Below are 68680 nucleotides of genomic sequence, written 5' to 3' on the forward strand. Positions count from 1 at the left end.
AAATGAAGCGCGAGGCTTTGTTAAGAAAGAGTTGATCAGCATGCTCGAGAGTACCATTCTGACCAATTTTCAAGTTGGAAGTGAGCAACTTCGGGGCGGTGGGCCGTCCGCTCTTTTGTTCCCGTCATCCACCATTTGGATCGGCCCCGCATTTTAAATCTTCACAATGAAGTCTGTCAATTTTAAATGAATGCAGTCGATCAGCATGACCCAGCGAACCTTCTGACAAAGTTTCATGTTCGAGATGGGGAATCCCAAGGTAATACATACTATTTCCATAGATCATGAATCCGGCGCTGCCATGTTTTCCGATCTCCATAGTAATCCCACATTGTACCCTCCCATTCAATATTTTTAAATGAACATGATGTCTTTTTCAAAACAATATTGATCAGTATGTCCAAGATCATCTTGTATGCACGTTTCAGGTTCGAAAGGGACAATCTCAATATCAAGGTTTGGATGTACAGTGTTCATGCATTTACACAAGAGGAGTCCGACCGATTTACTTTCCACTTCTTCCACTCTCAGCTCTTCCCTCTTCCTCCCACCCTCAACTGTTGCCCCATTCAAGTATACAACTACCACCTGCGAACGATTGTCCTGCTGCTACCCATCATGTCAATCCTACAACTGCCTTGATCCGATTGTCTTTGACTCAATCGCAAGTCCATGCGTGTGCACCCCCACTACAACACACGCGTTTCTTGACACTTCACTTTTTCTTGTGCAATCATCGACGGCAATCAAACGATACAGCATTCATTGCAGCAGTTGCTATTAGCAAGGTCTTTCCATTGTCTCATACAGCGTTCACAACCTTGTCACTCTACTACAACACACGCGTTTGCACACTCCTCGGCCACAACAATACGTAGCAGCTAGCAAGGTCTTTACTCCACTGTCTCAAGTTACTTGCAGCAGTCTTTCTTTACATGAACAGCAGGTAGCCATCGTATAGCAGCAGCTTTATTTACGTGCAGCAACTTGCTTCAATGCATACGAGTTGGTTTGGATGATTCTATATCAGCTGCCAAGTACATTACTATACAAGCGATCTTCACCTGGTTGAGCTGCAAAGAAATGATCGAGAAAGAGAGATACCAACAACCGGATGGAAAAGGAAGCGATACCTTGACTCTTTCAAAAGTACGCGGGCGATCTACCCATGACTCAAGCTCCCATTTTGTAATACTACAACAAGTACGTTCAATCGCTGAATTGCTTCGTTATTCAAGTTGGATATTGTCATACTAAAGTTTACGTATGGTTGTTGCTCTATCGTTACAAGATCCAAGGGAAGCCATCGTGTGTACGTATCGTTTCCATGGATATCTCCAGGGAGATGCCCCAGCACGTTTTCACATTGTCTCATTTGGGTATGTTGGCAAGAAAAGCAAGTACTTTGGTTGTTATCTCACATTGAGATTGGATTCAGCTAGCGTTATCCCATCACCTGGTGCTTCGTCTTTCCAAGCGTTGGCCAATTCCTTCAATAGACATCTGTCAGCTCTTACAAGTGGATGGTATCAGCAACAACCAAGCATACTACGTATCATTTGGTGTCATCAATCGCCATCCCATCATCTTGTGATTCTACTTGACCTTAATGGACAACTGTCATCCCACATCTCTCATGCCATGGATCATGCCCACAATGAGCAAGAAAACAGCAGCGTCTTCCGGTGTCAGCGAACGTTATTCCATCATCTGGTGGTTCGAGTTATCGGTCACTTGTTTGGATGGACATCTTCCAATGCAGCGTTTCCTACACGTGAATCGTATCAGCAACGAGCAACAATGTACATTTTTTTGGGGGTACCAGCAAAGGTTTATCCATCCCTCAAGGGCTTCTTCATCAAGTAACGTTCCATTCCTTTGAAAAATGGCTATCAGTATTCTGTTTGGATGGTTGTCTCTGCGACAGCGAAGCTGGGTTTTGGCTTTTTGGATGTGATCGTTCATTATCGTATGTCATTGGCTATGTAAGTATTGTATGATCACTTCAAAGTTCAATGACTAATGTACACATTCACAGGTCAATCTTCTTAGCAAATTATCTATTTTGTGCCATCATGAAGATCTCTTTGCTTTCCTGATAGTTATCACTGGCGAGTCCCTGCTGCTTTGAAAATGATTATCAACATTCCACTTTTGGAGAGTATATCGGGTGCATCAAGCAAGCGGTCTTTGGGATATCAGGGTATTCGTTTACCTTATGGATGTGGTTGTCAAGTGCCGTTTCGATGATACTATGAAATAATCAACCTGCAACTGGTCTCTTTTATCGGTCGTTCATCATGGCATCCGTTCCTTATCGGCTCTACTGTGATCCCTCTTTTCACCCCTCATCGTGTGGATACCATTTCCCAAGTACCTAAACGAATACTTTGGACGTTTTATTCGACAACCAATACTCTCGGCTATGCTATTTCGTCAAGATCCGGTTTATTTGCTACAACGCTACTTGTGATGCATGATGTGTCTCTGATGAGCCAACCAAGAAGGTCGCTTGATGGAACTATATGTTTATGTCTAACAGAATGGTGGAGATGATGGCAAAATCTTGGCGTGGTCATTCTGGTCGTACATCACCGCACAAGTATCCTCGACGCGCTATTACCAATCACCACGATCCTCATCATCATAGAAGCAGTTCTTTCCAACATGACGTATCAAAGCATATTATAGTCTCAAATAAAGTTGGCATCTTTAATCCCAAAGCAAAAGGTGATGTTGGTTATTACATGTATATAAAGGGCTACTTGGATCTGCGTGGAGAGGGTGATGGAGAGCGAGAGCGTCGTCCCATAAATGACAATCGATTCATCTTCTTCTCTACGGGCTGTATGGTGCTATCCTCATCGCTTGATGATTCACTTGTGGAGCCTCGAGATCCTGATCCACTCCCGAGTCGCATCAACCCACTCAGCCTATTCTTCTTGACCTTGTACTTTTTGATCTTGTCATCAGGCCGAACAACTGTAACAGGGACGGGCGAATGTTGTAGACAATATTTGGATACGCTTCCCAACAACATCCCCTTGAATTCAGAAAGACCACGAGTGCCGACAATAAGCAATGATGGCTGATACATGGAAATCTAATCCAAAGACATGGATAAGCATCATTCTTGACTTCCTCCCTAATGATCACTTACCATATGCTGAATCGTTTCCTGCACCTTCCCGATAACAAACTCGATAATGACACTGATCTAATGGCCATGTTAACATCACCCATTGCTATTATTAGATCCCATATCATTCTTTTACCTTTTTATCTGGGCCACTATTTGCCATGATCCTTTCCATAACAATAGATGCGTTTTCTCGAGCTTGTCGTTCCTCTTGCTGTAATAAGGCTTGGATGTTTCCCTTTTTGTCTATGCATATTCATCAATGAAACGGGGGTCCCAGGTGACGCGTGATTAAGTCATTTTTACCGTTCATATCGACTGTAACCACTCGCAACACAATGATCTCGTCGCCATCGTCCATAACTTCCTATTGTTCCATGTTGTCAGCATTGAAAAGGTCAAAGCTACAGAGGGAGAGAGTGCGTGTGTCTTACATCGCTTGCCCATGTTAATGCGTATTCGCTGTAGTTGGCGAGATCGGTAGCGACCATAAACGTTCTAGTGCGACGAGTGCGCTTGTAGCCGGGTGTCTTTCCTCTCAAGGTGAATGAATAATTGGGAAGATCCTTGTCTGTCATTGCGTCGAAGGACACTCCACGGACATATTTCTCGGGTTTCTCGTCTGAAGACGCCATAGTGTGGTTGCTGTGTGTGGAAGGAATAAGTGTGAAAGATAACCACGCAACGTCGCTGTTGTATGCGGAATCGGAAAAACCAAGGTAAAAGAGTGAGCGAGCAGGCTAACTAGAGACATCAGCAGTTCCGAGCAAGGTGACACCGCTGAAACACTATCGTAGCACCTTCTCATCACGAGATGCCTTATCATTGTCTTGGATGGTTTATTCTTCTTCTTGTTCGTAAATGACAACTTTCTATCATTGGCAATACTTGGTTCCATCAATAGCCATTGTCGGAGGCTCGTGCGTTCCGCAACAGGCTGATTTATGCGCTTGATTATGTACATCATCGGGGGTCCTCCGCCCATTGGAATAGTACTAGCTTTGAGTTGAACAAGCTTCCTTGATCAATAATCAATAAATCACTCATTACTCTTCCCAGCTGTTTCTTCAAGGATGTAAATGTATTGTATTTGTCACCACGACACCCTAATAGTAATAAGACGTATATTACCTTTCTGGCTTGTCACAAGAATACAGCTTTCAACATAGCCAAGTATAGAAGATCATATTATTACGTCCCACCTTTTCTTAGCTTGTATTCGATAGATTTCTCTCTTGAGAAGAGCTACATATTAAAGTGGGCTTGTACATACACAGCTTCGCTCAAAGACTGGAAGAATCGACATACAAGAGGACTACGGCATTAAACAGAGCATTCCTAAATCCTATGCTGTATTGCAACACAATACCTCATGCTGATGCTCACTATATAGGTAAAGAAAGAATGTCCCCATGGACGTTGGTTGCAGATGATTTGTGATCGCGATCTCACGTCCGCCCTAGTCCAGGATATGTACAAGCAACGAAACCATGAGATGATCAAGGACATCAAGAAGACCGAAAAAGCACGATTATCAGTGATACGGGCACTACCCATCTTCCACTATCTAATTGGGTAGACGTATTGTAACCTTCAAATGCCCATAAACTTTGCTGTTTTATTCATGATGATGCGATTTGAAATGAGGAGGAGTGGAGAGCTATGTAAATAAAGCTGATGAAGGAGCGTGAAGGGAAAAAATGGACAAGATCAGGAAAGTGTAGCAACTCTATAAGCGTCCATTGACCTATGTAGAGATCATACCACTATCCATCTTGATGATAATCCCCAACATTGTTTGTTTGATAAGGCATCCAATCTTCGCAAGGTGTTGATGTTGTACGGTGACACCTGGTATTCCAATGCAAGAAAAGAGAAATGAAATGATAATGAAAGAAGGATCTGAGACATCGTCATCGGATCGGCATCTCCGACTTACATTCACCCGATCACCAAGCTACCGTTACTTACTTTTTCCTTTTGCTTTTGACACCAACCAACCAACCAAACAATGAGCAACCTCGTGGATATCACAAGCGACAACCAATTCTCTTCCTTGATTTCCAAAAAGGACGCCGTCATCGTACTCGACTTTTGGGCACCATGGGCTGAGCCTTGCAAACAAATGAACGACGTTATCGCTGAACTCGCTGGCAAGTTCTCCTCGTTGCAATTTCTCAAGGTAACCTGGCAACCTTCATTGGCCATTGCTATGGGAATGATCTGACTCTTGACGATAGATCGAAGCCGAGAACTTTGCTGACATTTCTGAAGAGTACGAGATTGCAGCTGTGCCCACTGTTATTGTGTTGAAGGTAGGTAGCGGTAGCAACGCTATGATGGATGACACTTTGTCGAGGATTGTCTTCTTATGATGTATCATATGTATACAGGGTGGCAAAATCGTTGAACGTGTGGAAGGTGCCAAGGCTGCTGAGGTGACCAATGTCGTGGCCAAGCATGCCAAGGGTGTGTCAGGAACCAAGGCAACAGGAGATGCCGATGTGAAGCCTGCCAAGGATCTCAATTCACGTCTCAAGGAGCTTATCGAGAGTGCAAATGTGATGGTCTTTATCAAGGGTACTCCTTCACAGGTAAAGTATTAGTAATGGAGTGGTGTTGTAAGGATCATGTTGACATTTTTCTTAATTTAGCCTCGCTGCGGTTTCACCCGCCAACTCATTGACATCCTTGCCGAGCAACAAGTGAAATACAGCTCATTCAACATTCTCATGGATGAAGAAGTGCGACAAGGTACAATAAACAAACCAAAATTGAAGGGATTGTGATGATTAACTTTTCCTTGTAGGTCTCAAAGCATACTCTAACTGGCCCACCTATCCCCAAATGTACGTTAAGGGCGAGTTGATTGGTGGTCTTGATATCGTCAAGGAATTGGTCGCATCCGGTGAACTTAAGGAGACAATTGAGGAAGCCAGTTAGATGATAACAAGTGTACATTTTTTGGTCGTATTATAAAGCATGAGATATCTATATCCAAATTTACGAGACGATACATGTTCGGAGCACATTGTGCTTACTAATACCCATGATATGGGCTTTCCCTGCAATACACGGGGGACTCGTGGGTGTGATGACATGCCCCAGTTATAATAGTATCCAAAACAATGGCAATGGACGAATGTACATAGCAAGTCAAAAGGAAGGGTGGATAAAACAGAGTCAAAGCGCACAAACATCCATCTTTAATGTTCCTACATAGAGGAAGGGCGATAAAGGACAAGAAGAAAGAAGAGAGATATTCATTGTAGATAGTAGTCATCGTTAGAGAATCAAAATGCATTGATTTGTGCGACATGGATATCTTCAGTAAGTCTCTTTCTTTTACAAACGCAAATGGATGCCGCACAAGAAAAGCTCTACTGGGACGAGCAAATCCCTACAAAGTAGGTGACACTTTATGGAGAGATAAACAAAGGCTAACTCGATTCTATATAGGAACGATCACGATTTCTACGCATTCCCCAAAGAACAGCTGTCTGCCGACGATGTCATTCGAGCTCGCGAAGCACTCAAACGAAGGCAACGACGCGGCCTTGAAAGGTCGATCATTCGTACAACTGCCGAATTGGACCAGTTCCAGTATTCATTTGCAAATCAGGTCGATGGAGCCTATTTGAAGGTGCCAAGGAAACGCTATTATATCATGTCGTCTGGCAACAGCTACCTTAAAGACAACAGCAGATCCATTACAGAGAAAATGGCACGACTACGAAAAATGATTGCAGAGAATAAGCCAGAGCCGACAACAACAACGACAACAACAAAAACACCAGCATCCAATACCCCCAACACTGGAGATGCCATTTATCGTTCAAAGTTAGAGGTACGGGTAATAGTAGTAGGAGTATGGCTATGGGGAGCTATTTCTAATGTGGGTGATTAGGACATCTATGATGGAGAGTTTGATCATATTTACACGAATGCGATGCAAACGATGGAATACGCACAAATATCATATGCAGAGGATGTAAAGAACATTGGGAATGCAGTCGAACAACTTGCACGTTCATCAGAGGCACTACCAGGATCTTCAACACCACCAGGACCTTCTACGCCACCAGGACAACCATCATCACCCATCTTATCCTCAATACCAATGCAGCGTACAGGTTCACGTGACCCACGACTTAATCCCCGTATTCCTTCCGATCCAAGACGACGATAGCAATAGTAGTCTTCTACAAGGCAACACGTATATAGAACGAATAAAGGGGGCCATCATTCCAAATATAGGATCAAACGTTTTGATTATGCCAAGTTTCATTGTATGTGTATGTGTGGATGTGGGTGTGTGTTGGAGACCATTATACAATATGCCATGTAGAAGGCTTTTTACGCCATGTACGAGGAGTAGGTGTGACTAAACTCTTTCGGTCATCATCGGTAAGCGGCTGATCAATAGGACGAACAACCCATGCACTTGGATGAGAAAGGGCAGCACCATAGGTATCGGGTGAATATCTACCACGAAGCGATCGATAGGGTAATGCAGAGGAACGAACAAACCAATCTTGAGGACGATCGGCAATGACATCATCACCCTTCTCAAATTCATCCTTAAGCTTCTTCTTTGATGATTGCACCTCCTCCTCTTCTTCTTCATCACGTGCCTTGCGTTTCTCAGCAATGCCATTGGGTTGCTGTACATGTGTGTCGTCATTGTTCTCTTTTTCTTTGGTGGATATTGATGGTGCAATGGCGGTCTTTGTGTCATTCGATTGTTCCTTGGCGGCGGGTGTAGTAGCAGCAACCTTGCCAGTATCATTGGCATAAAATAAGATATAGGCTTGTTGTGACATGACCTCTTTGAGAGAAACTGGATGGACCTAGATAGACATAAAGTGTCAATATAGGTATCCATAGCAATCCATGCTTTCCAAACAAACCATCAACTTACATCTTCATCATCCATAATATACCATTGTCCATCCGAGTTCTTTACATAGGCATAGTAATGTCCAGAATTGCAGCTGTGTCCAAGATGTACCAATACAGCATAGAGCCTGTATTTCGATGATCCTTTTTGTTGCTTGTTCGTCTCAGGACTAAGATAGGCAGCCATATCGAGGAATTCGGGGTATTTGATCCGATCGGATACTTTGCGCATGTAGCCTCGTTGCATATCAAAAGTAAATCGTTTGAGGTGGATGGCCATGGTCATTGGAAGTTCACGGATGGTCATTTGCTTGCCAGCATTCACTTTTTGCTTGCACCTATAGATATACATGTCAATAACCCTCGTTGATCTCCAATCCTATATGTATAAAACATACCCTGAACATTTATACTTGCTATCTGGATCACTGCCTCCAATCTTATCCATTTTGATATATCGCTTCAGTGCATGCTCCAACGAATGTGCATGGTGAATGTCCACACTCAAGTCAAGAAGCGCCTCGTATGTGTTGGATCGATGATTGCAACTGAAACAGCGTACTTGTGATTGGATACGACCACCAAAAATGCCATGCAACATGGTTGATTCTTCCACCTTGGGCGGTACCTTGCTATAATGGAATCGCCCAAATCAGGATATGTATGGACTTGGCCCCATTGTTCTTCCTTACCCAAGACCTTGCAATAATGCTTTTTGAAATGCAGTGAATACAAACATGAGGAATTCATGAGCATCTTCTTGACGTCGCAACTTGAGTGTCTTTGACAAAGCTAATAATGCATGCATATCATCAGCAAGGAATCCCACCTATCCATATCTTGTTTCCTACCTTGCAAATTGGAAGTAAAGTATTTTGGAAGAATGGCGCCTTTTCCTTTGGATCCTTCAAACACACGATGAACATGAGTTTCCATGGCACAAAGAGCACAAAATCCGGGCATCTTGCCTGAGCATGAAAATAGTCAATGTTATGATCTCCATGACAACCTATCCCTCCTTTTGGACATACACTTGTTTTTATGCTTTGCTGTCAAAAGATGCTGGGCAAGAGGAGCCGTATACGTCAAACATTGCAGCACCGAGTTGAGGAAACATGTGTTTTGGCCGTTGATAAGACCTGGGCCCACACGTCGAGTCGTCTTCCACTTTGGTTGCAATCGACTACGATCAAAGAGCGGTAACCGGATCGAGGTGTTGTTCTTGGTTGCTGCATTCGTATGCTCATGCTTCTTGACTTTGGCTTGACCATTGGGCCGAAATGGTTGCTTTGGTTTGCTGTTTCCAAGGTGAGGCCGCATGTCAAAAAGGTTTTTAAAGAGCAACCGGAACAAATTTTTGTGCACTCCACCGTACCTAGTGTACCCTACCGGATTCAAAGTCAGTTGCCACATCCTATGATCTTACACCCTGCCAAAGTTTCAACACTTCATACAAGCATTTCCATTGTCATTCATGATCTATGATAGTCACTACGTCTTGTAAGTTGCCCCTTGTATATAGTTCATGCATATTTGTCACTCCATCCCACAACCACTGCTAAACAATTGATCTTCCGCTTATATCTTTACAAATTACCAGTACTTTGAGTGAGAATGTTCCTGCAGCCATTTATGCAAGTTATGGTTATTTGGCGTAGGATCAGCCACCAATACTTGGGAGTCATTGGTTTATCCATCTAAAGCTTCTAGATTACAATTCTCGTCAAGATTGCTTCCATTTATGTAGCGGTGTGTCATATATTTGAAATGCGTAAATGTATCAGGTTGCATCAATTACGAACTGTTTATTGAGGCGACGTTGCTAATCCAGCTCCATTCAACTTTTCCCAATGGTTTTTGTTTGTTGACAAGGATTAATTGGTTTGGGTACCGAAAAAGCTGCTAATTCCATCCACCAATTTCTGTTTGGAGTGATGGTAATAGGATAATGCACCACGTAAGATCTCGTGCAGCTTTTTATCCGCCTTGGAATAAGAATCTTCAACCTCCTGGAATTTATGCATAACATCATCAGAGCTGAATGCTTGTTGCTTTAGCAAAGCACGAAGAAGCTCTGGATGGCTCTGTACATAGTCCTTAAGCTCTAGAGGTATACAAGGTGGACGACCATCTCCTGGGTTGCATTGTACAAGGACCCATCTACCACTCCAAATGCATTCATAACGTAAGGCTGGCTCCGGCGTATCCTTGTATTTAATCGAGGCCTTTTTACAATCTTTTTTGGACCTATTAACGCCGGTTGGATACTCGTTTTTATCGCCACAATTGTAGAAAACATCGTTGCCTTGTTGATCTGGATACACTACACCATAGGCGTAATTGGCCTGTTGAGAGTTTTCACCTTCGATCATCGATTTAGGGTTGTTACAGTAGGCCAGGGCTTCCTCTTTCGATTTGAATAGGTGAATTTGGGCAGCAACTACAGGAGGTACAACAAATCCAACTATAATGGAAGCAAAGAGCAATAGTAATGCCGATGAGGAATAGCGTCCTTGATGCATTATGTATTACTGTGAAAGAAGAATGGGTGAAGAAATGTGTCAGACGACGAATGATGGGTGTACATATTTATATTGTATTAGTGGCTATTCTATCACGTCCTCGTCATCATCAGGAGTAGCATTGAATGACGATGGGAGTTCAGCTGCATGATGTGGGCGCAAATCGAGGTAGTACACTGTATGTAGCCACACTAGTAGATCAACAACATCCTGCATAATACCACTCCTCATGCAGCATGTGTATGCTTTTGCACCATCGACCCAAAAAACACCCCTTGGCTGACATGCATTAGCGTATTTCCAGGTACATGTTGACGCCATTTTCTTTGGGTATGTGGCATGAAACAACTTTATGAAGCAATGCAGCGATGGGAAGGAGAGGTGATAAAAGTGATATACTACATGAAGGATGGAGATGCTTTCAAAGAGAAGGCAACCTATGAGAGACGATGCTCATAGACGCAACATGAGTGGGGCATTTATTGTTGAAAGGGGTAACGATGACGATGATGCTAAAAGGATGTCTGAAATGTATGTAGCTTCCCGAGGAGACCTAAATTTCCAGCTCTTCCTTGTCTCTTTCTTCCATTCGCAACCGTTGCTCCCTTCATCTACAACTACAAACTGCGAACGATTATCCTGTTTCGACCCATCATGTCCATTCTATAGTTGTCTGGATCCGATCGTCTTTGACTGAAGGGCTAATGCATGGTGTGTGCACCCCATTACAACACCTGCCTTCTTCCTGGACACTTCACCTTCTCTTGTACATTCCTCGGCCACAACCAAACTAGCAGCATTCCTTCCAGCAGTTGCTACTGGTATACTCTTTATTCCATTGGCTCAAACAGCATTCACAAGCATGGCACTCTACTATAATACACGCTCTCGCACTCTCCTCTGCCACAGCCCAACGTTCAGCAGATACTACTATTAAGCAGATCTTACTCCATTGTCTCAGCTGGTTGCAGTAACGAGTCTTTCAGCCTTCTCGCGTCAACAGCATATAGCCATAGTATAGGAGCGGTTTTCACATACGTATAGCAACTCACTCCAATACATACGATTTCTTTGGCATATGGATATGGATATTTCGTTGGTGCATGGGGGAATGGAAGGATGTGAATGTACACCACACGTGGGAAGAGAGCCTTGTTCTTATGTATTTATTGTCAACTTGACTGTGATGTTATCATCCTGGACGATTGGTGCAATCAGCTATTGTACTTTTTCATGAGAGTTAATATCATCATCCTTGTGGCACCTGCCAAGCATGGACAACGATCATCATCCAACTGCTATTTGACACCTAATGCTATCACAACAATGACAATGATGATAACGACAACGAGAATCAAAAAGAAGCCTGCAAGATCACGTTCCTTTCTACTTGTGTGCCTTTTGGATATTGGAGGTAACGAGGTGATTGACGACTGGTGACGAGTACAAGTAGGAATGATGACGGAGGACGACTACGACGATGGTGGTGGCAATGTACAGTACATAGCAAGATAGCTACATGAAATAAAGCATTGTTTATTTATTACACGCTTGTTGGAGGTTGCTAGCTTGTGGATTACATACTATTGCTTCCAAGATGGAATAATAAAGGTGGTCCGGTTATCGGCCATGCAAGAGGTATATAGCTTTTGTGATACAATAAGGAGGAGTGAGATGACCTTGAGAAGAAAAAAAAGTGAAGTGATCCCTCCATTGAGTTTCAGGATGAGTGACTCATTCAATATGTATACGTATCTTTTTACATATACAAATTGGTTTATGCAGCTCGGCTTTCTTCTACATGCAAATGTGATACATACATTGACACACCTTCATTATTGGATGCTGTTTACTTACGTACCTTCACAAAAGGCAATCATCATCATCATCCATTTGTGCAGCAACCTGTCAAGGACGCGTTAGTGTAACCACCACGTGCCGTTTCACTCAGCTCTTCATCTTTCCGTTAATGCAGCCGACACCATCCACTAGGAAAAAGCAACTCCATCACGCTTACAGCATAGGTAAAACATAAAGGTGCCTGTATCTCCAAACTTTACAATCAAACGTGGGCTCTTTAATAGATCAACGTGCTCGGCTTGGCCAACAGCACCTTGTGTGCAAGTTTCACGTTCAATGTCGCAAACAGCCCAAAAAATAATTCTTTGGTCGTCATCGAAAAAAATGCAAGAGGTCGACCACCCAGGTCCAGTTTGGCTGGTAGCGACATTGCGAAATCTGGGATTGGCAAGCTTGATCGTGAAACTCACATTGCTCTATTCAAAACCCCACGTTTCATTGTAAAGTTTAGAGATACAGGCGTCTTCATGTTTTTACTATGTTGTAAGCGTGATGCTATATGAAAAGTGGTCTTTGTTTAACGTAAAGTAGTATGACTATAATAGAGCAAAAGATGCAGTGGGCGTGTTTGTGTAACTTGAGTCATTCAGCACAGGCGATGCATGATTCTTGTACACTATTTAGGAATAGTTGAAAATGCCAGCTAATAACCTTAGTCCTCCCATTCACCTTTGTTACCCGATCCAATGCATACGAACGATTCACCTGCTACAGCCCAGCATGCCCATCATTTAACTTTCATGATTCGAGCTAACCTGGTAGTAACGCAATGGCTGTTGTTGGATCATCATTATCATGTAAAGTGTAAAATGGCACACACCCTTTTGCTATACGTGAGGATCATTTCTTTTATTTACGTGTACCTGTTGTCTATCCAGAGGGTGATGATGACGATGGGTGGATGGTGTGTGTGTTGGGGGTGGTAATTGAGTGGCCTCAGTGTAATAGCAGTAGGGGATTTAAACTTGGGGGTCGGTAGCTCCACGACTTGAGACAACGCTTCTCTCCTTTTTCTCCCACTTTTCCTTATTCCATTCACGACATTGCGATCAAGGTAATGTACTATAAAAGAGTGCTCTTGTTGGCTGTGAGGAGTTAATGTAGTTCTGAACATGCATTGTCAGGGAGTGAGTGTGTCCAAAGTGCCGAGGAATGAGCGTTGTTGGTTGGTGGTTGCCATGGCGATATGGTTGCTTCCTTTTGCTCGTTGCTATTCCCGCTCTACGCTTGGTGTCAACAGGTACATTCAGAGTCCAATGTTGCAGCCGAATTGGTTCTATTGACGCGTCAGCTTGTATAGAGGGCAAGTTTGGTTTCAAGACGTTGGCTGGTTTGGCGTTTTGTTTCGGCTCAACTATACTACACCATGGTTTTCGTTTTCCAGTAACCAACAACAACGGGTCTTTGTGTATATGGAAAAGGCAAGTACAATGAAACAAACAATGAAAAGGGTGTTTATTGTGTGTGTGCTAATAATGAATTGTATAGGTTTCTTTGGTCAGGCAATGCAACTTGGGGCATCATCGTCATCATCTCTTTGGGTTCAAGACCCAGCCTGTATCAAGTGGCCGCTGCGTCGCTCTGCACTAGCCAAGTGTGCTGGAAAGGCTTCTTGGAACGCGTCCAGGGCTCTATAGGCCTGTGTTTGAGTTGATGGGTCGACGACGATGGGTTTTTGGAAGAGCATGGTCACCCGTGTTGAGGGTAAAAGGGGATTTGCAACAGCTTGTGAATGTGTTGGACCAACGCGCTCTTCTCGTGATAGGCTCGTTCTTTCCCTTGAGGATTTCTTTTCATGAGGCGGGAAATGATTGGAAGGATTGGGGATCATTCTTTCTTTGGAGAGGATGAATGAGAACAACTATGAGCCTGGACTCTACGTAAGTCATGTCCTTCCTTGCCATGGATCGAACTGGCCTTGCGTGATTTGTGCAGTGCTTTCTCAAGAACAAGGGATCGCCCAACGTTGCTCGTATGATGGTGATTTCGTTTGTGAATTCCTTCTGATTTGCTTTCTTCCTTGGAGAGGATCGCCTAACGGTATACCAAATCGTCATCATTCCCGGTATCAGATGGTCTAACTTGCCTGCTTTCTTATTTGTAGAGACGGCAATTACGATGATTACCACATTCACAACAATGACGATTACGATGATCACCCCATCCACAACAATGACAATGATGACGACAACGAGATTCAAAAGGAAGCCTGCAAGATCCCATTCTTTTCAACTTGTGTATTTTTGGATGTTGGTGTGACGGATGAGATTGACAACTGGTGGCGAGTACGAGTAGGAATGATGACGGAAGACGACTACGAGGATGGTGGTGGCAATGTACAGTACATAGCAAGATAGCTAGAAGAAATAAAGCATTGTTTATTTATTACACGCTTGTTGGAGGTTGCTAGCTTGTGGATTACATACTATTGCTTCGAAGATGGAATAATAAAGGTGGTCCGGTTATCGGTCATGAGTGATTTGTGATACAATAAGGAGGAGTGAGATGACCTTGAGAAGAGAAAAAGCGAAGAGATCTCTCCATTGAATTGATTACTGGTGGGTTTACGTATACACATTGGTTTATGCGAGTCGACCTTCTACTACTACAATTCTCGTCAAGATTGCTTTCGATTTTACAGCGGTGTGTCACATATTCGAAATACGTACGCGTATAAGGCTGTGTCAATTATGATATATTTATTGAGGTGATGTTGCTAACTCAGCTTCATTGAACTTTTCCCAATGGTTTTTGTGTGCTGGCAAGGGTTAATTGGTTTGGGTGCCATAATCAAAGACGTCAATCACATTCGGCCCTGCCAGTTTGGCATCCTTGAAATACGATTCTACGTGCTCTGAGGGTGGTTGCGTCTTACTATGCAATTGCTTCTTACCCAACTCCTGATCCGCATGAAGAAGCTCATAAACGTCGTTAGGGTTGAGTGTCCCCTTTTCCAAATTACGAAAAAGCTCTGGATGAGCCTCCTTTAAATATTCCACAAGCTCTGGATCATCCTTCTTTAAATATTCCACAAACTCTTCTGGATGGTTCTGTAGATATTCATCGCGCTCTGGATATCTACAAATGATACGGCCTTTGTGTGGGCTGCAGTCTACAAGGGCCCATCCACCATCCGAAAGGCATTCGTAATGTACGAGTTTGTTTGGCGTTTCCTTATATTCCGTCGCGGCGCTTTTACAATCTTTCTTGGACCTATTAACATCGGTTGGGTACTCTTTTCTATCGCCACAATGGTAGAAAACATCGTTGCCTTGTTGGTCAGGATACACTGCTTGATAGGTGTGCATGACTTCTTGAGAGTATTCCCCGTTTGACATCTTGAATTTAATGCCGTCACAGTAGGCCAGGGCTTCCTCCTTCGATTTGGATAGGTGAACTTTGACAGCAACGACAGGAGGGGCAATAAATCCAACCATAATGGAAGCAAAGAGCAACAGTAATGCCGATGAGGAATAGCGCCCTTGATGCATTATGTATTACTGTGAAAGAAGAATGGGTGAAGAAATGTGTGTCAGACGACAAATGATGGGCGTATTTATATTGTATTAGTGGCTATTCTATCACGTCATCATCATCAACAGGAGTATTGAATGACGATGGAACTTCCACCTGCACGATGTGGGCGCAAATCGAGGTAGTATACTGTATGTAGCCACACTAGTAGATCAACAACATCCTGCATAATACCACTCTTCATGCAGCATGTGTATGCTTTTGCACCACCGACCCAAAAAACACCCCTTGGCTGACATGCATTAGCGTATTTCCAGGTACATGTTGACGCCATTTTCTTTGGGTATGTGGGCATGGAACAACTTTATTATGAAGCAATGCAGCGATGGGAAGGAGAGGTGATAAAAGTGATATACTACATGAAGGATGCAGATGCTTTTTCAAAGAGAAGGCAATCTATGAAAGACGATGCTCATAGACGCAACATGAGTGGGGCATTTATTGTTGAAAGGGGTAACGATGATGTTGATGCTAAAAGGATGTGTGTAATCTATGTAGCTTCCCGAGGAGACCTAAATTTCCAGCTCTTCCTTGTCTCTTTCTTCCATTCGCAACCGTTGCTCCCTTCATCTACAACTACAAACTGCGAACGATTATCCTGTTTCGACCCATCATGTCCATTCTATAGTTGTCTGGATCCGATTGTCTTTGACTGAAGGGCATGTCCATGGCGTGTGCATCCCATTACAACACCTGCCTTCCTCCTGGGAACTGGACCTCCTCTTGTACATTCCTCTGCCACAACCAAACCTAGCAGCATTCAGTATGCTCTTTATTCGATTGTCTCAAACAGCATTCACAAGCATGGCACCCTACTACAATACACGCTCTCGCACTCTCCTCTGCCACAGCCCAACGTATCAGCAGATACTACTATAAAGCAGATCTTACTCCATTGTCTCAGCTGGTTGCAGTAACGAGTCTTTCAGCCTTCTCGCGTCAACAGCATATAGCCATAGTATAGGAGCGGTTTTCACATACGTATAGCAACTCACTCCAATACATACGATTTTTTACGGCATATGGATATGGATATTTCGTTGGTGCATGGGGGAATGGAAGGATGTGAATGTATACAACACATGGGAAGAGAGCCTTGTTCTTATATATTTATTGTCAACTTGACTGTGATGTTATCATCCTGGACGATTGGTGCAATCAGCTATTGTACTTTTTCATGAGAGTTCATATCATCATCGTTGTGGCACCTGCCAAGCATGGACAACGATCATCATCCAACTGCATATTTGACACCTAATGCTATCACAACAATGACAATGATGATAACGACAATGAGATTCAAAAAGAAGCCTGCAAGATCACAGTCTTTTCTACTTGTGTGCTTTTTGGATATTGGGGGTGACGAGGAAATTGACGACTGCTGACCAGTACGAGTACGAATGATGATGGCGGACGAAGACGAGGATGGTGGCAATGTAGCTAGATGGAATAAAGCATTATTTATTTATTATGCACTTGCAGTTTGCTAGCTTGTGGATTACATACTATTGCTTCGAAGATGGAATAATAAAGGTGGTCCGGTTATCGGTCATGCAAGAAGTGTATGACTTTTGTGATACAATAAGGAGGAGTGAGATGACCTTGAGAAGAGAAAAAGCGAAGAGATCCCTGCATTGAATTGATTACTGGTGGGTTCACATATACAAAATAGTTTATGCGAGTCGACCTTCTACTACTACAATTCTCGTCAAGATTGCTTTCGGTTTTGCAGCGGTGTGTCACATATTCGAAATGCGTACGTGTATCAGGCTGTGTCAATTATGATATATTTATTGAGGTGATGTTGCTAACTCAGCTTCATTGAACTTTTCCCAATGGTTTTTGTGTGCTGGCAAGGGTTAATTGGTTTGGGTGCCATAATCGCTTTTTGCAAAGACGTCAACCAAATCCGCCCCTGCCAGTTTGGCATCCATGTAATACGATTCAACGAGCCCTGAGGCTGGTTGCGCCTTACTATGCAATTGCTTCTTATCGAACTCCTGAGACGCATCAAGAATCTCATAAACGTCGTTAGGGTTGAGTGTCCCCTTTTCCAAATTACGAAAAAGCTCTGGATGAGCCTTCTTTATATATTCCACAAGCTCTGGATCATCCTTCTTTAAATATTCCACAAGCTTTTCTGGATGGTTCTGTAGATATTCATCGCGCTCTGGATATTCACAAGTTATACGGCCGTTGTGTGGGCTGCAGTCTACAAGGGCCCATCCACCATCCGAAAGGCACTCATAATGTACGTGTTTGTCTGGCGTTTCCTTAGTTTTCGTCGCGGCGCTTTTACAATCTTTCTTGGACCTATTAACATCGGTTGGGTACTCTTTTCTATCGCCACAATGGTAGAAAACATCGTTGCCTTGTTGGTCAGGATACACTGCTTGATAGGTGTGCATGACTTCTTGAGAGTGTTCCCCGTTTGACATCTTGAATTTAATGCCGTCACAGTAGGCCAGGGCTTCCTCCTTCGATTTGGATAGGTGAACTTTGACAGCAACGACAGGAGGGGCAATAAATCCAACCATAATGGAAGCAAATAGCAATAGTAATGCCGATGAGGAATAGCGTCCTTGATGCATAATGTATTATTGTGAAAGAAGAATGGGTGAAGAAATGTGTCAGACGATGCATGATGGGTGTATTTATATTGTATTAGTGGCTATTCTATCACGTCATCGTCATCAACAGGAGTATTGAATGACGATGGAACTTCCACATGCATGATGTGGGCGCAAAATGAGGTAGTATATGTAGCCACACTAGTAGGTCAACAACATCCTGCACCCCTGAAAGCAAAACAAAGACGAGTGACTTGAGTGTGAACGATGCTATCTTTGGTCAACTAAACACGGCCTTATTAACATGTGTAGTATGTAGCTAAAAACCTTTATCCTCTTAAAAAAATGCAGATGATATGGAAAACAACTTGGGAAGAGCTGACAGTAGTGATACATATTGACAGGCTTGTCATGTGTGCGAGCATTTATTGTGGTGGAAGTGGAAAATGGGGATGATGCTAAAAGGATGTGAGAGTACTCATGTCTACAAGGATGAAGCTATCGCTGCTGATGCTATTATGATCTCGTTTGCATGGTAGATGATGACATCCCACGCACCCTATCGTTCCCGGCATTGGAGCATGAACCTTACCCAGGAGATGGTCCACTTTCATTCATGAGCATGTGCATCGACCCCTACTTCCTATGATGACTACACATGTAAACATCAATCCAATTCAATGAAAATTGTACTTTGGGAGCGAAGCGAGATTGTGTTTTATGAAATAACAAGTGATAACAAGAATTTTAAATTATGTACTCGATGCCTCGTTTAAAGGGCCGGTGAATGAATAAACGGTGATTGACAGGTGTCAAGTCTGTCCTTGTGATTGGCTGACCAGGTGTGTTGTCGGTGGCGACAAGAATTTTCAAAAGGTTTGTGTTTTCACGCGCGCTCAGTTTCTTTCTCTCTCTCTTTTTCCCGCCCTCTTTTTATAATGAGCACTTTTGAAAAGGTGAGTCGCTCCCACGCCATGGCGCCCAATGGGAGCAAGCTTGCATGATTGCTAATGTGGATCGTTTCCAGGTGGTTGTCATTGACGGCAAGGGTCATCTCCTCGGTCGTTTGTCTTCGATTGTCGCCAAGCAGGCCTTGAGCGGCCAAAAGGTCGTTGTTGTCCGCTGCGAGGAATTGAATGTGTCTGGCGAGTTCTTCCGTAACAAGCGTAAGTAAAGTGAAGTGGATAATAAAAGGGAAAATGGTATGAGGTATTCATCGAGATCATATATATAGTCAAGTACCACTCTTACTTGCACAAGCAAAACCGTGTCAACCCTCGTCGTGGTGGTCCCTTCCACTTCCGTGCTCCTTCTCGCATCTTTTACAAGGCTCTTCGTGGTATGATTCCTCACAAGACTGCTCGTGGTGCTGCTGCTTTGGATCGTGTCAAGCTTTTCGAAGGTGTTCCTGCTCCTTATGACAAGGTTAAGCGTATGGTGATCCCTGATGCCCTTCGTGTCCAACGTTTGAAGCCTGGCCGCAAGTACACCACTCTTGCTCGTATCTCCAAGGAATATGGCTGGAAGTACCAAGATGTTGTTGCCAAGCTCGAAGACAAGCGTAAGGCTAAGGCTGCCGCTTACCACGAGCGCAAGGTTGCTCTTGCTGCCATTGAAAAGAAGGCTATTGCTTCCAAGGCTGATACTGTCAAGGACATCAACGCTTCCCTCGCTGCTTTGGGCTATTAGATTCCTTTATTTGTTCAATTGGTATACAACAAAAATTCAATAATGTTCAAGGTGAATGTTGGAGAACAATAGATCAGTGTTCCATGGATGATCATCATCATTGTCATTGGTGGATGGGGGAGAAGGAGGAGGTGTATGAATGGTAGTGGTGTCAGGTTGCTTTGTGTGGGTAATACGTGATACGCTGCAATAAGGGGCTTCAAGAGGTCGAGTTTGTTTGCCACGGAAACCATCCAGTAATGCATGACAACAAATGGCATGTGTCACAAATATAGCAATCTCTTTGTCCTTTGCTTGTTGCAAACAATGCGTACGTGTCTTTTCCAATCGCTTCACCATGTCGGTATAAGATTCAGGGTATGTAAATTCATTGGCTATGGATGGATGTGCATAGTCCACTTGTGGCATGGTCAAGGATGTTGTTTTGTAAGATGCCAATTGTTTACGTGCAAGTGCTTCCTGTTGCCTGGATATGAGACGTGTTGCTGGGCTTGGCGGATCGCTAAAGAATTCTTCTGACATCCATTCTCCTAAACCAAGTTCAAGCCGTAGCGTGGTGTTGCGACAAGGGAAATGCTGTGCGATATCAAGTGCCGTATCAAGGCATCGTTGAAATGGCGAGGTATAAATGACGATTCGTGCAGTGGCAAAGTCAATGTTGCTGTCATGCATTAGGCGCACAAGGTATTGGCCGGTACGGTTAGCTTGGTCTCGTCCCTGACGTTGCACTGTATATCAGTGTACATTGCCCCCTTGTCCAAAATATGAGGATACAAGAGTACGAGTGGCAATATGACTTGCCTTGTCTGATAAAGGAGGATCCCACAAGCCGTGTGCTGGATCAGGTTGCCATGCCTTGGATACGTGATCTGTGGTGGTGGTGGTGGATAAAGGTGAGGATGATGAGGATGTAGAGTATGTGATGATTAATAATTTACCGAGACGTTCACCATGCCTTACGACAAAGACGGTATCAATAGCAATGGGTGCCATGGGAAAGAAATAGGGAAAAGGAGAGCAACTGTGTACGCCCGTTATTTATCAATCACATGTCATTGCAGCAGAGCATACCACCCCGCAAATGGAAGATCCCTTGTTCTCTTTTCCCCTCCTCCTTGTCGTCCCGCGGTTCCCATATTATACAAACAAAGAATGTAGTAACTTTTTCCGCCGTTTCTCTTAAAAATTCATTACGTGATATAAGAGAAGAATAAAGTAGTAACAATTACGCTTAGCTATTAGATATACAACAATTACAGAAGAACAATGATGATGACTTTAAAACAAATTAGCCCATGTGCCACGTAGACTCTTTTTACGATCCTTGGTTTGTTTCTTGTTTAAAAGATTCGCGACCGCAGCTGGATTGTCATGTTGCATGGCCAACGTATGCGTCAATAGGGCCTGATTCTCACACAATGCCTGTTCCTCACGTGGTGTCAAACCAAGGGCCACAGAATACTTTCGAATACTTTCGAATTGTGGATGATCACTGGGTCGACTGGAATCCGTTGGCATGCTTGCACTTCGTCGATCACCATTATTGTTATAGATCTTTGCGGAAAATACCCACTACAACAACAAATCAATCAATTAATCAACCCATCCCATTCCCACGTGTCACCAGAACCACATGTCAACTCACGTCGTACGAAGGTTGTTGATCGTTCACCTTGGGTGGACAAGAAAACGCCAACTTTTTGCAATTATCATGACAAATCAACGCACAGACCTCGCAAAAGATGGCTTGTGATTTCATCAAGTCGCCACACACCTTGCATTCGACCACTTTTTAAAAGTCTCGAGTCAATCAACTTGATCCATCATGCGTATATTTTCACTCGCACTTACCTTTGCCAAAGGACATTTTGATGAATCGATGTGTGATGGGATCCATAAGGATGTTCTCAGATAGGGGTCGATTATCCAAAGGATGTACCACAGAGGATGGCCTACTACCACCACCTTGTTGTCTTTGTTGTCTAGCACCTGATGGCAAGGTGTTTTCCTTTGTAGGCTCACTTGAAGAGGAGATAGGTTGCTGTTGTTGTTGTGCTACCATGGAAGCAGGACGACTACTCATGGATCGATTTTGTTGATGATGTTGTAGCATGGATGTAGGTCTACTGGCACCAGCAACAGCACTATGCATTTGAAGCCATGGATGGTCTAAGAGTTCGGTGGCTGAGGGTCGATCTTGTGGATGTTTCTGGAAACAACTCAACAGGAAATCATGCATGGGCTCTGATACATCGGGCAAAGGTGGATGATCATCCTCGACAATACGAAACATGGCAGACATGGCAATGAGGTCGGCATAGGGTGGTTTGCCAGTAATCAACTCGATCAATGTGCATCCAAGTGACCAAATATCCGATTTGGATGATGCTCCCTTGAGTTCAATCACCTCCGGTGCCATCCAATTGGGTGTGCCTGATACATCATTCGCATCAACCTTGGTTTTCTTGAGGTTGAGGGAAACGCCGAAATCGGATAACTTGACATCGCCCGTTTTGGTGGTAAGGATATTCGCTGCCTTGAGATCACAATGCACCACTTCATTCGCATGCAAATATTCCAAGCCATTCAGGATCTTCATGCAAAAGGATGCAACGAGCTTTTCTGGGAATGCACCAAATGCCTTGAGTGTGGACATGAGCGAACCTCCTTCTGCATACCTATCATCATCATTATTAGTCACCATCATATCAAAGAGAGAGAGAGAAAGAGATCGTTCACTTACTCGAGGATAATGTTGATATGATTTCGACTAGGAATGAAGCCGAGGTATTGAATGACGTTGCAATGACTGAGCGTCTTGAGTAAGGTCGCCTCTTTCATGATATCATCTTGATCTTCAGCATCATGCAGCTTGATCCGTTTGACAGCAACTGTTTCACCCGTACCAAGATCCAATGCTCGATAGACGGCACCAAATTGGCCCTTCCCAATACAATTGCCAAGTTGATATTGTGCACGTGTCATGCCATCCTTGCTTTTGAGTAACAGCTTTTCAGCTGAACGCCCTTCCTCCACCGATTTGGCGAGATTGCGATCCAACTTGCGTCCAAGACTTTCTGCTTTGATATGTTGAGACTGAGGACGAGGAGGTGGAGAATGTTGATGGTATTGGTTTTGGTGGTGGTGTTGTTGTGGAAAGTTGACGCTTTGTCGACGTGTAGCTTTGGGTGACCCATTGGGCGACGACATGAACGAGTTACATGAAGAAGTGGATGAGGTGCGTGATAAAGCAACGTAATCGGATTGTCTTCCTTGTGTTGCAAAGGTAGGTCGTGAACATGTCGGCCAGCGATCTTCATCTGTTGCACTTGTATCGATACTTTTACGTCGTGGTCGTCTTTTACTAGATGCAGGACGAAGGGGTGATTTCGGAGGCCGAGCCAATGCAGGATTATGGTTCAACGTTGTCGTCGTATCAGGAAAAGTCGTGCTGATGGAGAAGATATCGCGTACATCTCGGTGCCCTGAACAAGGATCATTGCTAACGTCATTATCAACGGTTGTCGTCGTCGTTGCTATGTCTACCATGATGGATGGTAAGTTATCATCCCATTCCCCTTTTTACCCCTTTCTGAAATTAAACAAGCCGCTCACCCATTATAGTAGGTTCCTCTACTTGCTCTTGCTCCTTTTCCTGGGGAGATCCAGCTGACTGTTCATCATCATCCTCATCATCCTCCTCCTTGCTATGCTCCTCCTTCTTTTCATTGCTATACATTTGTGCAATTGCCATAATAGTATGGATGACCTGCGCAAGGGTCTCTCACTGTTAGTATCAAGGAGTACACATTCAATTTCTTTTTTACTTACCGCCGGAATGTCTTTTGCCTCAAACAGGTCACTGGTTTCGAAAAGTTGACTATCGGAAAGACCAAGCTAATATAGCTCTTTTCAGCATGGATGTCCTCCTCCTCTTCCTCAGCCGCACAATAGAACATAAAGCACAGACACATGGAAACATCTTCATACCTGACGCGCTCCTTGCAAGAACCGAGTGATATTATCCATCTATACCACCGTGAATGTATACATTAGCAACCCTCTTTTATAATAAATTTAGCTTCCATTGCATGTACATACCTTGATAAATGTGAGATTGCGTTGTCCCACATGCTTGATGGTTCCTGGTCGTAATTTGTTGACGAGGCTATGTAGATGCTTGTTGATGAGAATCGAGTCATTCTTCCAGATGGATGATATACGTACTTGCAAAGCAAAACGCCATCTTTGAGCATCTCATGTAATTTGCCGCATTCGATAGGTGGATCAATATCACCAAGGACTTGATTCATAAAGTCGACAGCCGCCTGCTCATGGCTCTTGTCAAGAAGGATATCAGGTTGTTTGGATCGGGCCATTCGTGATTGTGTGCACGAGGATGCTGCTGCTGCTGCTGACATAAAGGTGTGATAAGGTCAGCCAATAACGCAATAGGGTTGGTTGGCAAGGAACAAATCAAGGGCCTTATGATAAAGGTGAAAGAGAGAAAAGAAAAGAGAAAAGAAAAGACGAGCGGAAAGCGATATACAAAGGACTGACTTTTTGGCATAGGAGTAATAGAAAGTGAGAGAAGGGCATGTAAGCGTCTTTTTTTTCTCAAGACACATTAACACCATCACCCCTCTCTTCACGTCCATGCACATGCTGTGATGGATAAAACTACTCCCAAACCCGCTTACAGAAGGTATACAGGCGCGTGGTGGAATCATCGTTGGTTTGACAACAGCTGTTTATGATCATTAATGGGGTATGTGCTCAGCTAATAATAATGAGAGCACAATAAGAGTGGTGATGATGATGATGCTGATCCTATAGAGGGGTGTGTGTGTTCGTGCGTGCGGATAATGTTGGTCACCTCTCTTTTTTTCTTTTTATTTGATTTGCGATTTGTATTACTTTGTCCCTGACACCTCTCCTCCTGGTCGGTTTATAATACTTTGGAAAAAAGGAGACCATGCCAAGGGAGCCGTATTTACGCGGGCTTGTTCACAAAACTCTCGAGATGTGGTGATTGCCAGATACATAATGATCGTCAATACAACAATGGCATGAATCATGTAATGTGCATTGTAGGCAATGACTTACATACGCTCCCAAATAAGAGTGATGGTGAGTATTTATGCGCATTTAGGGTCTACCTGACATCCGCATGACATTGGCCCCAAAAAGGCAATCGATGACATGCGTGGAAGGATCAACAAAGTCAAAGTTGTATTGAAGGAAAAGAAAAAAAAGATGCGAGAAAAACATTTTATGCGAAAAAAAAAGATCAATCGTAATATAACCGGATTTATAAGTCAGAGGCGAATGTATGGATGGATGGATGGATGCGAGTTTTATCCCTAAAAGCTGAACCAAGGGGTGTACAGTACATAGTATGATGTCGATGGTGCTGTGTTTGCACCAAATGGCGAGAGAGTAAACAGAGCGTGGCACTTTTTTTGTACATGCGGCATTTTTTAATGACGGCGATGATGTGGCTGCAGTGTAAGAGAATGGTGCCACAATGCAAGTACGGCATTGTTTGTGTTTCAGTGAGTGCATAGAATATGGGATGGGTCATAAAGAAAACCCGTCATCAGATGATGCGAGTGTGCTGCATCTTCTGACAGATGTGCCAAGTTGGAGTATACCTAGCAGGAATAATATCCCAAACATGGAGATTACCACCGAGAACTTGCTTCCATATCCCGATCATTCCTCCGTTGCCCCCTGCTACCATCATTTTGTCGTGACCCACTCCTTTGGAAGCACAACCAGGAGATTTTATCCTATCTAAAACACGCGTCATGTTCCTGCGTGAGGATTGAGTACCATGCGTATGTATACTTAGATGTATACAAGGAACTTTTGGATGCAGCCTGAGGGTGAGTAAGTGTGTGTGTATGTCATGTGTGCACTTGCATTTGGCTATTATCAATCAAGAAGAACACAAATAGATGGATCAGCGCGATTGATGTGATGAGTGAGCCCTTGTTGAAAGCTGGTCTATGCGTAAAGCTCCCCCCCTTTATCCCGTATGTAGGGGAAACGAGCTTGCACATGTTGCGGATGAGTCTTGATGTGAACCACGTCTGCTTGCAGAGTGTAATTAATAACGAGCTGCATGTACCTGGCAAACACCAACACACGCAAAATGAGCGCACGCTATTCAACATCCCCTTCTGTTGTTGACGGTGTTGTTGCTCCTTCAACGTCCTTACCGATACAGGTGATCCACCAAAGAATACGTCTTTCAAGGGGAGATTATTATGATTGTTTATGTTCTTCTCGGACGCGTGTGCATGTAACACTATCAATGGGTGTAGAGCATTGGGTGCAACCAGGGGCACACGTGCTTCAACAAGCTGTCATTTTTTTCAAAACGAGGGCGGGATATATGTATGCATGTTTGTTTACTCTATGGTATCATGTCCATTATCCATCCAAGGTTGTCTTGTTGGATTAGCAGTATCATTTTCATGATCACTATGCATCGATTTTCATAGTGGCTCTTTTAAACGTCGCTTAAAATTGCGTTTGATATACATACATGAGAGCTTAGGGATGATCCAACGACTTGGATGTAAAGAGTAATCAAGAAAGGGGGGTGAGCAAGTATAATAGAGAAGATTAACGTTTATCTCATTCATTCCAAACCCTGGCCCATCATTCCACTCCCCCAACAAACATGATGGTGTGTACTCACCCCCGAAACTAGAATTCAAGAGCTGTGCTGCTGCTGTCGATAGCTGCAAGCTCCTCTTGCTACTACATATTACTACTTATCTTTCCCCATCACTCGATTCACATATCCGCTAGGTCTTGGCGACATGGTACTTGCCAACTTTTTGCCACCCTTTTTCTGCTTGATATAATTGTTCTCGCTTCTCCTGAACGTGCATAATTAGAACGCGTAAAACAACCCCTCAGCTCCACATCAACCCCTCACATTCCTTCACTTTATTAGAAGAACTGCGAGATACAACAACACGCGCACCTGCCAACACACACACACACGCGCACACACCAGCGTCGTCTATATATAGACATATGGTATTTCACCCTCTCTTTCTCTTGACTGCTCCAACCTTTTTTTCTTCTTCTCTTTTTGTTCTCTGCTTTTTGCATACGCATATATATATATATATAAGCAGAGCCATATACATACGCATCATCGTTGCTGTACACTACATACATTACTAAGGAACACACACCTATATGACCCAGCATTATTTTTAAATTATGAACGGTATCAGTGGATTCAGCAACAGCACCACACCCACCACAGTGGCCACCACTCCCGAATGCGATGATTATCTTTTATGCCACAACCAACAACAACCTTGCTTTTGTAACAACGTTGTTCCACCACCTCCACAGCTTATCGATGACATGTGGTCATCATACCACAACATGACGACACCACTTGCAATGACTGCTGCCAGCATGGGTGCATGTCAACCACCACCACCTCCACCTCCACCTCCACCAATGATGATGCCATGTGGTGGAACACCATCATCATCATCATCATCACCAAGCAGCAACTCGATCATCGATTGTGAATGTTGTCGTGCATCTCAACCTGGGGACTTTAAGCCATCTTTTTACAATCCATTTGAAGTAAAGCATCGACGACGAACATCGCGTGCTCAATTCAAGGTACTCGAAAAGACATTTCACGAGACCCCCAAACCCAATGCACAAAAGCGACGTGCCTTGGCTCAGAAATTAGGGATGACACCCCGTGGCGTGCAAGTGTGGTTTCAGAATCGACGCGCCAAAGCAAAAGCTCAACAACGTCGTGAACAGCAACAACAACAACAGGAGCAAAATGAACAACAACAACACAACATGTCACCTTCGTCTTCATCCACATCCATGGTTGATCATCAACAACAACATCCACTTGTAGTCGAACCTATCACCCCACCTTTCCCCATGGATCCATTTTGGCCTACTACAGGAGCAGCAGTAGCAGTAGCTGCATGCAATGATGACTTTGAATGTAAAGCAATGCATCAGCAACAGCAACAGCAGCAACAGCAATGCTCAAGAAATATGGAGTATGGTGGTTGTGGTGGATGGATGGGCCATATGCCAGAGGAAGACGTGTTGACAACCGCTGCTGCTTTTGATACGTTGTTTCCATTATCACCCTCAACCACATCCTCAGCAGCCGATGCAGCAGCAGCAGCAGCAGCAGCAGCAGCATTGATCCCTCCTGTTCATCCACATGCCACAGATGACATTTACTATTTGAACGACGAGTTGCTACGAAGAAGCTCCTGTCCCATTTTGCCACAAGCATCAAATGATTTAAATGAGGTAAGGTCATCACTTTTTGCATGATCCTGAGAATGGGAGATTCACCACCTACTATCATCATTATGCAGGATATGCGACGACTCTCGGAACCCATCTTTGCTACCACCACCACCCACCATGAACTTGATCTCACCTTCCTCGATTTGGCACAACAACAACAACAACAGCCATCATCAGCATATTACAACGAATTCGCATGTTAAAAAAAAGTATATACATATATCCAACGTCGTTATGCCCGCTCCTTTTATGTCACTGGTGCCCTCTATTCTCGCCCGCAACAACTTTTTTTATGTTATGTCTTTCTTTCTCCCATTTCTAATAACCGGTTAAAATAGTATGATACACAAACAACCCCCCTCTTCATCCACTTGTAGACTTATGTACATATTTCTCTTTTCTGCTCATATCCCTCTTACTACACTTTATATCTCATCTTGGTTAGTTTCGCGCTTATAATCCACCACCTCCTCCCTCCACTTAGTATGGTATACTTTTTAGTCGCGTTACCTATCTTCCAGCATGTTATGGATACAATAGATAATCTTGGATGCATTGTCTGGTGAATGAATAGTTGTTAATTGGCATGTTGTGGAACGCGAAATGGACACGACAACCTCTTTTAAAAAAAACACGTCCGCCCTCTTTCTCTCTTCCCGCTTTCTCTCTTTCTCTCTATTTCTTTACTTTCCATTCCGTCATCATGACAGCAGACGATACCAACCATCTTGAATCGAGTGACGCCATGGTCATCGATTCGCCTGAAGTGAAGCAAGAGGAAACGCCCATGGTGCTTAGCCCTGAACAGGAACGAGTGCGTGCCAAGCAAGAGTGGATCAAGCAATTCAGACTCAAGTTCTGCATTCGACCCGACTTTGAAATCACAAAGAATATTATTCACCCGGATGGCACGTTGAATCAAGAGTAAGTGGTGGTGGTGGCAGTGGTCGTTGTGAACATAGTGACTTATGATGGGCGTATGTTTTACAACAGCTATTTTCGACCTCCTCGTGGTGCCAAACGTCAACCTACTCGCAAGTGGACGGATGCTGAAAAGGATTTGCTTATTGAGGGCATTGAGAAATATGGCATTGGTAATTTTGGTGAGATCTCTAAGGAATTGCTGCCAAAATGGGTAAGTTTTTTGTATATACATACATGTAGATGACATCTTGCTTATTGTCAACGTTGCTAGACAACCAATGAGCTACGCATCAAATGTATACGATTGATTGGACGACAAAACCTGCAACTCTATCGTGGATGGAAGGGCAACGCGGATGATATTGCACGTGAATACGCTTACAACAAGGAGCTTGGCAACAAGCATGGTACTTGGAAGCAAGGTGTGCTCGTTTATGATGACGATGGCAAGGTTGAGAAGGAACTACGTGAATATCACAAGAAGGATCAAGACAAGGGCAAGCAAAAGATGGATTCATCCAACAAGAAAAAGACCCAATCCAGTGATGAGGATGTGGAAATGAGCTAGGAAAGAGCATCGACTTGTAGATACATACACACACACACACACACACCATGCATACATCATCACGCTTTGTAAATACCACCCACTTGTAATCCCCCATAAAACAAGAGCTTCAATTTGCGTGTCTTTTAAAACAATCGGTTTTCTATTCAGATGGTTGGGTGTATGTATTCATTTATTCTACTAGTACATCGCGTAGCTATAAAGGAGCCTTTCTTTGTTTTGCATCCTCATTTAAAAAGAATGAATGTCAATGAGCCCTATGCATAATGAGATACCGACAACTGGGGATATGACACACATTGGATCGTCATTGTCTAATGAAAAAGATTGTAGATCAGCAGTCACCAATTGTTGAAAAGGATCCGGAGCAGTTGAGAGTCAATATCCATCCACCTTTGTCTCACTTTTCACCCACTTCTTTGACACGCAATGTCGCAAAAGATCGGTTGGTATTCATTCATGGTACAATGGAGAGCGTACATTGACCGGGTTATGGAATAGCCATTCTCTCCGTCTATGACAAGACCGGGTTGGTCGAGTTTGCTCAACAACTTCACGCGTTGAACGTACGCTTGCTCGGTTCTGGTGGTACCGCTAAGCTTATCCGCAATGCTGGTATCCCTATTGGGTAAAGACAACAAGCATGAAAAGGCATATGGGTTTTTAACGTTGCTCGTTTAAAAAAAAGTGACGTCTCTGATATCACCAAGGCTCCCGAAATGTTGGGTGGTCGTGTCAAGACCCTCCATCCTGCTGTCCACGGTGGTATCTTGGCCCGTAACATTGAAAGCGATGACAAGGATTTGGCTGAACAACAAATTGAAAAGATCGACATTGTTGTCTGCAACTTGTATCCCTTCAAGGAAACCGTTGCCAAGGCTGATGTTACTATCCCCCAAGCTGTTGAGGAGATCGATATCGGTGAGTTTGTTGGGCTGGCGGGGATGTGAATCATGCGGGGTTGTTGTTGTTGTTACTGACACATTACACGACATTTTTTTAGGTGGTGTCACTCTTCTTCGTGCAGCTGCCAAGAACCATGCCCGTGTTTCTATTGTTTCCGATCCCAAGGACTACAACAAGGTCATTGAAGAGCTCAAGGCTGGTCAAGTCACCCAAGAAACCCGTAACACCCTTGCTTTGAAGGTATACCTATAATGCAATGCAATGCATAGGATCACATTATTGACATGAGATTTTCTTTTTAGGCCTTCAGTCACACTGCTGATTATGATGAGGCTATCTCCAACTATTTCCGCAAGGAATATGCTCAAGGTGTCTCCATGCTTCCTCTTCGTTATGGTGCCAACCCCCATCAAAAGCCTGCTCAGATCTACGTCAAGGAAGGCAAGTTGCCCGTAACTCCTCTTTCTGGTTCTCCCGGTTACATCAACTTTTTGGATGCTCTCAACTCATGGGCTCTTGTCAAGGAGCTTAAGGAAGCTACCGGTCTCCCTGCTGCTGCCTCTTTCAAGCACGTCTCCCCCGCTGGTGCTGCCATTGGTGTCCCTCTTTCGGATGTTGAAAAGAAGGTGTATCAAGTGGATGATCTCAAGTTGCCTTTGACTCCTCTTGCTACTGCTTATGCTCGTGCTCGTGGTGCTGATCGTATGTCATCCTTTGGTGACTTTATTGCTCTCTCCGACAAGGTTGATCTTGCTACTGCAAAGATCATCTCCCGTGAAGTCTCGGATGGTGTCATTGCTCCTGATTTCGAACCTGAAGCTCTTGAAGTCCTCAAGGCCAAGAAGGGTGGCAAGTATGTTGTCCTTCAAATGGATCCCAACTATGAACCCTCTGAGCAAGAAACCCGTCAAGTCTATGGTCTTTACATGGAACAAAAGCGTAACACTTACAAGATTGACAAGTCATTGTTCACCAACGTTGTTACCAAGAACAAGGATGTATGTATTTATTGTATTGTATACCCATTAATCAAAACTAACGCAATGCTTTATTATAGCTTCCTGAGTCTGCTGTCAGAGATTTGATTGTTGCTACCATTGCCTTAAAGTATACTCAATCCAACTCTGTTTGCTATGCCAAGAATGGTATGGTCATTGGTCTTGGTGCTGGTCAGCAATCCCGTATCCACTGCACTCGTCTTGCTGGTGATAAGGCTGACAACTGGTGGTTGCGCCATCATCCCAAGGTTCTTGCTTTCGATTTCAAAAAGACTGCCAAGCGTGCCGACAAGTCCAATGCCATTGATTTGTATGTGATTGATCAAATTGGTGAGGGTGAAGAACGCAAGATGTGGGAGGAGAACTTCAACACCTTGCCCGAGCCATTGACTGCTGAAGAGCGTAAGGAATGGATGAAGGAGCTCAAGGATACCGTTGTGTCATCCGATGCTTTCTTCCCCTTCTCGGACAATGTTTTCCGTGCTTACCGCTCTGGTGTCAAGTACATTGCCGCTGCTTCTGGTTCCGTCCAAGATGATGCTGTTATTGCTGCCGCTGATGCTAATGATATGGTTCTTGTACATACTTCCCTTCGTCTCTTCCATCACTAAGTTTGAACATGTCACAATAAAAAAAATCATCCTCCTGCATTGTGTGTAAAATCATTCATCTTCTTTTATGCCATGATGAGAAGTTGCTGGGGGTGATCATCATCATCATCATCATTGTCAAAAGTCACGAGGGGTAACCATGAGTTCCTTCACACGCGTCGTCGTCTGCTCTTTCTCGAAAAAGATCTTCCCCTCCTCTATCTAGCTATTTACCACCACCAAACCATGCCAAGTGAAGCACTCTTGTTTCTTTTTGCCGTTATCATGGCAGCTTTGCTGCTATTTGTAATGGTCTTTTTTGTAAGCTATTGTCCCTTTATTCTTCTTCTTTACAACTACGTAACACGTTCTCTATAGGTAATCATGTTTTCTGATCTGGAATGCGACTACATTAACCCCATTGACCTTTGTAACAAGCTCAACCAGGCAAGTAGAAACAGTGGGATAAAGTGGCATATCACTGATGATGGGGATGCATAATAGTTTGTCCTTCCCGAGATGGGTGCTCATGCTTTCTTGTTCTTTATGTTTTTGGTGAATGGAAGTTGGCTATCGATGCTATTAAACCTTCCATTGGTGGCATTCAATGTTCAAAAGTACGTCCGTCCCCTGCTGTTGTTGAATGAAGGTACACTCAACTTGCATGAATCTCATGTTTAGGGTCACGCAAAGCCGACACATGTATGATGCAACCGAAATCTTTCGTACCATATCTCAGCATAAAAAGGAATGCTTTATCAAGCTCGCATTTTACCTCATCGTAAGTCAAGTTTTACATATACGTCCACGTGTGTGAAAGACTAACATGCATTGTGTATAGTGCTTTTTCTACTACCTGTATTCCATGATTGTCGCTTTAATCGCCGCTGACTAGTCTTTCATGTGCTTTTTGCTTATGATGTAGCGGATGTCAATATATACCCTTTTAATGTCTAGATTTTACAATATGGGATGGGATGAAGGAGGAAGACTAATTCAAGGGGGGAGGGAGGAGGAGGAAAAGTATTATTTACATGCAATGAGAGTTATAATAGTATAGTATCATCAATGGATCCAAGCTTGGTTCATCTCGCTAATGTATCTAGAATATGTTGAACGAGGCGTAGTAAACACTTGACGAGCATGAGCAGCAACCATGGCATCAACAATTGGTATCAAAAAGGATCGAAGGGGTTTACCCGGGACAATGTGGTCGTGAAGGCGATCGAGAGGTGCAAACAGGTACTCTGGTAAATCGTTGAGGGTGACAGTACAAGGAAAAGTTTCAAACCATGGTGACAGTTGGCTCTTGTATCCACGTGGATCACGGTGATCGGTAGCAATGTAAATGTTGGTGCTTGTACCCGATACGATAAGTGTATTCTTATCAGCTGGCACTGAACGGCAAATCGTTGACCATGGCGGACGATGCAATCCTTCATATGGAGGTAGTAGCTGGATACGTTTGTCCTCATCGATGCTATCATCATCTTCCTCAGTGTCGTTCTCTGATATCGGTAATGATACATTGGCGTGTGTCAATTCAGCCATGCCCTCTGCAAACATATCCATGTTGTGTCTAAGCTGCTTGCGGAAAGGACTGTCGCCAGTACGAAAATGGACGCCCACAAAAGTTCCTTCACCACCCAAATAACGAACAATGTTTTGTGCTGTTTCACCAATGGCAGTGTCTCGTCGATAATGCAGTGCCTGTGTGATCCGTTCTCGAAGTGCCAAATACTTTGGGTTGACCAACGACATCCGTGTGCTGCCAAAAATGCCGCCCAATTGCAATAACTTTTCCGGTCGTCTTCGCCAATGATCCAGCGTATACACCTTAAAGTAGCGTCTTCCAGCAAATGAATCGAAATAGTTGGTGCCGGTAGTAACCAATCGCTTTGCTTCTGCTCGATCCTCGTATAATCGCCAATCATAGATATGCTCATCGGTATGCACATACGTCTCATCAGGGCCAATACCCAAATCCTCCTGTAATCGATCCAATGATACCTGATCCTGGAAACGGATACGCACGTAGGGAGCAACGGCATGTTCCAAGTCATGTAAAGTGGTCCAATGAATGACTGCAAATCGATGATATTCAATGCAACGACTCTTGACAATGTAAGATCCCAAATCACCCGGTGTAGGAGGTCGACACTCGTACTCAAAGTCGACACTGCCGTCTGTAAGCCATCCAAGATGTTCATACAACTGATCCTGCTTCATCCATCCAACCACCGTTCCAAGAAAGGCTGGCGGTACAATAAGTGTACGATCGAGTAGTGCTGCAAGGACCAACGCGTTGGCCAACTCAATTCGCTGATTCGACAACCCTGAATGAGGCAAATAGGCAAGATAACGTTCGTTGTTTGAAGAAGAAGAAGTCAATGGTCGTCTATGCATTGAGGTGTCTGAATCGCTGCTGAGAGACAAGGTTGAAGTAAACGACATGGACGCCAAAAGAGAAAAGCCAGCAAGGACAACAATGAGAGTGGCCATGATGCGCTGATGCTTGCTGAGACGACGTAACATGCGTGGTGATATCCTTGAGGATCGGACAGCACCGTCCATTCTGTTCATGAGTTGCTCCAGCATTCAGGATATGAAAACGCCTTTGGAAGGATTTGCAAGCATGCAGAAAAATGAGAACAAGGGTGGTTGCACAGCCGCTGCACGCTCTTTTAACCCTTGGCCACGAACGCTTCAAATGCCCTACCAGTTACCATTAGTCCCCCCTCCATCATCATTGGTGATACATAAAAGCTATTACCCTTAATAAATGTTGCGCGCAATTAACCTGCGCCTCGATGATCCCTAATTTTTTTCTTGTGCTCCTCACCACGTCATACTGTAATCGCAATAAAGCACTCCTGCTTGCAGCAATAGTAGTAGAACTATCATCATCATCACATGCAAATGATAATGTCCCAATAAGCACAAGATGTAGAATGCTTCACTTTGGAGATTAAGGTTTCCTACACATCTATAGGCTTATGGGAAACGTGGCTGATGTAATAAATGGGGGGATTCAACTTTTAATAGCAATGCCATAATACGACAAATAAACTTTATCAGGTGATCTGTGCTACTACTATTATTGCTTTGAAGCTTTGATTCATTCATTTTCTATTCTTGTGTTTATTCCATTCACGATTCAGAGCATCCTATAGTATATAATGTATTTCTCGAACTTGAATGATAACACGTGGTGGATAGGCTAATGCACGGCTACACTGCAATTGATTACAATGATAACTCCTTAAACCGTCACCTGCAGCATCTTGGAGGTATTGCGTTTTTTGCTTACATCTTGAGAATCTTGGGGTTAACCATCGTATTCAGCAAATATTCGATGCGCTGCTCTTCATCATTGAGTACAAGCTGACGTTTCTTCGCCCGATGACTAGTTTCCAACCGTTTAAGTGCATGAACAGTATCCACCAACAAAGTCTATTACGCAAGATCAGACAAATCTTGAAGAAAAGGAATGTGATTATCTTACCAGTAAATCCCAGCACGCCTGTAAACATGCAGTTTGTCGTCTTTGTTATTGAAATTTGTTTGCATTGCTATTTTCATCTTCTTATGGTCAAGTACACGCTTTGCTGTGGGGTTGACATGATTCAGATGCGAATTGCATCACCTATAGAAAGAGTCAGCGGTGGTCTACATGGATAAGGAATAGACATACCACGTGCTTGCAGTAATACAAGCATCAGCTGGCTGAGCTCGTCATAGGTCGCCATATTATACGCAGTTGCCAGGCGTTTTAGCATTGACAGCAGAGCGAACATTCCCTTGTGGTGGTCGAAACTGACCTTCGACTTTGATGCTTTCAATTTGGCCCTTGATGTCTCCAGTAGGCATATTTCAATAAATAGCTTGCATTTGATGCCTTAGTGGTTGTCGTTCTTCACGAACTCGTCGGCGTCGTTGACGCATCTTGACGCCACCATGCGTATCGTTTGCGATAACCGGCGTTCACTCGGATGTAGAAATTGGATTCTGTTGTACCTTCCATCTACATGGGTAAAGAAAAGTGAACAAAAAAAATGCCATAAAGATCATCCAAGCACTTACCTCTAAGGATGTTCTTGTCTTTATACTCATCGCCGTTGTTCACGTGGATAGGGAAGGTGCAGTTTTTGTACCGGCCATCTACACGAGTAAAGAAAAGTGAGCAAACATACGTTAAGGGTCGTCCAAGCACTTACTTTTCGCAGTTGTAGGAAGGAAATGTCCCGGGGATAATCTTGCCACACCATTCCTTTTAATACGAGTGTCAATGGCGTTGAACTTTTCATCATGCTATCACCCAATGTCGTTTATGTAACCCGTACATACGCTGAAGATGATCAAATCCATGCACTTTCTTTTTCAAATCAGGCGTGGCTTCCTTCGCCGATCTATAGGAGCACGCCGTTTTCCGCCATCGCGCGGGGTGTGGTCGACCACCTAATTCAACGTTGCATATGCATATCGGGAGGTATAGCTACATGAAAAGAATGTGAGTATGAGCTTCATCAAGCAACATGTTTGGAGAGTACCTTAATCAAGAGCCAAACATCATCACAATGACAACAATGACAATGAATGTAGGATAACAAAAAAGAACGCTAAAGATCATGACACATGTATGTTAGTACATGGATCGCCCGCAGAAGTGCTACCCACCATGGCATATGAACTCACGTCAACTGTGTCTTTGAGGGTACCCGGTATCCAAAGGGAGATAGGATGGAAAGAAAGAGATGTGTGAGAGTAAAACGATGGGCGACAACATCCCTCTTGTTTATATTTGATTGGCGGGCGTGGGTATTACTGTGATGACCACAAAATGGAGGAAAAAGAGTGATGAAAGGAATGATGAGCTGATAAATTGAAGGGGTCGCCTCCACAAAGAGACTTGATGTGATTGATTGACCATTGTATAAATCAGGAGGATCAGAGGTAAGCAATAGGACAATATCCATTATCATCAAACAATGACAACGGTCTGTTACTACTAATATTGCTCTGCTCAATGAGACTTTGTTTGTGTAAGTGTACATCTCAGAAAGGGAAAACACCTTCATCGATAAGCATAGGATACAAGCGTAAATGCTGCCAGCTACCACAGCTTCCCGCATGGCGGCATGTAATATTAGCAATAGCTGACAAAACCAACCCCGATAGGTATCAGTAACCCACCATTTTATCATTTAACATTGCTAGTACATGCGTCCATCATAAAGATAAATCAGTTGTATGTATTACATTGAGAGTGTACGGGTAAATAGAACAAAGGATGACTATTATTAATGTGTTGCCTCCAGTGATTGTTGTCGAACGAGAGCAGCATACTCAGCATCGAGTTTGAGCAATTCCCAATGAGTGCCTTGTTCAACGACGCGTCCTCCCTTGATCACACAGATCAAATCAGCTGTTTGTATAGTACTCAATCTATGAGCTATCGTCAAAGTCGTCCGTCCTCCTTCGCTGATGATATTGTCAATGGCTTGTTGAACCAGCTTTTCGGATTCACTATCAAGGGCTGATGTTGCTTCATCCAACAATAACACACGAGGCTTTCGGATCAATGCACGTGCAATAGCAATGCGTTGTTTTTGACCACCCGATAATTGAGACCCCTTGTCGCCCACTCTTGTATCATAAGCATCAGGCAATTCGGAAATGAACTTGTGGATGTTGGCAGCACGGCATGCTTCCTCGACTTGTTCTCGGCTGACTTGTTGACCTTCAAGTGCACCGAAGCGGATGTTTTCTCCAATAGTCATGTCAAACAACACAGGCTCTTGTTGCACCAAACTCATATGGCTTCGTAGGTTATGAAGGCTAAAGTTCTTGGTGTTGTAATCATCCAATCGCACAGTGCCGTCAATCGGGTCGTACCAACGTTGAAGCATGCTGATGGTTGTTGATTTTCCACATCCCGAAGGTCCAACGAGTGCAATGGTTTGTCCGCTTTTGCCCTCAAGGTTAAAGTCGCCATCAAAAATAGGGATATTAGGTCGAGCAGGATATCTAAAACCATCATGTCAATAAAACCATCCTACGTGCATGCATGATAAAACCATGTACCTGAAAGTGATTTCCTTAAATGAAAGATCACCGCGAATGGTAGACGATTCAGGTTCAATGCCTTCAACATCAGGATCGATACGTGATTGACGTTCCAATATCTCGAAAGCAGCAATAGCAGAATTCTTGGCTTTGGCGTAGGTTGCCGTAAATGTGGATGAACGACCCACACCTTGACTAAATAAAAGAAAGAGATAGTCATTAGCTCATGTATATGATACTTCAAGATACCAAGAAAAGGGAACGATACATTACGCAGTAATAATCACGGCCATCATTGCAATCATCATTTGCTCGAAATTGATCCAGCGATTGTCAATCAATCGAACGCCTGCATAAAAGGCAACTGCGTTGGTGTACATGTTGATGCCTTGTTGGAGTGCATAGCCAATGGATGAGAGATAGGCTTTACGCTTGGCAAGTCGATGAGGATGTTCTAGAGCACGATCAAATCTCAACTCGAAATGTGCTTGTTTGTTGAGAGCTGCCACGGTACGAATTTCCTTGATGGCTTCACCAGCAACCTCGCCACTTTGCTCATGTGCCTTGGCCGTCTCATCTTCAAATCCACGTCTGATTTTGGATTCATAGTACGTAGCTGCGGCAATGAATGGACCCATACCTATAAATCAAGACGATGATGAGTGTGACAAGGGATAGATGACCTGCAACAATAATCCCATTACTTACACATAACAATCAAGGTCAATGTCCAGCTTTGAACAAAAGCGATCACCAAGCCTAGAGTCACAATTTAGTAAAACAGTAGTATGAATGAGCCCATTGTTCCTTACCAGTGACAGCGGTCGAAATCAGCTGCATCACATCGCCCCACACCTAAAGATGATAGCACCATCAGTGATATTGATTCGATGGGTATGTACACGAGGATTAGTTACCTTGGTAACAAGCTCATTGACATTCTTGGCATCGATAGCAAGTTTGGATGTCACGGCTCCCATGCTATTTTCATCTTGATCAAAGAATCCAACTTCTTGTTTGCAATAGGCACGGAACACGGCAGCTCGTAATCGTTCTGTGTAAAGTTCACCAGCGACTTCGAATGAAGCAATTTGTGCCGCAAAAGCAAAGAAAGACGCAATACCCAACATGACAAAGACGAAGGCATAAAGATTGGCTACAAGACACATGTGAGTGATCATGGTCGTACATCATAGCCAAAAGAATACATACCTCCTTCCATAGGACCTGCATCTGTGTTGGATGGATTGAGAATCATGACGGTGATGATCTTTGCAAAGATGAGAGAGAAACAAGGGAATACGGCACCAGCGACAGCAGCACCCAAGATACCAACAGCCATGTACTTCCACTCTGGTCTCATTTGCATGATGATCTTTCCAATGGGAGCCTTTTGTTTCATGCGATGCTTGCGGTCCTCTTTTTCCTTGCGAAGCTTGATCTCAAACGCATCGATGGATGATAAAGTACTCATTCGCACAAGATGATCTGATTTGTTGTCTCGTTCAGCTTCAGCTAGTTGCTCAATCTTCTTCTGCTGCTGCAATAGCTCTTCGGTCTCCTTGCGTAGCATTTCCTCCTCATCGATATCATCCTCATCCTCGTCATTCGCTCCTGCTTGCTTGGTAGCAATTTTCTGTTTACGCACAAGCTCTGCATAGACGCCGTTCAAAGCCAACAGTTCATCATGGGTGCCCTTCTCCACGAGATCACCTTGCTGCATGACGCAAATGAGATCGCAACCACGAATGGTGGACAATCTGTGAGCGATTAGTAAAGTCGTCCTATTCTTGGATGCAGCATCGAGGGCACGTTGTACAAGTCGTTCGGATTGAGTGTCAAGAGCTGAGGTTGCCTTTGTATGTGGAAGTGGTAGTACAATGGATGATGGATGAGTTTAAGATTGCATGAAAAGAAGCGGGCAACAATTTACCTCGTCAAGTAACAAAATGCTGGGATTCTTGAGGATGGCACGTGCAATAGCAATACGCTGCTTTTGTCCACCAGAAAGCATACCTCCTTTTTCACCCACTAGAGTGTCATAGCCATCGGGCAATTGTGATATGAAGGTATGGCAGTTGGCTTGCTTGCATGCTTCAATAATCTCCTCACGTGATGCTTCATAGTCGACTCCCATCAACAAGTTTTGTCGAATCGTCATGTTGAACAAGACAGGCTCTTGACTCACAACACCAATGTGATGGCGTATATTCATGACATTCATATCCTTCAAGTTATGACCATCAAGAAGCACTTGTCCACTCACTGGGTCATAGAATCGTTGAATGAGATGAACCGTGGTCGACTTGCCAGAGCCAGAGGGTCCAACAAATGCAACAGACATCCCTGGTTTGATGGTGATCGAGAGGTTCTTGAGAATAGGAATATCTACGAGAAGACCATTGCATAAATGAGGGATCAAGGCGTGGGGATACCTACTACTACTACTACATACCTGGACGCGTTGGATAACTAAAGTTGACATTGCGGAATTCAATCTCGCCAGCAACCTTTTCCAATTTGAGTCCTTCATCTTTGTCGGTGTCGATATCAGGAACACGGTCAATTGTGGCATATATTTTATATGCAGCACCACATGCAGTGGATACAGCCGACAAATTAGGTGGCAACTGAATCAAGGTCATTGCAGCTAGATAATCCCATTAAGTAGTTTAGTATACAAAGCACATACATAAAGAGATCTTTTTAAAGTACCTATCAGCATGGAGAAAAAGACAATGAGCACAAGATCACCCGTCATCTTTCCTTCAGCGACGAGCTTGCCACCATACCAAAAGGACAATCCATAGGTGGCAAACAACACAAACAGGAACACGCCAAAGCCCACTGAATAGATGTTGTTAGCATGAAGTACATAACAATAAAATGGGTTGATTGCTTACCTCCTAAAAAGACACCTCGACGTATACCAGCAATACGAGCTTTAACCAATGCCTTTTCATAAAGCTGTGCAAATCGTTCTTGAAGCGTAAATGCATACACTGTGCGTAATCCTGATACTGCTTGCTCGACAATGCTACCTGCATCAGCATATGCATCTTGGACGTTGAGTGTAAATTTGGTAATAGCCCAGCCTAAAGCACCACCCACAGCACCAAGTACGGGGAGGGTGGCAAGGATAATGACCGCCTAAGTATATGTTTGTATGATGAGCAAGAGGTACATGTCGACAATGGCTTGCTAACATTACCAAGTTCCAGCCTTTGACAAATGCAATGATAAACCCAGATACGAATGCACCGATGCACATGAGGAACAAGCCAAATTTTTCAGAGATTCTACATAAAAAATGGGGTATGAGACCATAGGTATCATCTCTTGTGTAGGAATTCATTACAACTCACCCATCTTGAATGAGCTGTGTATCAGCGGCAAGGCGTGTTGTGAGTGATCCTTCTTCAGCCATGTCAAACCAACCCAAGTCTTGACGTAAAATAGCATGAACGTAATAACGTCTCAATCGTCGTGTCTGATTTTCTCCTGTCATGATCCAAAAAGATTGGGATATATAAGCTGCCACCAATTGAGCTGTACCAAGGTATACGAAAATGAGGATCAGATCGTGGGTTGCATCCAGTACACTGCCTTTTCCTTGCATGATGTCTTGAAAAGCAGCTCCGGCATCGGCCATAAATTCGCCAAAAAAGACAATCACCAATGGATGCATGGCACCGACACCAAGTGAAAAGAATGCAGCAGTCCCAATCATCAGCAACTCGAGCTTTGTTGCAAATCGAAATAGGCGATGGATAGGTATAGCTGGCTCTTTTTTCTTTTTCTTTTTTCCTTTCCTTGTTTTCTCCTCCTTTTCATCATCATCATCATTAGACAATGAGGTATGATCTGACTTTTTTTCATCAAGCTGTGTTGGTATGGTTTCAGCAGCGACGATCGTTTGTGGGGTATCACGTTCGGCTAAAGGGGCATGTTGTTGGTGAGAAGAAGGTGTTGCTGCTTTTTCCTTGATCTCGCGCACCGTGTTGGATGATTCTGATGATGCTTCAGATCCAGCCATGCTTCAATATAAAGGTAAAAGGAATACACAAGTAGACAACGACAACAGCAGATCAAGGAATTGTTACTGTGGGTAACTTTTTTATACGGGCAAACCGGTCCTTGGATTTACCCAACCAATGAACGGGTTGATGTGTGTTATCCACGCACATCACGTTGCAATTTTTCAACACTCGGCGCCTACCCCGCTCTGTACTTCCAAGTGGTCATGCCAGGTGTTTGTGTGTGTGTGCGTGTGTGTATGTGATTAAGGAATCACTGTTTTACCTTTCGGCTGTAAGGTTCACCCATATCTCCTCACGACAAATTCGTCAATGTTCGTGGTACACAAGGTACAAAGGTGTCCCAGAGCATGGTCCTCAATTCAAATTGGATCTATTCAACCCATGTGGAGGCTATCTGAAATTAACTTTTTGGTTGATCATAGAATAGCTAAAGTGATCTTGATCCCCTTCCCACATGTCGCGAATGCATGCATTCTGCATGAATGTGATTTGAGCGGCGCATGGAACCTTAAAATCTGCCCTTCTTTTGATCCAGGTGCACATGTCCTTTTCTGGAACACAATGTGGCACATGGGGTCAATGGTGTTCTTGCGTAAGTCATTGTTCCCCGGGATATGGCATCCTTTTTCCGATGATTTGGAATATGTACCCACCCTAGTTATGGTAGCAGCCATGTTCTTTGAGGCCGTGTACCACATCCGCCATACAAAATGCCTCTTTTGTGTGTGAAAATTTCCTCAACAAGTATTGCTCACCATAATGGAAAATGGATGAATGTGACTATTTGATACACAATGAGTTGTCAAGTAACATGTTTATTTAAATAACCAAAACTTGCATATGAATACTATAGTAGTAGAATGCTCCCTGAACAGCGTCTTCACCCGATTTGGATACGGCAAGTGGTTCGTCACCATAGCCGACGGATGTCATTGTTGATGAAGTCCCATTATGGATGCCATCTTGCTTATCTCAGAAGCTGATTTGGACTTATGTATCGAATGTTGTGAGAAAAGAAAAAAAGCATCTCAATACGATGATCTGAATGAACCAATCTCGCTTTCCAACCTTCAATCTCTGTTTTCCCCCTTTTCAATCCGGAAACCAACCAAGCGATCCACATTTTAAACATATGAGCTGATAGTGCGATACCCTTCTAAACATTATGTTGAATCCAATTTTCATTGATTGAAAGAGTTGAAGAATAGCATATGGTAGTGTGGATGTTTATCAAGTAAGTATGATAAAGGAACAGTATTGTAAATTGAACAAGGTATGGGTGTATCACATAATGGGTACTAGGGATAATGGTGTCATTGTATTCTTGGTTGCTGCTGCAGTCATACATATCCTTCATCCATGATTGCATTGACTTGAGTATTCCAATGCCATGCGTGGCTGTAAAACGCCTTTCGTCCATGCCATCCAATCCATCATCATCCTCATCCGTATCCATGTGACACGATCCATCCTGCCTGCTGACGACGTACCAAGTAACCAAAGCAACATTCCACAGCACTTGAATCCGTCCATCCATCATAGCCATTGCAAGTCCAATATGCTCGTTAAAAGAACCATGCCATCGTTTCCTTTTCCATCCGGCTGTTGGTCAATTCTTTCTTGGTCATTTTCGTGGTAGGATAACCAGGTGAAAAGTGCTTGTATTGTGGTGTATATGATAGCTGATATAGAATCATCCAAACCGACTCGTGTGTATTGAAGCAAGTTGCTAGACGTAAATAAAGTTGCTGCTATACAACGGCTATCTGCTGTTCACGCAAAGAAGGCTCCAAGAAAGGTTGCTACGAGTAACTTAATACAATGGAATAGCAACTGCTGTTACGTTTGGTCGTGGTGGAGGTGTGCAAGAGCGTGTGTTGTAGGAGAGTGACAAGGTTGTAAATGCTGCTTGAGCCAATGGAGTAAAGAGGATACCAGTAGCAACTGCTGGAAGGAATGCAGCTAGGTTTGGCTGTGGCAGAGGATTGTGCAAGGGGAGGTCCAGTGTCCAGGAATGTAATGGGGTGCACACGCCATGGATTTGCTCTTCAGTCAAAGACGATCGGATCCAGACAACTATAGAATGGACATGATGGGTCGAAACAGGGCAATCGTTCGCAGCTTGTAGTTGTATACTTGAATGGGGCCAACAGTTGAGAATGGAAGAAAGAGACAAGGACGAGCTGGAAATTTATGCATTACACGCATCCTTTTAACATCATCATCGTTACTCCTTTCAACAATAAATGCCCTACTCATGTTGCGCCTATAAGCATCGTTTTTCATATATTGCACCTTCACGATTAGTGGACGTCTCATCCTCTTTGAAAAAGTATCTGCATCCTTCATGTAGTATATCACTTTTATCACCTCTCCTTCCCATCGCTGCATTGCTTCATACATAAAGTTGTTCCATGCCACATACCCGAAAGAAAAATGGCGTCAACATGTACCATGCAATTTTTCGTGCTTTCACATTCTGTGCATATGTGCCTTTGACTGTGTGGCGGTATGTGGCGGAGATCATTGCTGCTACATAATATACTCCAGTTACCCCTTTATTTGATGCTATCGACGCATATTAGAAATACGCTAATGCATGTCAGCCAAGGGGTGTTCTTTGGGTCGATGGTGCAAAAGCATATGCATGCTGCATGAGGAGTGGTATTGTGCAGGATGTTGTTGACTTACCGGTATTGCCAAGGTACTACCTCGATTTACCCCCACATCGTGCAGGTGGAACACCTATCGTCATTCAATACTACTCCTGTTGATGACGATGGCGTGATAAAGTAGCCACTAATACAATATAAATACGCCCATACGTCGTCGTCTGACACATTTCTTCACCCATTCTTCTTTCACAGTAATATAAAATGCATCAAGGACGCTATTCCTCATCGGCTTTACTGTTGCTCTTTGCTTCCATCATGGTTGGATTTGTTGCACCGCCTGTAGTTGCTGCCGAAACTCACGTATCCAAATCGAAGGAGGAAGCCCTGGCCTACTGCAACAACATTAAACCGATGATCGAAGGTGAAATCTCTCAACAAGCCAAGTACACCCATGGTGTAGTGTATCCTGATCAACAAGGGAACGATGTTTTCTACAATTGTGGCTATGAAAGAGTAGAAGAAACCGGCATTAATAGGTCCAAGAAAGATTGTAAAAAGGCCTCGATGAAATACAAGGATACCCCAGACCCAAACTTACGTTACGAATGCCTTTGGGATGGTAGATGGGCTTTTGTAAAATGCGTCCAAGGAGAAGATCGTCTATTTTGTATACCTCTAGAGCTTGAGGAGTATCTACAGAAGCATCCAGAGCTTCTTCGTACTTTGGTTGGGCGACAATTCAGGTCTGATGATGTTTTCGAGAGTCTACAGGAGGCTTCTGAATCGTATAACAACACGCGAGAAAAGCTGCGCAAGATCTTACGTCGCGCATTAATCTATTACCATGGCTCCAAACAGAAGTTGGTGGATGGAATTAACAGCTTTTTCGGTACACAAACCAATTAATCCTTGTCAACAAACAAAAACCATTGGGAAACGTTGAATGGAGCTGAATTAGCAACGTCGCCTCAATAAACGTTTCGTAATTGATGCAACCTGATACATTTACGCATTTCGAATATATGACACACCGCTACATAAATGGAAGCAATCTTGACGAGAATGTAATAAGTAGAAGGTCGACTCGCATAAACCAATTTGTATATGTAAACCCACCAGTAATCAATTCAATGGAGAGATCACTTCACTTTTTCTCTTCTCAAGCTCATCCCACTCCTCCTGTATCACAAACGCCATATACTTCTTGCATGACCGATAACCGAACCACCTTTATTATTATGTATTCCATCTTCGAAGCAATAGTATGTAATCCACAAGCTAGCAAACTGCAAGTGCGTAATAAATAAACAATACTTTATTTCATCTAGCTATCTTGCTGCCATCCTCGTCTTCGTCCTCCATCATCATTCGTACTCGTACTCGTCACCAGTCGTCAATTTCCTCGTCACCCCCAATATCCAAAAAGCACACGAAGTAGAAAAGACTGTGATCTTGCAAGTTTCTTTTTGAATCTCGTTGTCGTTATCATCATTGTCATTGTTGTGATAGCATTGGGTGTCAAATATGCAGTCGGACGATGATCGTTGTACATGCTTGGCAGGTTCCACAAGGATGATGATATTAACTCTCATGAAAAAGTACAATACTGTAGCTGATTGCACCAATCGTCCAGGGTGATAACGTCACAGCCAAGTCGACAAGAATACATAAGAACAAGGGTCTCTTCCCACATGTTGTATACGTTCAGGTCCTTCCATTCCCCCATGCACCAACGAAATATCCATATCCATATGCCATAAGAAATCGTATGTATTGGAGTGAGTTGCTATACGTATATAAAGCTGCTTCTATACTATGGCTATATGCTTTTGACGCGAAAAGGCTGAAAGACTCGTTACTGCAACCAGCTGAGACAATGGAATAAGGTTTGCTTAATAGTAGTATCTGCTGATACATTGGGCTGTGGCAGAGGATAGTGCGAGAGCGTGTATTGTAGTGGGGTGCCATGCTTGTGAAAGCTATTTGAGACAATGGAAGGAATAACAACTGCTGGAAGGAATGCTGCTAGGTTTGGTTGTGGCCGAGGATTGTACAAGGGGAGGTCCAGTGTCCAGTAGGCAGTAATGGGGTGCACACGCCATGGAGTTACCCTTCAGTCAAAGACAATCGGATCCAGGCAACCATAGAATGGACATGATGGGTCGAAACAGGACAATCGTTCGCAGTTTGTAGTTGTAGTTGAATGGGGCAACGGTTGCGAATGGAAGAAAGAGACAAGGAAGAGCTGGAAATTTAGGTTTCCTCGGGAAGCTACATACAATACACACATCCTTTTAGCATCATCACCGTCACCCCTTTCAACAATAATGCCCTACTCATGTTGCGCCTATAAGCATCGTTTTTCATATATTGCACCTTCACGATTAGTGGACGTCTCATCCTCTTTGAAAAAGTATCTGCATCCTTCATGTAGTATATCACTTTTATCACCTCTCCTTCCCATCGCTGCATTGCTTCATACATAAAGTTGTTCCATGCCACATACCCGAAAGAAAAATGGCGTCAACATGTACCATGCACTTTTCATGCTTCCACATTCTGTGCATATGGGCCTTTGACTGCGTAGCGGTATGTGGCGGAGATCATTACTGCTACATACTATACTCCAGTTACCCCTATATTTGATGCTATTAGACATATATTGGAAATACGCTAATGCATGTCAGCCAAGGGGTGTTCTTTGGGTCGGTGATGTAAAAGCATATGCATGCTGCATAAGGAGTGGTATTGTGCAGGATGTTGTTGACTTGCTGGTATTGCTAATGTACTATCTCGATTTATCGCCCACATCATGCAGGGGGAATTCCTATCGTCACTCAATACCACTCCTGTTGATGACGATGGCGTGACAGATTAGCCAACAATACAAATATAAATACACCCATACGTCGTTTAGCCCATTTACTCTCATATTCTTTTATTACAGTACTACACAATGCATCAAGGACGCTGTATCTCATCAGCATTACTGTTGTTCTTTGCTACCATTATGGCTGGATTTGTTGCACACCCTGTTGTTGCTCAACTTCACCTAGTCAACTCGAAGGATGAAGCCCTGAAATATTGTAAAGAGAAAGAAGGACCAAGCAACCCAGAGACCACGCTCGGATCATATTACAATATTTATGCAGTGTATCCTGATCAACAAGGCAACGATGTTTTCTACAACTGTGGCTACGAAAGGGTAGAAAAAACCGACGTTAATAGGTCCAAGAAAGATTGTAAAGTTGCCTCGAAGACATATAAGGATACGCCAGTACGAGACTACCGTTACAAATGCTATTCCGATGGTAGATGGGTCCTTATGTTTTGCGACCCCGCCGACGACTGTCAACCCCTGGATCCTGAAGATACTGAAAAGCCCAATCCTGTTAGGGAGATGCTAGAGAACTTGTTACTGAAATTGAAAGGCGAAATATAATATTAGCTTAATAAACTATAACGAGGCCATGGGTTACTCGCTTTGCTCGTAAATATCGATTTTTCGTTGAATGGCTTATCTTCAATCTTACCTGTTAAAGCTTACATGCAAGTGTGCTTTATGCTGTATATAATAGCTGGTTTAACTTTACGTAGGAAAGGCGACATGATTCCATTGTCGCATACATCATGCCTACAATGTGCTGAAATAATTTTCCAGAACGATGCAGATCATTGCGTTGAAGGTCATCGTCATGAACACGGTACATTAATCGGTACTTGTACCAATTCATCACAGTGACTTCAGGACTATTCTGAGCCTGAGAACTACTTTCAATGCACCATGCTGCGTCACCTATCATCCTAAGATGCAGAGGGTCTCGTTTGTGTAACAAAAAGTCTAGAGGACGGCAATCGTATTGGTGGAGAGTGCATGATAGAAGGTACGAAGGTCAGCCTGTGATAGCTGCATGGAGTGTCTTCAAGTTAAGCATGTATTATTAGTAGGCCAAGGATGATCATTGTATACACGAAAGTACATTGTGTGAAATGATGAGAGTGAAAACGGTGTTGTTTGTCATCAAATTTCCTTCTGGCAATACAAATGCGCGTAGTATCATCACCACCATTTCCCAACGTTGAATCCTTGATAAGGGTGAGCACAGAAAATGGACACAATGGTTTGGTAAAGTAGCAAGTTTATGCAAGTAAGAATCATACAACGTTGCATATGGATACAATATCAGATGAAAAGCAAATAAAAGGGTATGGTACATATGAAAAGAGTGAAATGCTATACAAAATAACGAAAGTTGTCTAGTGCTGAGTATTAATGTTCTTTGGTTACTGCTGGTGGTGGTGATGCGAGTACAGCCGCTCCTGTGGATGGTGAGGCAGCCACGATGCTTGGAATAACAATGGATGCAGTAGCACTTTCACGTCGTGAACCCTTTTTGAATTCCATGACACCATCCTGCACGCGATCATAAGTGTCGTTGCCAGCCAAGTAAATTGAAGGATTGACAGGGCTTGATGGTACATAGCTTTCTCCAAGGTAACGTTGTCGAGTAGCAGGCTTGAAGAAAATAAATCCAAAGGCCTTATCTGGGATCAGTCGAATGAGTGCACCAACAGGAATGGCAAAGAGGCCAACGACGATAGAAAGTGCCCAAGATGGACCATCGATGGGAGTGACTTGGAAAGCGACGCCACCAAAGTTGACGATAATGGCTTGTAGACAAACGCAGAGGAAGAATACAAAGATAAAGAATTGGTTGCGATGGATGTTCGTAAAGATGTTGAAGCTACTGTCAATGCGTCGGCAGCTATTGTAAATGATTGCATTAGTTGATACATTCAGTGCAATGATATCATCGATATAACTTACTTGATTTCATTAAAGATCTGGCAAAACACAAAGGTGTTGAAGACAATGGTTTGAAGTGCTGGATCTTCGGGTGAGTAATCCAAGATACCACCGTAGAGGAGTACAAAGGTGACAACCACTTGGAAGATTGCTTGGCCAATGATCATTTTCCACATCTTGAGAGAAATCAAAGGTGCTGATTTGGGTGTTGGATTGCGTTGTAAAAGTTCTTCTGTCGGTGGATCGGTTGCCAAGGCGAGAGCTGCGAGCGTATCCATGATGAGATTGACCCATAAGAGTTGTACAGCAGTCAACACTGATTTTTGGCTTTCACTGGCAACACCCGAGATAAAGGTAAGGATCACAGCTGTGATGTTGACCGTCAATTGAAATTGCAAAAACTTTCGTACGGCATCATTGACGCAGCGACCCCACATGATGGCTTTAACAATACTCTCAAAGTTGTCGTCCATAAGAATGATTGATGATGCTTCCTTGGCCACCTCAGTACCGGCAACACCCATAGAGAAACCCACATCTGCCAACTTCAATGCTGGAGCATCATTGGTACCATCACCCGTAACAGCCACTGTTTCACCAAGCAACTTGAGCCTCTCAACCAGAATACGTTTATCTTCAGGACTTGAACGAGCCAATACTTGTAGCCGGGGAATAACAGCATCCATCTCATAGGGTGAAAGATTCCTGAAGATGGGACCTTCCATAACGACACCACCCGTTGTATAAATGCCACATTGCTTTGCAATACTCTTGGCGGTCATGACATTATCACCAGTCACCATACGTACAAAAACGCCAGCTTGTTGACATGTCTTGACGGCTTCCTTGACACGTGGACGTAAGGGATCTTCAATACCAATGATACCAATCAAAGTCAATCCATTGTCGGCGATAAGATCCTCATATGGTGTTTCTTCTCCTTGAGCAGCGGTAGTCCATTGGTGTTGATAATCACGATACGCCACTGCAATTGTACGAAGACTATTGCTTGCATAAGATTGAATCATGTGATCAATGTGAGCGCGATCATCCTTGGTCATCTCTTGACGTTTGCCATCCATAGTGAGGATACTTGAGCATAAGCCGACAATGATTTCTGATGCACCCTTGACATGCATACGATACAATTCACCAGGTGATAAACAAATGACTGTTGCCATGGCCTTGCGTTCAGAGCTGAATGGATAAACTTGTTCCACCGGATGTTGTTGTCGTACATTCTCGAATGATTTGCTGCCAATCTCTGCTGCAAAGTTGAGCATGGCTGTCTCGGTCTTGTTGCCCACAATAGCTGGTTGACCCGATTCATCTTTGCCTTGGAATGCTGTTGAATTGACAGCGATACCCTCGTTGAGAATATGGATGAGCTCAGCAGCTTGAGGGATTTGATCAATATCATGCGTGCCGCCACGTTCACTTTCAGTATCACTGGATGCACCACGACGGAAGCGGAAAAAGGATGAGCTGAATGTGCCTGCCACAACGGTCATCTTGTTTTGTGTCAATGTGCCAGTCTTGTCAGAACACACCGTGGTAGCGTTGCCCATTGTTTCACAGGATGCAAGCACACGGACCAAGTTGTTATCCTTGAGCATACGTTGAGTGGCGTAAGCGAGAGCTAATGAATGCTTGTTTAGTCATCTTCTCTAATCATTCAATCCATGTGCATGCATACATACCCAATGTTACAGCCAAGGGTAATCCTTCAGGAACAGCAACCACAATGACAGTGACAACCAAGATCAGGATACTCATCACGTCGCCAACGATTTGAGTCTTATCGGTGGGAACGCCATATCGGAAACCAACAAAGTATCGAATCAACAAGGCCACAAGCATCAATCCGGCAGCGATAGAACCCAACTTTGCAATCATTTCAGCAAGGCCGTTAAGCTTGACTTGCAAGGGTGTCATCTCATCCTCAGTGCGTAGGGCCATCATGGTACGTCCATTGTATGAATTGACGCCAATGCTGGTGACTAGATACGTGCCAACACCTTCAAGAACCTTGGAACCGGAAATAAGGAAGGGATCGGGTGTCGACGTGTGGTGATCTTGTTGTTGCTTGGCTGCCAATTCAGCGCACAATCGCCAATCCTGCTTGCGTACAGCATCTGATTCTCCCGTTGCAGCCGATTCGTCGCATTTGACATTGTGTCCTTCGATAAAGATACCATCGGCAGCCACCACTTCACCAGGTTCCAAGTGCAAGACGTCACCGACCTGAACGTCGTGAATTGAAATCATTTCAATGCAGCCATTTCGTGTAGCCTAACAACATGTGACAAAAGATGAGCATCCCACCAATAATACACCATTCATTGGCATTATTATGTATACCTTGACAAGTCGATCTTCCTTTTTGGCATTCAATTTGCGGAATTGTTTATCCTTTTGAAAGTCATTGATACTTCCAGCAAGAACAACAATGATGATAGCAACGATGATAGCTACACCTTCAACCCATTTAACTCCGGGGATTCGGTTTCCTTGTGAATCATATTCGGGCACCGCCACCGTTTCATAAATGCCAACTGCTAATGATACCACCGAGGCAATAGCTAAAAGGATCTGTAAATAGAGACAAAAGTATAAGAAAATCATGGTTGAATGAATAATAAATCTATCGGTCTATTTTTACCAATGTCTTGTCACGAAAAGCCAATAGCATGAGTTGAAAGATATTCTTAGACTTTGTCTCGGGTAAAGTGTTGTTACCAAAGACTACGGTACGGCATGCCATGGTGTTTGTGTTTGTGGAAGATTGAAATGGTTTTGTTGCATCCGTATCCATGGCAACAGCAGTGGTGATAGTGTCATCTGGGCAAAGACCATTATGCGTATGTGCATGTAAGCCACGTGCTACTCCATCGAGACCACCGTATTGAGATAACAAATGTAAGTTCTTGGGATCCACAAGTGCGGACAACTGAGTGGCGGTGAATGCAAAGGGGTTGGATGGATCGACGTGTGGGGTGAGTAAGTCGATCCCGATTGACGTGTTGTTGCTAGCCGCCGTGATACTTTCAGATCGCTCTTGATGTGATGATGGTGCTTGTAGTTTTTCTTTGTCGCTGCTGCTGCTCATGGTCCATAGGTATATGCAATGTATATATGTATTTACGTAAATGTAATATGTGTGTGCTCTTTATGCTGGTAGTATTAGCAGTGGCTGATGGAATCACCGAGTAAGGAAGGAGAAAGCAACATTAAGAAAAGGGGCTTTTATATGTACTCTAGCTCATCATGTGGGACACAACATGCGGTCATTTTTTTAAGTAGTCCCAGGGAAACTCCAGAAAGATGTGTGCTTTGTTGTGGATATTAATTGACAAATAGAATGAGCGACATGTTCTTTGTTCCTCTCACTCCTCTCCAAGCTACCCATCCACCTCTTCCCCAACCTGGAAATTTGTTTCTTTTTCTTATCCACCGCTTTGCACCCCGCGTACCAGACTGTGGCGTGTAAAATTAGTTTTGTGGGGGTGGGTTGGTTTTGGGGGTGGTGGGAGATAAAAAGAGGATCCGCACAATACACACGCACCGTGCATCTCACTCGTTCGTCATCCGATATTGTTACACAAGAGAGCACGGATTGTTTCTATTTGACTCTTCTTTTCAACGATACCTGAAAGATCGATAGATGCCTTTTCAAGGTCAAGGTATAAAGCACAAGCTCACGTCGACATTTTCTGTCATTTCCAGTATACTCGTTTACACGTTGGCCTTTAAACAACGATCGACACTGGAGCACACCACACATTTTTTGGCTCTTGCTATTATCTCTTTTGTCAATAAAAGAAAACATTAAAGCACATTTGCCCCAACAAACAAACAACATTCCAAGACGTCACCCATGCTTCACATGTTGTTCCATATGCATGGCTTAACCATCCATAGCTTTGTTATGATTTATTGACACTCCCCATGTCCATTCCTCTGTTTCTCTTGCATAATGCTCAACTGATCTCCCATCAGTCGCTCGCCCACACCAAGAAGATTCCACATAGAATGTTACACAATGGAAGCTGTCAATGGAAAGGTACCCTTGCAAGCCAACACAATGCACCCTTTTACTTGATCATGTACACTATCACTACCACTATTGTTGGTCTATGACAATGAATATCCAACCGCTGATTTACTTTTTTACAAATCAAAGAGTGTCCGGATTTCTTTCATCGTGAGCTTGGTATTCTTGATCACACCATCACCAAGTGCACCTTGTACCATTTGAGCCTGCAATATGCGGGAGAAAAGAAGAGGTCAATCAGTTTATCCTTTCCAAAAGTACAACGGCTTGCTTGTGTGTGTGTGTGTGTTTTTTTTACCTTTTTCTGTTGAAGCTGGATAATCTTTTGCTCGATTGTACGATCCATGACGAGTCGCACAACGTGGACGGGAAGACGTTGACCGATTCTGTGCACTCGATCAATGGCTTGCTCTATTGTCATCATCATGATCCCCCATATTAGCTCAACAGCCTTCCATAGAACTTTCAGCAGAGAAGCCATGCATACCTTCTACTGCAGGATTCCACCAGATATCCATTAGGATCACATGATTGGCCGCTGTGAGATTAAGACTAATAAACATGGCAAGAATGTCAATATACAGCAACATGGATTGGTTTCAGATCTCGCATCTTACCCCAATGAACCACACTTCAATGAAATCAACATGACAGTACATTCGGGATCATTCCTTAATGCCTCCAGACTCTTTTCCCGCAAATGGTTAGACATGGATCCATCATCTGAGAAATGACAACAACATGAGTATTATTCAACCAGATGATCCTTGCCATCCAAGATACTTACACCGACAATATTTGAAACCTGATCGACGTAATGGATCTTCCATCAAATCCAACATGGAAGTAAACTGTGAGAAAATAATGGTCTTTTCCTTTGGATGATTCCTTCGTGTCTCGTCGAGAATGTCAAGCATCTTGTTAATCTTGGTACTTGTCGTTGGCAAGGATCCTTCAGTGCACTGCTCTATTTGGGATTGACATGGAGCGCAAAATGATCCATCCGCATTGGCTAATGGTCTATGTAAATAGAAATGAATACACATGGAATGGAATAAAAACGCATGAAGGTGTATAAACTTACCCTCCACATAGTTCACATAGATTTGCCGGGGATGATGAGGATGAAGAGGATGATGACGAATCTAGACCCAAGCTTGCCATGGCCGTGGTATTGGAGGATTGCCAGCCGAGATCAATGGCCATTTTGGCCAAAAGTGCTCGTTGTACTGCAGCTTCGCTGAATTCTTTTCTATTATTGTTGGTGTTGGTGTTGTTGTTACCACCCGTAGCGAGATCCAATGCATCCTGATCAGCTCGAATGGATCGTAATACCAATTGGGGATGATCACATGCTTGGCGGAGTCTTAGTAGCATGCATAACATGTTGAGATAGTTGCGTTCGCCCTTGCCAGCACGAAATAATTGTTCCACGGTCGACTTGGTCTTGGCACTCAACAACTCGTAAAGAACACGCTCGCTCTTGCTGAAATCCAAAACAACATCCTTCTTGTCACGAGATGGTAGCTGAAGTGAAAGCGCCTCGTGCGAGCTCCCCGGTGACCCTGACACGTGGTTTGTCGATGACGATGATGATGATGATGATGATTCTGCATTGCTTGTGTGAAGAATTTTCTTGGTACGTCGCAACATGACAGCCATCAACACCACTTTGAGACGTTCAAAGGCAAGCTCTCCTTGTCCCATCTGAATAGGCACCGAGACGGTCTTTTTGAATGTTTGATAATTGTCGAGGGGCGGAATACGTAAAAAGCGCAAGAGGCTGTAAAGTTCATCCACATGATTCTGCATGGGTGTCCCTGTCAAGCACCATCGTTTTCGAGATCGCAATTCTGAACAAGAGATGGCCGAACGAGTATTCTTATTCTTGATCTGTTGAGCTTCATCTAAAAGACCATTCGTTAATATTTGGTAGATAACAAAGCCGAAAAAATAGCTTACCAAGTACTACGCGGTGCCACTCTATTTGAAACAAAGGACCATAAGACTCTATGGATGGCGAAGCTGGGCTTGGTGAATTGGGTGCACTGCTGGATGGGCTGACACTATCATCGGGTGTAGGTGTAGCTGCTGCCGATGATAATCCTTCACTTGACTCTTCTTCTCCTTGTTGACGTCGTCGGCCTCTTTTGGATGTATTTGGCATATCTGAAGCCACCACTTGATATGTTGTCACCACCACATCATAATTGGCAAACGTAGCAGGATCTATATTTCATGCATGTTAACCAATGTCCCCTTTTGATTAATAATAAAAGTTACCTTTGCTTCGATTGGAACCATGGTATACAAGCACTTTCAATTTGCCAGGTTGAGTCTTGGTGCGAATTTCATTTGCCCATTGTTGAATAAGAGCAAGTGGTGTAACGATCAAAGTGCTACGCCGAGCTTCGGATTCATGTTGTGCCATTGTTGACGCCATCAATGCAATCGTTTGGATTGTCTTACCCAGTCCCATCTATCATCATCATCACCTATAAATCACCTTGATCCCATATAACTTGATATCCACTTACATCCTAAGTATGATATCATATTAGTAAACATGGCTTGTTTTTGTATCCATGCATCACCACTTACATCTGCCAATATACCACCCGAGCTGCTTTCATTGTTTTCTCGGTCTAACATCCACTTGACGCCACGATGCTGATGCGGTAGTAAGGGTACCAAAAGACCATCTATCATGTTGTTGTTCTCTTGGTTGTTGTCTTGAGAAGTAAGCTGCTGTTGTTGCTGTTGCTGTTCTTGTTGTTCATGTGGTTGCTGGTTGTTTGAGTCGTCATCATTAGCTGGGATGCTGTCAAGAAGCTGGGCAATGTCACGTCGTGTCTGCTCAAGCGTATCCATAGAAGTACTAGCAGGAGTACCAGTAGATGAGAATGAAGATGATGAGATAGATGCTGATGATTTGTTGGAGAATGGATTATGGTATCGACATGCTGGATTGAAGAAAGGTGGATCGAACAAGGAGGCACGATGAGCTTCGAACATCCTGAAGACCCACTCCGTGTGACGTGGTTGACAATAAAGAATAATGTAAAGTGGCGTGCGTGCATGATTGGCCTTGTTGCGAGGAATAACAGCATCCCACCAGATCAGCTTGTGATCGACAAGAGGCCCCAGGATCTTGGTATCTTCAAAAGGGACCCAACCAAACTATATTGCTCAAGGTAAGTATTGAATTCTTCCCATGTAAAAAGTATGCACTTACAAATTTCCGCGTTGTACCACGAGATGTTACCGTAAAGGCTATTATTTATAATTCACCTGTCAATCTATTGTCCTTCACACACACACATACCCATTCTTGTATGTACTCACAGTAATTGACATGATCACGTTTCCCTTCAGATATGACATTGACCGGTTCATAATGATCATCCTTGACCAAATCGATCACTCTCACTGTAACAATATCGGTCTTGATCATGCCAATGCACACATTCTCGTCAACTGCCATATCCTCTTGTTGTTGTTGCTGTTGTTGTTGCTGTTCGCCACTCTCAAACGTTGAAAACTGGGTCACCGACTGCGATCGTGCCATGCTTTGACCTGAGAGTGAACGAGGTTGGCGTACAGTGGACATGGTGAGCGGATCGCGGAATGCAGCCTATATAAACAATACACCAGATCAGTTTATCTTTTCTACTGAGAGCTTGAGGAGGACTCGTTCTTACACGTTGCAATCGGGCAGGCAATGAGAATGGGGGTCGTTGGTAATCACTTTCAAGACGAGGGCGCTTGGCAGTGGCTGTAGCTGTTGCTGAATCGGAAGTAGGGGTGGTGGTGGTGGTGGTGGTCAACATGTTGAAATGGCTATTGTCGAGAGTCCCTGAACCGAATCGTTGGGAATTGATGCGATGGGTCGCCTGCTGCTCGTACTGTCTTTCGGCAGGGTTCATGTCGTAGAATGTTTCTTTATCGTTTCAATACATAGTAAAGAAAGAAAGGATACAAGGAGGGAGAAAGAAGAAACAAGAAAGCATTTGCACATCACATGGCCACATCACATGAGCAGAAAATAACCACCGCCCGCCACCACCCACTACCTCCTCAACTATTATTACTACTCTTACTCTTACTACACATGCTCATTGGGATGGTACATCTTATACCTTACACTAGAAGCTATCCACCCATATCATTAGTCCTTTCATTGATTGATACAGTAAATGGGTTTATCTTTGGAACAAAAGAGAATGTTTTACTTTGACCATGTGACCTACACCAGGATCGGATCTTTCCAGTCAAATTACAGTATTATAAAGAGCGACATTTTATGCTTTCCTTTTCCCCCGCTTTAGCTAGCTGCGCAACTCACCCACCACCACCACATCCTTGGATGCAACTCTCTTTGTTCTTACATAGTACCATCTCCTTGTACAGCATTCATTATGATTATGTTAATTGCTATCATCATCCCAATACTATATTCATTGTCTATACTGACCTCGTGTACAAGGTGATTGCTGATTGTTTATTGCTGCATGGGTCATCAGACCTCTATTTCTTTGTGATAAGCGCCGCATTTCGTGAAAAAAAAGGAGTAGAATGTGCCCCAGAAGCGTCAATCCACAAATCGTATTTTACTTTATGTGCATACATACACCGCCATGCGTTTTATTAGGTAACCAAGAGGAGTTGCAATATCGGTTGCCCACTGGAAACAATGAACAATCACAGCCTGCCAGTCAGCTGATGGGTTTCTTCTTCCTTGAATGCAACACTAATATGGGCTGAGAAGCGTAAAAACAGGTCTATGTAATGGTTGTCAAGTGGGTATATTGATAACATTCGTCATCATGGCTATGTGCCCTATAGTGGATGGCATTTTGCCTTATTACAACCTTTAAGCTTTCTTTACATGTTACCGAGTACTCAGATACACCCGATAGTCTACTTTGCCAGCATCAACGTCCGAATGGATTGCATTTCCAAAACGGGGGTGATTCGGCGACTAACCGACCGCGACTTTAAAAAAAAAGTACCCGCTGCTTCCAAATGGCACATGGTAGATGATGCCATACAAAGGTATGCCACGTAGCCGTAGCATCCGCTTGTGATCTTGATTATTTGATCAGGCACATTGCTTTTGATTCAAAAGACACACGCTTATCTTTGCAATTGTTCATTAACCCCCATAACTAGCCCTGCTACTACTGCCCCACATCGTATCATGATTCGATACGCATGTTTGTCAATGACCAAACTTGCTCTTTACCGCATATGCATAGGGTTATATAGTTACACGAAACGTTGCCATGACATAAACGCCTTATCTAGTTACCATGTACAAATGGACACATCCCTATTAGCAGCATGAGGAACCCAAGGCTGCTTTGAATTAGGTTTTTCTTAGGATTCGGCAGCTATCCATCATGGCCTGTGGGGTTGCCTCATTAGGAGCACACCTTTGTTTGGATCTCAGGCGAATGCTTTTCCTTTGTCAAATACGCGCGGAGAAGTAGCCGAATCCCTGGTTACTAATAAACTACACCAGATCAATTGTATCCATGCATTCCCACAGGTAGCAATGACAACCACGTATCCATGACAACCAGTTTCTATGCAACCTTATTATATAAAAAGATAATGATCCATCATGCGTTTATTATGCCCAATCGCCATTTTTTTGGTCTCGGTGTGCGGAGCTCTGATAACCGCGCACTATCGATGTGGAGGGTGTTTTGCCGGCTGTGTAACATGTTGAAAACCTCTATATATTAAGGGCACGCCGATAGAACAACTCAAAGTTGAGCGGCATTCCATCATCAAGTTCTATAGTGGTAGCCACCAACTGAGGCTACAGCATTTGCAACATGCCAAGCAGCAATACCTCACAGTCTTCTGAGACTGTGCATCATCATCAAACCACCACCACCAATATAGAAAAAGGATCATCCATTCATTCATCGACCCTAGACAACAACAACAACGATACAACATCCGTACATCAACTATCGAACAATGGAAAAAAGAAAAAGGTCAAGCAACCGACGATCCCAATGCATAAGCTTTTTCGATTTGCTACGCCACTCGATCGATTCATGATTGCCATTGCTTGTATTTGCTCCATTATTGTCGGCTTTCTTCAACCATGCAGTATTGCTTTCTTTGGTGCATTCGTCAAGCAAGTGATGGATTCGCTGGATGAAGGAAAAAGTGTTAGTGACGCCACCCAGCCCATTGTGCTTGTGTTTGTGTACTTGGGTACCATCATCCTTGTATTGGCTTACATTGCAAACAGCCTTTGGGTCATTACCGGTGAAAATCAAACTCGACGCATTCGTACCGAATTTGTGCATGCTGTAATGCGTCAAGATATGGGTTGGTATGACCAAGCTACCGAAGGCTCGCTCACCACACGTCTCGCCACCGATGCTCAGCTGATCCAAGAAGGGTAAGGCATTCTTTTTTTATTACTATGACATGAATTCCTCTGATCTCATTCCCTTGTTTATATAGCATCTCTGAAAAATTCGGTTCTATGATTCGTGCATTGTCCGCATTCGTGTTAGGCTTTGTAATCGCCTTTGTCATGGGATGGTAAGAAACCCTTTGATCCGAAACAAGAAAAGAACGATAAAACTAACAGGTTCTCATAGGAACTTAGGTATTGTACTCTTTATTTCACATGCACGTGTTGTAAAAACCATCATGGCACTCATTTTTCTTTTAAGCTGTGATTGTATTGGCATTGTTACCATTGCTTGCTGGCTCGGGCGGTGCAATGGGTTACTTTGTATCAAAGAGTACTCAAAATGCACAAGATGCTTATGCTGAAGCTGGTCATTGTGCTGAACAAACCTTCAATGGCATTCGAACCGTATACTCGTTCTCGCTGCAGGAACGCTTTTCACGCATCTACCAAGAAAAACTTGTTAAAGCTCGTGAAGCAGGTGTACGACGTGGCTACATTCTTGGTGCTGGTGTTGGTGGCTTCTTGTTTGTCCTCTTTGGCATGTACGCCATCTGCTTTTGGTATGGTGGCCAACTTGTTATTCGTGATGAGCTTGAAGGCTGGAGGGTACGTTGTGCATAATTTTTTAAACCACGTGGATCTCTGTGCCGCTAAACATTGATGCACCATTGTAGGTTCTTGTCAGCTACTTTTGTATGCTCCTTGGTGCCATGTCCTTATTACAACTTCCTGTTCAACTCTCTGCCATCTCAACAGCTTGTGGTGCTGCTCACAAGATCTTTTCAACCATTGATCGTATTCCCGATATTGATCCTGATTCTCAAGATGGTCTACAACCTGAAAAGGTTGTTGGAGAAATACAATTCCGCCATGTCAAATTTGCGTATCCTACTCGGCCAGGTACATACATGTTCAAATTACCATCCATTGCCATCATTTGCTTATAAGGACTATGTACAATAGATATCCCTGTGCTTAAGGATTTCGATTTGACAATCAAGCCCGGCATGTCAGTGGCCTTTGTGGGTCCCTCAGGTTCTGGAAAATCCACTTCGATTCAATTGCTTCAACGATTTTACGATCCACTTGCAGGCGAGATCCTTTTGGATGGCAACAACATTAAAGATCTCAACCTTTCATGGCTCCGAAAGCAAATTGGTGTTGTCAGCCAAGAGCCAGTGCTCTTCAATATGACCATTCGCCAAAATTTATTGCTCGGTGTGCATCACGAGGTGTCCGACAAGGATATTGTTAGTGCCTGTCAAAAAGCCAACTGCCATTCCTTCATCACTAATCTTCCGGACGGCTACAACACAGTGGTTGGTGAACATGGCGGTATGCTTTCTGGTGGCCAAAAGCAACGTGTGGCTATTGCACGTGCCATTCTCAAGAATCCTAGCATTTTGTTGCTTGACGAGGTAAGCTATTATCGCTTCTTTTCTTCATGGAACAATGAACTCATCAATCCTTGTATCACACAAAGGCAACATCCGCCCTTGATACGCAATCAGAACGACTCGTACAACATGCTCTTGACGCTGCTGCTGCAGATCGCACCACTTTTGTAATCGCTCACAGACTCTCTACCATCCGTAACTGTGATCTCATCTGTGTGATGCATCAAGGTGACCTTGTGGAAAAGGGCACTCACCAAGAATTATTGGAACGTAATGGTGTATACGCTGAGCTAGTACGAAAGCAAGAAATTGCCACCAAGCAAGTAGGCTCCACTGAACAGGAAGATGAAGAAGAGCTGTTGCGTAAAGAGAACGCCGAGCTTCTTAAGCAAATCAATAAGCAAAATCAAGTCGATCAAGAAAAACGTCAATCATTGGATCTTGTACGCATTGGCACCGCCACATCCATTGATGCTTACGAGCTCAAGTTGCAACGTGAAAAGCAAGAAATGAAGGCACGTAAAAAGATGAACGCTCCTATTGGCAAGATCCTACGTCAAATGCGTAGTGAATGGCCCATGATGTTTGTTGGATGCCTTGGAGCTGTGTTATCCGGTGCCGTTTTTCCAGCATTTGCATACACGATCGCAAGGGCTATTGGGTCTTTGGTAGCAAAACCAGAAGATGTTGCTCCAGGACCTCTTGAAGGAGGCAAGTGTTGCCATGGATACGCTATGGATACCATTGATCTAATATGTACCTTTTTTATTATGTAGCTAATTTGTGGGCCTTTTTATTCATGATCTACGCCATTGTTGCTCTTATTGGTTTCTCGGCAAAGATGGGTTGCTTCGAAGTGGCTGGTGAACGATACACTGAACGATTACGTGCAATGGTATTTAGAGCTTTCCTCAAGCAAGAGATCGGATACTATGATGAAGATGACCATAGCGTTGGTGCATTGACAACAAGACTCGCCCTTGATTCTAAAAATGTCAACGAGTTGGTCACCAAGGTTGCTGGAGACGTAGTTGAGATCATCGCTACAGCAATTACTGGTACGTACGACATTGAGTAGGGTGATGAAAACGCACGTATACTTAGCTCTTTTATATAGGTCTGGTGATTGCATTTGTATATGATTGGCGTATCACATTGATTACATTGGCATTTTCTCCTTTCATCATGGGTGCCAGTTTTTATGAATCCAAGATTCAACGTGGTTTTGAGGATGAAACAGCTAAAGCACACGAGTACAGTGGTGAGGTTGCTGGTGAAGCCATCAAGGAAATCCGTACAGTAGCTGCTCTTGGAAAACAAGGCTATTTTGAATCCAAGTATCGACGTGCCACCAATCGTCCCCATCGTCTTGCCAAGCGTAAAGCATACTTATCATCCATTGGCTATGCTCTTAATCAAGGTGTCATTCTCTACGTGGGCGCTGCTGCATTTTACGCAGGCATGAAATTCATTGAGCAAAGGTTGATTGACTTTGATGATCTCTTTGTGAGTTTGCTCAGTGTCATGATTACGGTACATGGTATTGGTCGTGCAAGTGTTTTCGCTTCAACCTATGGCAAGGCCAAGAACTCAGCCATTGCCACATTCGAAATCCTTGAACGTCAATCCAAAATTGATCCTGATCTTGAAGGCATTGAAACCGATACCAGCAAGATTGCAGGTGACCTCTCCTTTGAAAACATCACCTTCCGTTATCCAGCACGTCCTGATATCCCTATCTTTGATGGTGACTTTAATCTCGAGGGCAAAGCCGGCCAAACCATTGCCTTGGTGGGTCCTTCAGGCTGTGGTAAATCAACAGCCATTGGTATGCTTCAACGTTGGTATGATCCTGTTGATGGTGTCGTACGACTCGATGAGCACAATACCAAGAACTTTAGCCTTCATAACCTTCGATCCCACATGTCTTTGGTTGGCCAAGAGCCTGTGCTATTCGATATGACTATCGGCGAAAACATTCGATTTGGTGTGGATGAAGGCAAACAAGTTACACAACAAGAAGTCGAGGATGCAGCACGTGCTGCCAACATTCATAAGTTTATTATCGATCTTCCGGATGGCTATGACACGCGTGTCGGTGATAAAGGATCCCAATTGTCGGGTGGTCAAAAACAACGCATTGCCATTGCTCGTGCATTGATCCGAAAACCAAAGGTGTTGTTGCTCGATGAAGCTACCTCTGCACTTGATAGTGAATCCGAAAAACTGGTTCAACAAGCCATTGATAACATCATCAGCGAAGGTGGTCGCACGACTTTGACAATTGCTCATAGATTGAGTACCATACAAGGCAGTGATTTGATCTGTGTTGTCAAGAATGGTCGCATTGTTGAGAAGGGCACTCATTGGGAATTGCTCAAACTTGATGCTGAGTATGCTGCGCTGGTACGCCAACAATCGCTTAATGCTGATCACTAGCATTGATATCCTCTTTACCTTCATTACCTTAATAAAGCATGTTTTGAGCAACCTCATTTATTATCATGTATATCAAAGCTGAATATTTTATGTACATGTGGGATACAAGAAATGAAATGCTGGTATTAAAATGGATGCTAGGATAACAAAGAGCGTGGTCGATGGCGATTTTTGGTTTAAGGAAGATTGGTGTTGCCAATGTTGATCTTTCCATGCCGGGTTTGGATATGATATGATAGTTGTTTGCTTGGTTTTCCTGTTTGATGAATTGCAAGAGGGAAGGCTTGTTCTTGAATCGGAATTGGATGGGATACGTGCATGGCCAACCACCTCCATTGAAATGGTTTGCTTTTTTGGGTGGAACCCCTATATTGCTTATGAGCATTTATCATTGATCGAATCTTGCCGTTGTGCACCTACCCTTTGACTTCCGGCTCACCTTCCTTGAATTGGTACCTTGAGGGATTGCTGAAGATAGTTGATCTCTGTTGAAATGATTCTCCTCGTCTGCTCTTATAATCACCAAGCTTGCAAGATCCTTGCACAAACTATGTATTTGCGTTGCATGTGATTCACAAATCCCTGCTCTTGATAATGCCGTAACATGCATTCTACACATTCTTGCTATTGTAAGTTGTTAATTCATGCAATAAACTTGACTCTGTAGTCTTACCTTGGAAGGCTTTCTGTAGGACGTCCAAAAGCTCGGATATCTTTGTCGTAAAGCGCGTTCCCAAGCAACGACCCAAACAGTCTTGCGGTTTGTACCATAGCGTTTCCTTTTGCAGAGGCTATAGCCTATGAATGCGAAGATTAGAACGAGAAAACAATGCCTTTGATGAAGGGCTTGGCCCCACAACTCACGAACGAAGACAGGATTGTTGCCTTGGTTGCGATCGAGGATGACTTGGACAAATGTCTGTCCCAAATGCCTGTAAAACCACTCCACGTGGTGTAGCTGTTGAGGTAGGTCGAAATCCTCTAGTTCTATAACATGGATCAGCACGATAGAAATATACAAGAGTACTATGCTTACCTCGTGTGTGACCAATCATCAGACCATGTATGAAGCTTTGTATGTGCCATCCTCGTGTCGGCCAATGTGATCGTTTAATGGCTAGTGTCGGCCACTGTGATAATGCATGCACCTAGCACTGACAACAAGAGTGCAATATCACGCATTTTCCACATGGCCTCCGCCCTGTCAAGTCGACTGGCATTCGATCGCATGAGAGCGTTGCTGAGCCATTTCATTGAGTCTTTGAAAGCATTGAGTGTCCTCTTGTAATGTGGTGCCGAAATCGTCGCCATGAGTGTGGTGTCAGGAAAGAAGGGCCGAGACATTCGAGGGTTGCGTTTGACCACACAGTGGATGGCGCCCGTTATATCACCGCCATGTGGGCTGTACAGACCATAGCTTTGTAGATGCCTCCCAGATGATAGCTATATAAAAAAAGAATTGTGAGTAGTGCTTCGTTCAGCTAGATGATTGGGTTTTACCTTGATAAAGAACCAAACTTCATTATGACAACAATGACAATGACCGCTGTCGAATAATAAAGATAGCTAGGGTCATGACAAATATGAGTACTTGAATCGCTCACAAAGAGGATTATCCACCATGACATACTCACATCAACTTGAGCTCCTCCAGTTTGCTGTTCTTGTACTTGGCCTTGTTGTGCCAACAATTGGATATCAAATACTCCATTGCCCATCCCCTAGGCAATCATCCACATGAACACCAACTTCAATGATAGGCAGAGCGCATAGCTCACTAATGGAGTTCTTCGACCTTGGATCAAAGGGAGAAGACTTTGTTGAGCTTGACTGTGCTTGATTGAGAGGACCAACAACAACATGTGCTTGAATGAGAGAGGGAGCCAACAACACCAAGTGGTAGTTTGACATTATGAAAAGACATAGAGGGTGTAGAATATGAGGGAGAAAGATATGCGTACGTTACGATGTAGGCGACAACATCTCTCTTGTTTATATCTGTATGGTGGGCGTGGGTGTTTTCGTGATAGCAAATAGGAAGAAAGAGTGATAAAATGGATGATGAGCTGATAAATTGGTAGGTGGAGCGCCTTCACAAAGAGCCTTCGTGTGCTTGATTGTCCATGCATAAAACAGGATCTAAGATAAACAAGGTGGCAACGTTCATTATCAAACAATGATCACTTGTACTCAAATGAGCAAATTGAGTCATTATTAAAGGAAAGTCGATGGCATCTTCATCTATAAACATAGCGCGCTAGCATCAACATGGTGGTGGATAGTATTTCCAAGAAGCGCGATATCTTTGTTGAAGAGCAAAGTACGTCTCCTGCTATAGGCAGGGTCACGATATTATGTATCCACACGTTGTTCAACCGTTGCCATGCCATAATTGATCATGCTTTTGCTTAGTAATCTTTTGACTCGAGAGAAGTAGGGTATAGATGTTCCTCATACACACAATGTTGAGAGATGTATCTTCCATTCACCATCATTTATATGCATTGGAGCACAATCGTTTATTCAAATGAAGCTGTATCCATAATGGAACGGAGTGCGTGCGGAGGGGAATGGCTGCCACCATTTTGTTGCTTTGACACGCCTTTAAAGACTCTCTCTCTCTTTATCTCTCACTCACTCGCCCACTCACTTTTTTTGCCGCCTCTCTCTTTTTTCCACCTCTTCTTTCCTCCTCCACGTTTGTACATAATGGGACAGCTCGACAGGCATGCATCGGTTTCCTTTTTCATTGCCACTGTGTACCACATCGATCGCACACACTAACAACCGGAGCACACTCCCAACCACCACAACAGACAACTGGAGCAACTTAGACGAGGCGAAATCATCTCGGAACCAGAGGTCAAGGAACTCTGTGACAAAGCAAGGGAAATCTTGTTGGAGGAGGGCAATGTACAACGAGTCGATGCACCAGTGACGGTAAATACACGATCTCCCAGTGGGTGGGTGTGTGCATCTGATCGCAACGAGGTTGATCAAGCTTTTATCTCTCTATAGATTTGTGGCGATATTCATGGTATTGTTTATACACACATACGATCCATTTTCGCAGAGTGGTGTTTGATGGGTGGATTTACATATGCTAAACGGTCCGGCTTGTTATGCTGTTGATAGGCCAGTTTCACGACCTTCAAGAGTTGTTCCGAATCGGTGGCGAATGTCCAGAAACCAACTACTTATTTATGGGTAGGTTGCTTTGCAACGACGGCGACGGCAACGGCAATGACGAGCACCAGCTGACATTTCATTTCTTTATCAGGCGATTTTGTGGATCGTGGCCTCTATTCAGTGGAAACCTTTTTGTTATTACTAGCTCTCAAAGTACGATATCCTGATCGCATCACATTGATTCGAGGCAACCATGAGAGTCGACAAATCACCCAAGTATACGGTTTCTATGAGGAATGCATTCGAAAATTTGGATCAGCCAATGTATGGCGATACTGTTGCGAGATCTTCGATTATCTTAGCTTGGCTGCGATTGTTGATGACAAGATACTTTGTGTACATGGTGGTCTTTCTCCCAGCATCAATACATTGGATCAGGTATACCCTATCAGATCATTGGATATGCTTGACATTTTGCTTATCATGTTGCAGATTCGAACCATTGATAGGAAACAAGAAGTCCCACATGATGGTGCAATGTGCGATTTGCTGTGGTCGGACCCAGATGGTATGTTGAAACATGGAAAGGTCATATGGGTCATTGACATGCTATGTTATATAGACATTGCAGGTTGGGGCTATAGCCCACGAGGTGCTGGATATCTCTTTGGTGGAGACGTAGTTCAAACTGTAGGTTATTATACGGATGGATCAGGTGCAAGTCAACTAACCAGGAAATACCACTAGTTCCTTCATACAAATGATCTCCAATTGATTGCACGAGCGCACCAACTTGTCATGGAAGGCTACAAGCTGATGTTCAACGACACAGTGGTTACAGTATGGTCTGCGCCAAACTATTGTTACAGGTATGCAGGGATCTCAAAAAGTGATGGGATAATGAATTCACGCTTGTGTGTCTCGCTCTTTTCTTTTTAGATGCGGCAACATTGCAGCCATACTGAAGCTCGATGATAACCTGAATCAAGAGTACAAGATTTTTGATGCAGCACCACAGGTATGGGGATGATGACCTACGCTATAACAATATACTAACGATGTATGTATAGCAGGAGAACAGGGGACCTGTGCCAGCGAAAGCCCTTCCCGATTACTTTTTATAAGTTACTTTATTTTTCATCATCTTTATTACCTGAT

At 43.6% G+C, this 68680-nt stretch overlaps 23 protein-coding genes across 23 annotated transcripts; 11 read left to right on the top strand and 12 right to left on the bottom strand.

Annotated features, from left to right (window-relative positions):
* Window positions 1-2761: 2761 nt before the first annotated feature.
* Window positions 2762-3774, bottom strand: O0I10_011799 (uncharacterized protein; the record flags this gene model as incomplete). Its single annotated transcript, XM_058491761.1, has 5 exons — window positions 2762-3103; window positions 3161-3217; window positions 3276-3385; window positions 3446-3506; window positions 3574-3774. 5 exons carry the CDS (start codon window positions 3772-3774, stop codon window positions 2762-2764), a joined length of 771 nt encoding a protein of 256 aa, XP_058337454.1.
* A 1376-nt stretch (window positions 3775-5150) lies between these two features.
* Window positions 5151-6082, top strand: O0I10_011800 (Grx4 family monothiol glutaredoxin; the record flags this gene model as incomplete). The annotated part of the gene is made up of 5 exons (XM_058491762.1): window positions 5151-5321; window positions 5380-5454; window positions 5533-5733; window positions 5794-5893; window positions 5949-6082. 5 exons carry the CDS (start codon window positions 5151-5153, stop codon window positions 6080-6082), a joined length of 681 nt encoding a protein of 226 aa, XP_058337455.1.
* A 414-nt stretch (window positions 6083-6496) lies between these two features.
* Window positions 6497-7328, top strand: O0I10_011801 (uncharacterized protein; the record flags this gene model as incomplete). Its single annotated transcript, XM_058491763.1, has 3 exons — window positions 6497-6546; window positions 6599-6986; window positions 7047-7328. The coding sequence occupies 3 exons, from the start codon at window positions 6497-6499 to the stop codon at window positions 7326-7328; spliced, it is 720 nt and encodes a 239-aa protein (XP_058337456.1).
* Window positions 7329-7467: 139 nt separating this feature from the next.
* Window positions 7468-9358, bottom strand: O0I10_011802 (uncharacterized protein; the record flags this gene model as incomplete). The annotated part of the gene is made up of 6 exons (XM_058491764.1): window positions 7468-7989; window positions 8061-8376; window positions 8437-8670; window positions 8731-8830; window positions 8890-9006; window positions 9070-9358. The coding sequence occupies 6 exons, from the start codon at window positions 9356-9358 to the stop codon at window positions 7468-7470; spliced, it is 1578 nt and encodes a 525-aa protein (XP_058337457.1).
* A 554-nt stretch (window positions 9359-9912) lies between these two features.
* On the bottom strand, window positions 9913-10560 carry O0I10_011803 (uncharacterized protein; the record flags this gene model as incomplete). The annotated part of the gene is made up of 1 exon (XM_058491765.1): window positions 9913-10560. One exon carries the CDS (start codon window positions 10558-10560, stop codon window positions 9913-9915), a length of 648 nt encoding a protein of 215 aa, XP_058337458.1.
* A 4628-nt stretch (window positions 10561-15188) lies between these two features.
* On the bottom strand, window positions 15189-15911 carry O0I10_011804 (uncharacterized protein; the record flags this gene model as incomplete). The annotated part of the gene is made up of 1 exon (XM_058491766.1): window positions 15189-15911. The coding sequence occupies one exon, from the start codon at window positions 15909-15911 to the stop codon at window positions 15189-15191; it is 723 nt and encodes a 240-aa protein (XP_058337459.1).
* A 1902-nt stretch (window positions 15912-17813) lies between these two features.
* O0I10_011805 (uncharacterized protein) lies at window positions 17814-18545 on the bottom strand (the record flags this gene model as incomplete). Its single annotated transcript, XM_058491767.1, has 1 exon — window positions 17814-18545. The coding sequence occupies one exon, from the start codon at window positions 18543-18545 to the stop codon at window positions 17814-17816; it is 732 nt and encodes a 243-aa protein (XP_058337460.1).
* A 917-nt stretch (window positions 18546-19462) lies between these two features.
* O0I10_011806 (60S ribosomal protein L16) lies at window positions 19463-20213 on the top strand (the record flags this gene model as incomplete). The annotated part of the gene is made up of 3 exons (XM_058491768.1): window positions 19463-19480; window positions 19552-19690; window positions 19759-20213. The coding sequence occupies 3 exons, from the start codon at window positions 19463-19465 to the stop codon at window positions 20211-20213; spliced, it is 612 nt and encodes a 203-aa protein (XP_058337461.1).
* A 36-nt stretch (window positions 20214-20249) lies between these two features.
* Window positions 20250-21206, bottom strand: O0I10_011807 (uncharacterized protein; the record flags this gene model as incomplete). Its single annotated transcript, XM_058491769.1, has 3 exons — window positions 20250-20941; window positions 21011-21082; window positions 21152-21206. The coding sequence occupies 3 exons, from the start codon at window positions 21204-21206 to the stop codon at window positions 20250-20252; spliced, it is 819 nt and encodes a 272-aa protein (XP_058337462.1).
* A 285-nt stretch (window positions 21207-21491) lies between these two features.
* On the bottom strand, window positions 21492-24592 carry O0I10_011808 (uncharacterized protein; the record flags this gene model as incomplete). Its single annotated transcript, XM_058491770.1, has 9 exons — window positions 21492-21785; window positions 21859-22001; window positions 22065-22891; window positions 22957-23755; window positions 23829-23982; window positions 24045-24110; window positions 24204-24242; window positions 24315-24381; window positions 24441-24592. The coding sequence occupies 9 exons, from the start codon at window positions 24590-24592 to the stop codon at window positions 21492-21494; spliced, it is 2541 nt and encodes an 846-aa protein (XP_058337463.1).
* A 2866-nt stretch (window positions 24593-27458) lies between these two features.
* O0I10_011809 (uncharacterized protein) lies at window positions 27459-28747 on the top strand (the record flags this gene model as incomplete). The annotated part of the gene is made up of 2 exons (XM_058491771.1): window positions 27459-28544; window positions 28613-28747. The coding sequence occupies 2 exons, from the start codon at window positions 27459-27461 to the stop codon at window positions 28745-28747; spliced, it is 1221 nt and encodes a 406-aa protein (XP_058337464.1).
* A 500-nt stretch (window positions 28748-29247) lies between these two features.
* O0I10_011810 (uncharacterized protein) lies at window positions 29248-30036 on the top strand (the record flags this gene model as incomplete). Its single annotated transcript, XM_058491772.1, has 3 exons — window positions 29248-29468; window positions 29538-29679; window positions 29740-30036. The coding sequence occupies 3 exons, from the start codon at window positions 29248-29250 to the stop codon at window positions 30034-30036; spliced, it is 660 nt and encodes a 219-aa protein (XP_058337465.1).
* Window positions 30037-30465: 429 nt separating this feature from the next.
* Window positions 30466-32551, top strand: O0I10_011811 (bifunctional purine biosynthesis protein ade10; the record flags this gene model as incomplete). Its single annotated transcript, XM_058491773.1, has 6 exons — window positions 30466-30481; window positions 30538-30664; window positions 30725-30957; window positions 31040-31182; window positions 31245-31940; window positions 32000-32551. The coding sequence occupies 6 exons, from the start codon at window positions 30466-30468 to the stop codon at window positions 32549-32551; spliced, it is 1767 nt and encodes a 588-aa protein (XP_058337466.1).
* A 225-nt stretch (window positions 32552-32776) lies between these two features.
* Window positions 32777-33425, top strand: O0I10_011812 (uncharacterized protein; the record flags this gene model as incomplete). The annotated part of the gene is made up of 5 exons (XM_058491774.1): window positions 32777-32851; window positions 32909-32977; window positions 33035-33147; window positions 33212-33311; window positions 33372-33425. The coding sequence occupies 5 exons, from the start codon at window positions 32777-32779 to the stop codon at window positions 33423-33425; spliced, it is 411 nt and encodes a 136-aa protein (XP_058337467.1).
* A 170-nt stretch (window positions 33426-33595) lies between these two features.
* O0I10_011813 (uncharacterized protein) lies at window positions 33596-35104 on the bottom strand (the record flags this gene model as incomplete). The annotated part of the gene is made up of 1 exon (XM_058491775.1): window positions 33596-35104. The coding sequence occupies one exon, from the start codon at window positions 35102-35104 to the stop codon at window positions 33596-33598; it is 1509 nt and encodes a 502-aa protein (XP_058337468.1).
* A 2726-nt stretch (window positions 35105-37830) lies between these two features.
* On the bottom strand, window positions 37831-42632 carry O0I10_011814 (uncharacterized protein; the record flags this gene model as incomplete). The annotated part of the gene is made up of 13 exons (XM_058491776.1): window positions 37831-38557; window positions 38615-38791; window positions 38870-39236; window positions 39305-39355; window positions 39409-39451; window positions 39514-39752; window positions 39809-40451; window positions 40530-40984; window positions 41052-41246; window positions 41312-41443; window positions 41500-41746; window positions 41808-41895; window positions 41962-42632. The coding sequence occupies 13 exons, from the start codon at window positions 42630-42632 to the stop codon at window positions 37831-37833; spliced, it is 4035 nt and encodes a 1344-aa protein (XP_058337469.1).
* Window positions 42633-45512: 2880 nt separating this feature from the next.
* O0I10_011815 (uncharacterized protein) lies at window positions 45513-46157 on the top strand (the record flags this gene model as incomplete). Its single annotated transcript, XM_058491777.1, has 1 exon — window positions 45513-46157. One exon carries the CDS (start codon window positions 45513-45515, stop codon window positions 46155-46157), a length of 645 nt encoding a protein of 214 aa, XP_058337470.1.
* Window positions 46158-48207: 2050 nt separating this feature from the next.
* Window positions 48208-48693, top strand: O0I10_011816 (uncharacterized protein; the record flags this gene model as incomplete). The annotated part of the gene is made up of 1 exon (XM_058491778.1): window positions 48208-48693. The coding sequence occupies one exon, from the start codon at window positions 48208-48210 to the stop codon at window positions 48691-48693; it is 486 nt and encodes a 161-aa protein (XP_058337471.1).
* Window positions 48694-49521: 828 nt separating this feature from the next.
* Window positions 49522-53167, bottom strand: O0I10_011817 (calcium-translocating P-type ATPase, PMCA-type; the record flags this gene model as incomplete). Its single annotated transcript, XM_058491779.1, has 5 exons — window positions 49522-50017; window positions 50080-51697; window positions 51759-52350; window positions 52420-52650; window positions 52721-53167. The coding sequence occupies 5 exons, from the start codon at window positions 53165-53167 to the stop codon at window positions 49522-49524; spliced, it is 3384 nt and encodes a 1127-aa protein (XP_058337472.1).
* Window positions 53168-54228: 1061 nt separating this feature from the next.
* O0I10_011818 (uncharacterized protein) lies at window positions 54229-58038 on the bottom strand (the record flags this gene model as incomplete). Its single annotated transcript, XM_058491780.1, has 12 exons — window positions 54229-54318; window positions 54411-54523; window positions 54600-54664; window positions 54730-54835; window positions 54900-55132; window positions 55197-56019; window positions 56075-56341; window positions 56396-56591; window positions 56714-57292; window positions 57348-57385; window positions 57458-57746; window positions 57814-58038. The coding sequence occupies 12 exons, from the start codon at window positions 58036-58038 to the stop codon at window positions 54229-54231; spliced, it is 3024 nt and encodes a 1007-aa protein (XP_058337473.1).
* Window positions 58039-59955: 1917 nt separating this feature from the next.
* Window positions 59956-64393, top strand: O0I10_011819 (uncharacterized protein; the record flags this gene model as incomplete). The annotated part of the gene is made up of 9 exons (XM_058491781.1): window positions 59956-60536; window positions 60602-60682; window positions 60742-60749; window positions 60817-61163; window positions 61232-61457; window positions 61521-61975; window positions 62041-62665; window positions 62731-63012; window positions 63072-64393. 9 exons carry the CDS (start codon window positions 59956-59958, stop codon window positions 64391-64393), a joined length of 3927 nt encoding a protein of 1308 aa, XP_058337474.1.
* A 572-nt stretch (window positions 64394-64965) lies between these two features.
* On the bottom strand, window positions 64966-65704 carry O0I10_011820 (uncharacterized protein; the record flags this gene model as incomplete). Its single annotated transcript, XM_058491782.1, has 4 exons — window positions 64966-65004; window positions 65067-65191; window positions 65258-65380; window positions 65542-65704. 4 exons carry the CDS (start codon window positions 65702-65704, stop codon window positions 64966-64968), a joined length of 450 nt encoding a protein of 149 aa, XP_058337475.1.
* A 1398-nt stretch (window positions 65705-67102) lies between these two features.
* Window positions 67103-68646, top strand: O0I10_011821 (serine/threonine-protein phosphatase 4 catalytic subunit; the record flags this gene model as incomplete). The annotated part of the gene is made up of 10 exons (XM_058491783.1): window positions 67103-67119; window positions 67210-67333; window positions 67412-67430; window positions 67529-67600; window positions 67674-67960; window positions 68015-68090; window positions 68145-68212; window positions 68270-68391; window positions 68462-68540; window positions 68593-68646. The coding sequence occupies 10 exons, from the start codon at window positions 67103-67105 to the stop codon at window positions 68644-68646; spliced, it is 918 nt and encodes a 305-aa protein (XP_058337476.1).
* Between the last annotated feature and the right edge of the window lie 34 nt (window positions 68647-68680).

Source organism: Lichtheimia ornata, assembly GCF_029851405.1.
Source record: "Lichtheimia ornata isolate CBS 291.66 chromosome Unknown scaffold00101, whole genome shotgun sequence".
Taxonomy (NCBI): Eukaryota; Fungi; Mucoromycota; class Mucoromycetes; order Mucorales; family Lichtheimiaceae; genus Lichtheimia; species Lichtheimia ornata.